Raw genomic sequence first — 60,760 nt, 5'->3', positions numbered from 1 at the left:
GCCAAGGGGCTGAGGGAAGTGAGAATGGGCATGGGACTCCGTTTTGGGGGGTTATGGAGATGCTGTGGGATTAGAGACTGGTGCAATATATTGCACAACCTTGTAATATATTTTTAAAAACCCACCGAATCGTACACTTTAGAAACAGATTGTGGGGCACCTGGCTGGCTCAGTCAGTGGAACATGCAGCTCTTGATCCCAGGGTTGTAAGTTTGAGCCCCACATTGGGTGTAGAGATTACTTAAACATCTTAAAAAAAAAAAAAGCAGCATAGATTTTATGGTATGTGAATTATACTTCAGTAAAACCAATTTTTGAAAAGAACTTGGTTATATTGCACAAATCATGGTTTCTCTTTATTCTTTCCTTGGCTGCTAGATGTTTGAGTTGTTTTTAGGGCTCTGCTGTTAGAAAAATCCTGCAAATGACATCTTTGTACCCGCCCTCTTTTTTAAAAAATATAATTAATTGTCAAATTGGCTTCCATACAATACCCAGTGCTCATCCCAACAGGTGCCCTCCTCCATGCCCATCCCCCATTTCCCCCTCTCTCCCACCCCCATCAGCCCTCAGTTTGTTCTCTGTACTTTGCCTCCCTCCTTCTCTGATTGTAACTATTTTCCCCCTTCCCCTCCCCCATGGTCTTCTGTTAAGTTTCTCAAGATCCACACAGGAGTGAAAACATAGGATACCTGTCTTTCTCTGACTGACTTATTCACTCAGCATAATACCTTCCAGTTCAATCCACCAACCTGCCCTCTTGCTCACAAATGTGATCTCTTAATGGCATACATTTAGAAGTAAAATCTGTCTTGTGTGATGTGCACACCTTTAATCCCACCGGGAGAGGCAAACTGAAAAAAACTAAGGTAGTTTTCCCTATTTATACTTCCACCAGGGATGTATAAGTTCCCAATTCCCCATGTTCTTGCCACTTCAGAAATATGTTAAACTTGATATTTTTTGCTGATTAAAATAGATGAACTCATAACCCAATTTAAGCCTACTATATAAAGATATCTCATTGTTGTTTTAATTTGCATTTTCCTGATTATGAGTGAGGCTTATTGACCATTTGGGGTTTCTTTTCTGTAAATTGATGGTTTCTATCCATTGTTCATGTTTCTGCTGAACTATAAGTCTTTTCCTTGCTGATTCTAATAAAATTTTTAAATGTTTATTTATTTTTGGGAGAGAGAAAGACACAGAGTACAAGCAGAGGAGGGTCATTGAGAGGGAGACACAGAATCTGAGGCAGGCTCCAGGCTCTGTCCCCACATGGGGCTCAAACTCATGAACTGTGAGATCATGACTTGAGCTGAAGTCAGACGTTTAACAAACAGAGCCACCCAGGTGTCTCTCTTTCTGATTTTTATATAGCAGGCACACCTTTCCTTTGTAAGCTGTCTCCTGGAAGTCTGTGACATATTTTCATTCCTTTAGTATCTTTTAATGTTAGTAGAATCAAAGTAATTCATCTTTTCACTTACATGTTGAGAGACTTCTCTGTGTCCTGACTAGCTTTACATGACAAATATACTCTTTCATATGTCCTAAATTTAAAATGTTTTCAATTTGGGGGCACCTGGGCTGCTCAGTCAGTTAAGCATCCGACGCTTGATGTCAGCCCAGGTCATGATCTCATGGTTTGTGGGTTTGAGTCCTATGTCTGGCTCTGTGCTGACAGTGCAGAGTCTGCTTGAGATTCTCTCTCTCTCTCCCTCTCTCTCTGCCTCTCCCCTGCTCTCCCTCTCTCTCTTTCAAAATAAATGAATAAACTTAAAAAATTGTGTCTTCAATCTGATGAAATATGCCCACTTCTTTTTTATTATTGATTTATTTGAGAGAGAGATAAAGAGGAAGCAGGGGAGAGGGGCAAAGGGGGAAAGAGAGAGAGAGAGACAGAGAGAATCCTAAGTAGGCTCCACGCTCAGTGCAGAGCCCCACATAGGGCTCAAACCATGACCCTGGTATCATGACCTGAGCTGAAATCAAGAGTTAGGTGCATGACCGACTGAGCCACCCAGGGCCCCAAAATTCACTCCCTTCTATTCCATCATGCTGCCTTCCATTGTTAGCATAGTCCAAATTCTTGATAGGAAATGACAAAAGAGGAAACCTAATTTGGAAAGACTTGAAAACGATCAGGAAAAATGGGGGTGGGGGGAAGGGTGCCAGGTTTGCCTCAGTTTGTAGAGGCAAACATGTGACTCCTGATCTTGGGGTCTTGAGTTGAAGCCCCATGTTGTGTGTAGAGCTTACATAAGCAGAGAGAGAAGGAAAGAAGGAGGGAAAGAAGGAAGATATTGAGTCATGTAACCTAACTAAGCAAAAGGCAGAACTACAGATATCTTCTGACAATTGCATCCACAGGCTCAAATATCATTTAAAAGACTTCTCTTCTCTGTATCTCTCATCCCTATTTCTATTTCTGGGTTATCATTATTATTCAGACCAGCTGTCCCGTGGAGTCTGGGACTGACAGTGACAATTCTAGGCTTAGAGCCTTGCAGACTTTTAGCCAAAGAGGTAAGGGGGGCTTTCACTTACTGGATCAATTTAGAAAAGATATTATTGGCTACCTTTGGAACATGCTAGAAACCCAACTCATAAAAGTATTAAACACAGAGGAAGGAAATCAAGCATTTATCTTGCCTTTCACTTATAACCTGTACCTCAGGACAACCACATAGTTTAGGAGGCCAAACGTCTGCTCATACATTAGTACAACTAATCCACGAAGAAGAAAACCTCCAACCCTTATCTTTGGCTGACACATGCCCACCTTATCAGGAGTAATAACAGGGTCTATGGCTTAGGATAGGTCATCCATGTATCTACATGGCGGTTAGAAAAATCAAGCCTGCTAACGCCTAGACCAGAGGTTGGCAAACTTTCTCTGAAAAGGACCAGAGGGTAGTATTTTCAGCCTTTGGGGACCATAGGATCTCTTATGATGACTCACCTCTGCTCTTGAAGCATGAAGGCAGCCATATCTGTTATGCAAACAAATATGTGGGGCTCTGTTCTAATAAAACTTTATTTACAAACATAAGTGATGGCCTATTGCCAACACCCATCCTAGACCAACATTTTTTGAAATCCAAATGCATCACCGGAATAAGAATTGAATTAAGCTAGGAGATATGTGTTCTGGTGCAATGGGGACCTTTTTGCCCCTTCCTTAGTTCTCAGATCTGCCAAAGTGAGAAACAAGCAGGATAGAATGGTTTCTGGGGTCCTCTCTGTCTTGACATGCTAAGCCCCAGGGGCCACTCCCCCCCCCTTTCCCTACCACAGAGATTTTGCCTCCAGGAGGGGCTCACAAGGTCCTAAGAGTGGGGCATCTGATAGGATTAGTGTCCTTATGAGACGAGCCACCAGAGAGTTCGTCCTCTCTCTCTGTCTCCCTCTGTCTCAGTGTCTCTCTCTGTGTCTCTCTCCACCCACTGCATGAGCACAGAGGAAAGGTTATGTGAAGACACAGCGAGAAGGTGGTCATGTGCAAGCCAGAAAGACAGCTCTGGGCAGAAAGTTCACTGGCCAGCATCCCATCCTGGACTTCCTGTCTCCAGAATTAGGGAGATGAATGCCTTTTGTTTAGATCACCCAATCTACAGCATGTTATTTTGGCCAGAGGGAGTCTAATATGGTGTGTGTGTGCGTATGTGTGTGTGTGAGAGAGAGAGAGACTTTGTAGAGCAGAGGCCCCCCTAGGTTCGCAGTCCAGAGTGTATCTTCTGCTTCCTTTCCTCCAAGCTTGCTGACCCCTCTCTCTCCTCTGCTTCCTGTCCTCACCCCCAGAGTGCCCCTCCCCCAACACACACAGTGAGAGCAGAGAGACCCGCACAGCCAAGGAAGGTGGGAGAACCTGGGACAGGCCAGGGCTCCAAGATTCAGGAGGCCTCTCCGCTCGTGGGCTCGTTCACCCCCTCCCCAAGCCAGTTGGGGTAGTCGACAGCGACAGAGATGTGACCCAGGCTGTAAAGCTGAAGCCACAGCCAGGAGCTGCGGGAAACAGGCCCCGGTCCAAGTGGCAGAACCAGCTGGCTGTCTTCACGAAGAGTTGGAATTTGTTAACAAAAGACAGATCTGAGGATAAATGACTAAGAAGCTCCAGGTGGCAGAACTGAGCAGGAAGTCCCAAGCCCAGCGCCCTTCTGGACGTGAACTCCCACGACCCGCTCTGAGCCCTGGAGGGGGTACCCCAGCTTCAGCCAGAAACCCCGGGATCTGAAGGGGCTTCCCCTTTGCTCCCCTCTGCTCCCTGCACAGGCTGCCCAGGTGCCCGAGCGCCCTCACCAGGGGGAGGGGGTCAGTGCCTCTGTTCCTCTGGTCCCGGAAGTCATTCTCTTCAAACTTGGGAGCTCTGAGCGGCCATCTGTCTCAGCATGTGGAGGAAGCCACTCGAGAAACGCAAGGATGACTCAGAGCCTCTGCGGAGGAGATGGGGTGCCTGTCCCTTTTGTTTTCTTTCTCTGACTGCTTCCCGAACTCAGCACCGCCCCCCATCCTTGCAGCTTTCTTGTTCAATCATTCCTGGAACCCTCTGAGCCAAAAATAAACAAATTAATTAATTAAATGGCACCCAGAAAAGGTTTCTGAGTCGGAGAGAGTCTGAGGAGGGATTTTGTTTTGAACACAGTCTTGACAAATATCGTTAAAACCAATGACCCCGACAGCGATCATTTGTGGGCATCTCCTCTGGTACGCATCCTAAATCACTAGCGTACACCTTGAATTTTATTTATTTTTTAATTTTTAAGTGGTTGTTTGTTTTTGAGAGAGACAGAGAGAGAGCATGAGTGGGGGAGAAGGCAGGAAGAGAGGGAGACACAGAATCGGAAGCAGCCCCAGGCTCTGAGCTGCCAGCACAGAGCCCGACGTGGGGCTCGAACCCACAAACTGTGAGATCATGACCTGAGCCGGAGTCGGACGCCTGACTAACTGACCACCCATGTGCCCGGTACAGCTTCAACTTTAATGAGGTGACTCCTGACTGCTTATTTCCTAACACTCCAAACACAGCAGCAAGCCCACCTCCACTGCTCTCCGGCCGGTCTGGTGGGGTGGGACGCGCTGGGAAGAGGCCAGGACACCGGGAAGGGAAGGTCCTTTGTTTTCAGATGGTGCTGGGTATACGTTCGGGTTACGTGAACTTGAGGACGATTTCTTAAAATCTCTAGGAATCCACGTCCTCACCCTAGAGGTTCCTGTAAGTGCAAAGACTCACTGTCCCAGTTTTCCCAGGCCTGGGGGCAAGGTGGGGGTGCTGGAGGATCCCAGGCCTGGGGGCGAGGTGGGGGTGCTGGGGGGTCCCAGGCCTGGGGGCGAGGTGGGGTTGCTGGAGGATCCCAGGCCTGGGGGCAAGGTGGGGGTGCTGGGGGCGGGGGTCCCAGGCCTGGGGGCGAGGTGGGGGTGCTGGGGACGTGTCCCAGGATGTGGGAAAGAGGAGTTTCACAGGACACAGACGTGTCAGTTCTTGGGGGCCAACACTGAGACCGCCGCGGGCAAGTAGAAGAGCGTGTGGCCCTCAGTGTAAGCACACAAGCTGTAAACACGCCCACCTCACAGGTCTCATTCTCTCCCTGTGCTCCTGGGGGGGCATCTAAGGCAAATCTCATGACCTGCACAGTCATCTTAGGAGGCAATAAAGGCGTCCAATTAGTCACATGCGAGGGGAAGAAGAGTGTCAGTTCAGTAATTGAAATGCTTTTGGCAGGTTGCCGGCAGCTGCAGCGAGCACGGTCAGCTTTCTCTGTCTCCCCAGCTGGCGCGCCTGCCCCCTCCCCACTCTGCAGCCCCCGTTCTTACCTGCAGTCTCCCTGAGGCCGCGTTCACGGAAGGCCCCCGGGTCCAGCCGTAGTGCCGGCCTCTCTGCAGGGCGCACCTTCTCCCTCCAGGTGGCGCTGGTGGAAAGGACATGAGACACCTGATTCATTCATTCTGCCCAAGAGTCTTCAGAGCCAGTCTTGAGCCCTTCGATGTCTCAAATGAGCGGGATCCCACTCTTCTCTGAGCCTGCCCTCACCCCAGACGAAGTGCTCTGAGGGGTCCAGTGGAAGCCTCCCCCCTTGAGGCTTGGAGTGAGAGCCCGGCATCGTTGCTGCACTCCCAGGTTGGGACTCACAGCACCCCAAGAGCTCTCAGAAACAAAACAAATCAGCTGCTTAGTTCCCAACACCCTTTTTTCATACCTTCAGGTGGATGTATGCCTGCCCCTGGTACATGACCATCACTCTTCAAAACCATCAAGGTCACTGAAAGCAAGGGAAGTCTGGAAACTCTTGCCGGTAAGAGGAGGCACCATGTATCAATGTCATGGATCCTGGAAAAAGAACAAAGGACATTATGTAAAAACTAAGCACATCTGAATAAAGCATGGACTTTAGTTAACAGTGATGTATTGGTGTTGGTTCATCAATTGTGACAAACGTACCATACTAATGGAGGGCCTAGAGGAAACTGATAAAGGTCATAGAGCAAAGGGGCATCTGTGTACTCTCTTTGCAATGTTTCTGTAAATCTAAAGCTATTTTTGGGGTGCCTTGGTGGCTCAGTCAGCTAAGCATCTGAATTCAGCTCAGGTCATGATCTCACAGTTTGTGGGTTCAAGCCCCACGTCAGGCTCTGTGCTGACAGCTCAGAGCCTGGAGCTGCTTCAGATTCTGTCTCCTTCTCTCTCTGTCCCTCCTCCACTCATACTCTGTCCCTCTCTGTCTCAGAAATGAATGGTTTTTTTTAAATTTTAAATTATTTTTTCAGTTTATTTCTTTTGAGAGAGAGAGAGGGAGAGAGCATGCACACACACACGAGTGGGGTAAGGGCAGAGAGAGAGAGAGAGAGAGAGAGAGAGAGAGAATTCCAAGCAGGCTCCATGCTGTCAGTGCAAAGCCCTGGGGCTCCATCCCACAAACTGTGAGATTATGACCTGAACCAAAATCAAGACTCTGATGCTCAACTGACTGAACCACCCAGATGCCCTGACCTAGAACTATTGTAATTAAATGTTTAGTTATTAGGGGCACCCGGGTGGCTCAGTCGGTTAAGTTTCCTACATCAGCTCAGGGCATGATCTTGTGATCCGTGAGTTCGAGCCCCGTGTCGGGCTCTGTGCTGACAGCTCAGAGCCTGGAACCTGTTTCTGATTCTGTCTCCCTCTCTCTCTGCTCCTCCCCCAGTCATGCTCTGTCTCTCTCAAAAAATAAACAAACACTAAAACATTAAGAAAAAAGTTTAGTTGTTAAAGGTTGAGAGAAAGCACAGAAGCTCAGGGTGCTGGGAACAGCATGGTGGGAACAGCATGGGTGCAGGGTCCTGGGGCCTCATTCCCAGCCATTCAGGTCTTCCTGGCTGAGGCTGGGGTGCTGTGAGCCAGATACCACCCCCACTGTGCTCTGTCTGGATTCCCAGCCTTTGGATCCACGGGCATAACGAGGTGACAGTTGTTTCAGGTCACTAAGTCTGGGGTGGTTTGACATAAAGGGGCAGATGACCAGAACAGGGAAGCAGCAGCTCTGGGGGCTGCAATTCGAAGGGTCGAGGTCCTGAAAGTCTGTTCCCAAGGCCCCTGCTCCGCGTCCAGGTCGCTGCTGCCATTCTTTGCCACTAGGTGGCGGCTAATGATTGTCTCCTGCAGAAAGGAAGATGGGGAAGAAGGAAGCTCCCCCATGGCCGAGTCTAGTGTTCAACAGACGTCACTCATAACTGTCACGGTGATTTCCTAACAGAAACCCAATCCCACCTGCGCGTCTCACACCGAAACCTTCGTTTCCAGCCTCAAGCCGATCGCAGCATCCCAGGAGCCCAGGGTCCTGTTCCCTGTCCCAAAGACCCCCTCTCAGTTCTGCAGCCAGAGTTCTGCAAAGCTGCTGAGGTCACACTCCCTCCCTTCTCTGTCTGCCCCACGATTGGTCTTTGTTGACCCTCCAGGAAATGAGATCTAGTTTGTTGAGACATCACGCTCCTAAGAGCTGTCCCCCACTGAGCTTCGGTCTCTCGCTATGAGTCCTCACTGACACAACAAAAATCCAGACCGTTAGGTTCCAACTCAGAAAGTAAGACTCCAGCCGTTCCGCGTTTGGGCAAACACCCGAAAGTATCAAAAGCCAGGACTCGAATGTGCAGATTCGTGTCAGATGTGTGCACACCCGTGTTCACAGCAGCATTATCCACAATAACAGAAAGGTAGAAGCAATCCATCAGCAGACGAATGCACAAGCAAACTGTGGTGTGTGCATACGTATTAGTCAGCTCAGGCTGCAGCCCCCGAATATCATAGCTGGGCAGATTAAGCAACAGAAGTGCATCTCCTCAGGGGCGCTGGGTGGCTCAGCGATGTCAGCACAAAGCCAGTCATGGCGCTCAATCCCAGGAACTGAACCACGAGATCATGACCTAAGCCAAAATCAAGAGTCATGCTTAATCAACTGAGCCACCCAGGTGCCCAGGGCTGTTACTATTTTTTTTTTTAATTTTTAAAATCTTTATTTATTTTTGAGAAAGAGAGAGACAGAGTGCAAGCAGGGGAGGGGCAGAGAGAGAGGGAGACCAGAATCCGAAGCAGCTCCAGGCTCTGAGCTGTCAGCACAGAGCCCGATGTGGGGCTTGAACTCAGGAACTGCAAGATCATGACCGGAGCTGATGCCGGATGCTTAACCGACTGAGCCACCTAGGTGTCCCTGGCTGTTACTATTTTTAAAAACTGGTAAAAAATATAAATAGATAGATAGATAAATGGGCAAGGGACTCCTGGATGACTCAATCAGTTAAGTGTCTGACTTCAGCTCAGGTCATGATCTCATTTGTGATCTATGAGCTTGAGCCCCACATAGAGCTCTGTACTGACAGTTAGGAGCCCGGAGTCTGCTTCGGATTCTTTTCTCCTCTGTCTGTCCCTCCTCTACTCACACTCCGTCTCTGTCTCTCTTAAGTATAAATAAACATTTAAAAAATGTTTTTAAAGTAGTCAAGATCCCCACCTTCATGGAGCTTATAGTCTGCTTGGAAAGATGGACAGAACCAAGTAATTAAATATTTATAGATTATGCTAGATATAAACAGCGTGTTATGATATAGCCTAAAAGATGTGTGGAGGGTAGGTCTTACCTTTAGGAAGGGAGTTAGGGAAGGCTTGGAAGGAAAATTAAAGACTGTGAAGAAAAAACAAACAAAAAAATTAATAAATTAAAAAAAAAAAAAAAAGCTTGTGAAGTATCCAGCCAGGAGAAATGGAAAGGGAGTTGCCATTCAGGAGCCATTCAGCCAGTGCAAAGGCCCTGAGGCAGGGGAGACTTGGCATATTCTAGTTAAAACTGATACGAGGCCAGTGCAGCTGGAAGCACAGGAAGAAAGGTGTGCAGCCAGATCATGTGGAGCCAGGAGAAGAAATCTGAATTTTCATCTAAGTGGAAAGTGCCTTCATAACACTGATAAGGGAGACACGAAAATTCCTAAGCCCTCCTTATCTTGTCTTGTGGCTTTTCACATCTCACACTTGAGGGCTCTTTGTTTTTCCTTGAGTAGAAGGTGAATGTTTAGAGCTGATACCGTCAGATTCTGTGCTGTGCCCTCCTCTGAGTCCACGTAGACTTCTCTGGGCTCCGGTGAACAGTGATGCCCGGAACGTTCACAGACAGGCCTTTGTTACAACACCTGTTGCCGGTTACACAAAACATCCAGAATTGGTCAATCCACAAAGACAGACAGATGAGGGGCCATCAAGGGGAATTTAGTACATTGGGAATGTACTAAATTTTCACTTAAAAGTGGTTAATGGTTGCGGCTCTGGCTGGCTCAGTCAGTGGAAGCGTGTGACTCTTCATCTGGGGGCTGTGACGTTGGGGGCAGACTTTACTTAAAAATAAAATCTTTTTAAAAATCTTTTAATTAATTTATTTGGAGAAAGACAGAGAGCAAGCAGGGGAGGGGCAGAGAGAGAGAATCCCAAGCAGGCTCCACAGTGTCAGTGTAGAGCCTGACACAGGGCTCGAACTCACGAACCACAAGATCATGACCTGAGCCGAAGCCAAGACTCGGATGCTTAACTGACTGAGCCACCCAAGGGCCTCAAAAATAAAATCTTAAAGAAAAAAAGTGGTTAATGTTTAATTTTACATTGTGTGAATTTTACCTTGATTAAATAAGTAAATAACTTGGTAAATATCGTGAAGTCTAAACAAATAGGTCTGTGGGTCTTATCTGTCCCTCTGGCCATAAGTTTGAATCTTCTTCAGGCTTTAAAAAAAAAAAAAATAGACAAGTATTACACAGAAAAATTTACATGCTTAGACTGAATTTACATAAAATTTACATGAAGTTCAAACAAAAGCAAAATGAAACAACTTTCTTTAAAGAATAGAATTATAGTTTGCAAAACTATAATGAAAAGGGAAGGATTCGGGGCACCTGGGTGGCTCAGCTGGTTAAGTGCTGACTTCGACTCAGGTCATGATCTTGATGTTCTGGAGTTCGAGCCCCGCATCGCTCTGTGCTGACAGCTCGGAGCCCGGAGCCTGCTTCGGATTCTGTGCCTCCCTCTCTCTCTGCCCCTCCTCCACTCACACTCTATCTCTCTCCAAGTAATAAATAAACATTAAAACATTTTTAAAAACTAAAAATAAACGTTTGCTGAATTTCAAAAAGACACCTTCGGATCTAGGGTAAAATGTGAGCAACCGATAAGCTTGGGTGAGGGGCATGTGGGTCTTCTGTGCAGTATTTTGATTCTTGCAACTTCTCTGTAAACTTGAAATTATATTTTAAAAGCCTTAAAATGTATTCGTATAGACCAGGCTTGCAGATTTCACAAAGCTTCTGTTTTTCCTCTACTGCAAAAACTAGAAAGTGAAGAAATGCAAGTCCCAGACCATGATGTGGGTCCAGTTACTGGTCTTTGCTGGGTCTCCGTTCCCTTCCCCCACCTCTGAGGAGTCCACACAGACTGCAGGCGGGGAAAGAAGGTGCAGAGTGAAGGCCGGCCACACAAGGAGCCAATCCCGAGACCAGAGGGCTCTGGCCCGAGGCGGACAACTCCCAGGCCATCCCTGAGCCGGCTGGGCACATAGTCAAGCAGGAAAAAACAAATGTGTTGCTGATCCCTTTCCCTGGCTCTTATCTGAGTTTATAATTACACGTTCATTAGTGTGATTATGTGATTAATATCTGTTTCCATCACCAGGCTGTCAGCTCCCTGGGGGTCCCTATTTTGCTCTCTACTGTATGCCGGGCCCAAAGTGCCACTCGATAAATAATAACAGCAGGGCTGATCTAGTCATGACCCCGTGCCAGGCTGTCTTCCAGGGCTCTGCAGGGATTACGACGGCATTTCTCCTGGCACTGGCTGTAGGAGGTAGCGTGCGAGCAGCTCCCGTAAGGGAGGAAGAAGCGGAGACAATTGCTCGGGCTGGGCAAGGTGGAGCAAGCATTTCCCCACCAGCCCCTGGCCCACGCTTCCACCACCTGTCCAAGGCCGTGAGCCCACCTCCCCAGCAAGGGGGCTGCTGGGAACCCTGGGGCAATTTGTAATTATTTAACATGTCATGTTATATAAATATTATGTTACAGGTCTTATTATAAATATTGTATTTATACATTACATTACATTGTATATTATGTTTCATATATGTAACATTATGAATGCTATATTCATATAACATGATTTACTGTGGACCTGGGTGGCTCAGTTGGTTAAGTGTCTGACTCTTGGTTAAGTGTTTGGCTCAGGATTTTGGCTCATGATCTCACAGTTCGTGAGTTCAAGCCCCACATTGGGTCTGCTCTGACAGCATGGAACCTGCTTAGAATTATCTCCCTCCTTTCTTTCTGCCCCTCCCCTGCTCTCTTTCTCTGTCTCTCAACATAAGTAAACTTAAAAGACAAAAACAAAGGGGCTCCTGGGTGGCTCAATAGGTTGACAATCCGACGTCAGCCCAGGTCATGATCTCGTGGTTCACGAGTTTGAGCCCCACACCCGGCTCTGTGCTGACAGCTCAGAGCCTGGAGCCTGCTTCGGATTCTGTGTTTCTCTCTCTCTGCCCCCCCCCACTTGCTCTCTGTCTCTCAAAATAAAATAGAGACATAAAAAAAATTGCATTTAAAAAATTATGATAGGCTATTTATGTAAATATTTATGTAATGATTACTATAATATATAATGATCCTATATTACTATATATTACATAATTGTATTTATTTTAAAAAATTTTAATGTCTATTTTTTTTTAATTTTTTAATGTTTTATTTATTTCTAGGAGAGAGAGAGACAGCATGAGCAGGGGAGGGTCAGAGAGAGAGGGAGTCACAGACTCTGAAACAGGCTCCAGGTTCTGAGCTGGCAGCCAGCACAGAGCCCGACGCAGGGCTCGAACCCACGAACCGCGAGATCATGACCTAAGCGAAAGTCGGACACTTAACCGACTAAGGCACCCAGGCGCCCCAATGTCTATTTATTTTTGAGAGACAGAGACAGAATGCAAGCAGGGGAGAGGCAGAAAGAGAGTGAGGCACAGAACACAAAACAGGCTCCGGCCTCTGAGCTGTCAGCACAGAGCCCCACACAGGGCTCGAACTCATGAACAGCAAGATCACGACCTGAGCCGAAGTTGGAGGCTTTACCGACTGAGCCACCCAGGTGCCCCTGTAATTGTATTTATAATACATAGCTAAACATAGAAAATGTTAAGATAATATATTAACATTTAAATATAATATCCATATTATTAATATAGTAACCAATTAACTCTAATCATATTGTATATAATTGTATTATGGATTAGGGATATGTAATTATATTATATCCATGATTATATGGATATCATATATACCATATGATATATATAATTGGTATATTATATATATGTAATTATATTTATGTTATAAATATAGCATTTAAGAAATCACACTTAGAATATTAACACATTTGTATTCATAAACCAGCACATATTCCCTATTGTAATTTTTTTAACATTTATTCATTTTTTGAGAGACAGAGAGAGGACAGGGCAACTGGGGGAAGGACAGAAAGAGAGGGAGACACAGGCTCCAGACTCTGAACCGTCAGCACAGAGTCCAGCACAGAGCCCGACATAGGGCTCGAACCCACAAACAGCGAGATCATGACCTGAGCCGAAGATGGAGGCTCAACCAACTGAGCCACGCAGGTGCCCTTTTTATTTTAAGGATTTCATTTGCTAAGTAATCTCTACACCCAACGTGGGGCTCAAACTCAAGACCCCGAGATCAAGAGTTGTATGCTCTACTGACCAAGCCAGCCAGGGACTCCTGTTTTAAATACTTTTAGGTTTAAGAGACTTTGGCCTTTGAGAGGTAACAGAGCAGCTTTAGCTATTCCTGTGTAACCAAAGAATGCACTCAAGCCATGATTTTTTTTAATGCTTATTTATTTTTGAGAGATGAGGAGGGGCGGAGAGGTGGGGGACAGAGGATCCCAAGAAGGCTCTGTACTGACAGCAGAGAGCTCCAGGCGGGGCTCGAACTCTTGAACCGTGAGATCCTGGCCTGAGCCGAAGCTGGACGCCCCCTCCAGCTGTGACTTCGCGAGCTGAAACACACGTGGTCTTCCCAAGGTGCGAGGCCGGCCCTGGGCCCGAGCGCTGCAGCCCTGGACGCGGGTCTTCGCTGCAGCATCAGCTGGCGCTGTTCCAGCTACTACCAGCTTCCTGTGCACAGCGATGCCGGGCCCCCTGAGAACGCAGCCACGGTGCCACAGCCCTCCCGCCCCCTCTGCGACCGTCTCCTGGAGGCCGGGGCGGCTCTTTCATTGGGCCTCAGAGCCCCCTGCCTGGCCCTGACCCCTGTCCCAGCGCCGTTTCCAGGCCCTGGAATCCGTCCAGCCCGCACCACAGGCCAGACCGGCAGCCTGTATGACCGTCTGTATGACCAGAGGCGGGGAGGCCGGGGGGCCGGGATCAGCAGGTCTTGGTCTCTGGGTGTCTCCTTCTGAGGACCGTGCGGGAGAAGCTGTTGCCAGCTCTGTCCCCGGCTGGTAACCGGCTGCCCGCCTGTCTGCGTTCTCCCCTCCCCTCCAGTCACAGCGGAGCAGGGTCCACACTGCTGCCCTCGCTCTCACCTGGACACCTCCGTAGACCCTGCGGTCCTGGGGCGGGGGTGGGGGTCAGGATCCCAGCACAAGGAGCTGGGAGGGCTGCAGTTCAACCCACGATGCCCGTGCTCTAAGTGGCTGAGTTTTCCGGTCCCTCTGTGGGTTTGTTGACAAATGACTTCGGGGCCGCTAAGTAGCCGGTTTCTGGAGAGCACGAGGGGTCAGTTTTCTCCACCCCGGAACGCACGGCCACATCCAGACAGACTCCAAATCAAAGCTCTTAAATTTCCAAGCCTTTAATCCTGAACCAGACCACAGCGAGGCCCGACCCAGAGACCCCCCTCCGCCTGCCCCATTTCCCCAAGGTCAGATTAGTTGGAAGAAGTCTCTTCCACAAGTGAGTCCATCCAGCTCTGGGAAATGAATCAGTCCAACTCCGTCCCCAAACCCCCTGACCTCATCCCCCCCCCACTCCCTGGTTACCCCATCAGGTCCCCCTGCAAGCCTTCCCTTGGGGACCCTCGTTTGCAAAAAGCCTCTCCCCCATCGCACCCCCAAGCATCCTGATTCAGCCACCGAGAAGAACATATTCACAGAGGGAAAGGAGGAGGGAAAGAACATATTCACAGAAGAGGGATGTTTGTGCAAACCACGTGTGCCCCGCAGCAGGGAGAACACGGTTTCTCCAGGACAAAGGGAAAGGATTTTGCGGGATAAAAAGAAGAAAAGGAAGGAGCTTCGAGAAGGCACCCTGGTGGGTCTAGGGGGCCCTGTGCCCCAGCTTGGGGCAGATGGAGCCCCAGGGCCAGGGAGGCAGCGTGAGCAGGAGGAAGCAGCCGCCGGCCAGCAGGAGGGCCAGGCCGGCGCCCACGCCACAGCCCAGGGACCAGGAGTATTCGTAGGTCAGGGCTGGGGCTGGGGGAGGCCCGGGGCTGACTCGCTGGAGCAGGGCTTGAACGGAATGCCGGAACACCTCCAGGCTGACCAGGAGCAGCAGACCTGTGGGGGGAGAGGACACGCATGGCACTGAGGCGCCCGGGGCCCGGCCCGCCTGGGCGCCTCCCAGCACACCCCATCTCATGCTCAGGACCCCGGGACCCTCAGCACCGCCCGCCTCGTTCCTTCAACAGCTGCTCAGTCAACACCCACCCTGTGGCGGGTGTTTGGAAGCTGGAGGTGAAGAAGGAACACAACACGAATGGACAGACACAGAAGGGAGCGTGGTGGTCTCCAGGAGCAGAGGAGCGGCGGGGTGGGGGGGTGGCGGGCAGGGGCTGCGGCTTAGTGGGGACAGAGCTGTAGCTGGGGAAACGTACATGAAAACATTCTGCAGCTGGATGGTGAATGTGCATAAATGCCACACAACGGAGCACAAAACAGGAGAAATGGTAAACTTTATGTTATGTGTATTTTATCAGTTTAAAAAGAAAACGAAAGGGCGCCTGGGTGGCTCAGTCGGTTAAGCATCCAGCTTCCGTTCAGGTCATGATCTCGCTTCGTGGTTTCAAGCCCTGCGTCGGGCTCTGTGCTGACAGCTCAGCTGTCAGATTCCGGGTCTCCCTCTCTCTCTCTGCCCCTCCCCTGCTCGCGCTCTCTCTCTCAAAAATAAGTTAACATTAAAAATTTTTTTAAGGAAAAAAGCAAAAGCACCCGGGTGGCTTAATTGAGTGTCCAACTCTTGATTTCGGCTCAGGTCATGATTCCAGGGTTGTGGGATCGAACCCTGTGTTGGGCTCCAAGCTGAGTGTGGAGCCTGCTTAAGATTCTCTCTCCCTCTGCCCCTCACCCGCACTCACACTCTCACTCTCAAAAAAAAAAAAAAAATCAAACTCCAAAATCAAAAATAGCAAAAATCAATTAAAGACTACATTAAAAAATTATTTGAAAAAATAAAAGGGGTGCCTGGCTGGCTCAGCGGGTAGAGAATGCAACTCATGGTATCTGGGTCATGAGTTCAAGCTTCACGTTGGGCATAGAGTTTACTTAAAAAAAAAAAAAAAGACTCCATCAGGCTTTTGGAAAAATCAATGGTAGAATCTGGAATAGCTGAACTCCTTATGGAAGCACAGAGCAGAAGTGGTTTCCGAGAGCTGGGGAAAGGGAAATGGGAAGATGTAGGGCAAAGGGAACAGAACTCAATTACGCAAGACAAACGAGTTGTGGGGATCTGATGTACAGCATGGTGACTGTAGTTAGCAATACCGTATCGCATCTGTTACAAGAATAGGTCCTCAATGTTCTCACCACACACACCAAGGTAGCCACGTGAGGTGACGCATGTTGTTAACTGGTCTAACTGCGGTCACTTCATAACGTGCATGTAGGTCAGAACCTCAAGTTGTACACCTTAAAGAGCTACAACTTCTACTCATCAACCATACCCCAGTAAAGATGGTGGATCACAAAACAAGAGGAAAGGCAGTCAAGTCAAGTTGCAATAAGATTTGATTAAAAAAAAACAAAAAAACAGCAAGAAAAGAAGAACAAAACAGAGACCCTGATCTCACAGAGCTTATATTCTAGGGGGAGGAGACAGGTGGTAAACAAATAAACCAAGGCTTGCAAAGCTCAGATGCCTGCAGGAGGCGACGAGACAGCATAAGTCAATGAAGCAGGTGAGTGTGGTGGCTAGGGGCGGGGTGGGGGGGGGGCGTGTAGGGGGGAATGACAAAGATCCCCAAACTCAGCTTCAGCCAACTGCAATCCTTCAGAAATGGGGACCCAAATTGCCAGATCTTCTAAGTTTTTAAGATTCGCTGGAATTTTTCAAAGGATTCCTATGTTTTATGGGAATTTGCCCAACCTTGAAATACTGGTTCAGAGAAAGCATTGTGCCCTGGCCGCCAAAGTCCATTTATGGGTCCTCGCTGGCCATGGGAAACACATGAGAAGTAAACACATGAGAAGACGAGATAATTTCAGAGAGTGATGTGTGCCGGGAAAGATAAAACAGGGTGATGGGAAGGGAAGTGACATCCAGGGGCGGAGCAGAGACTTTGAGATGATGTCATCAGTAAACCCCATTTCAGCTAAGACTTGGAGGAAGAACAGAGGCCAGGTTCTGGAGGAAGCACAAAACTAAGCGATGACCCTTGCAAGAGGAAGGAATGGCTGGTGCAAAGGGCCTGTGGTGGAATGATAGTGTGTCTGGGGGAGGGAAAGAAGGGCAGTGTGGCTGGAGCAAAGATGGTGGGGGGTGGGGAATGGACATGCAGAGCTCAGCTCTTGTACAACCAGCTGATGGCCCTGAGTCATGGGTTCTAGGTGCCTCCTGTCTTGGACCCCAGACTCTCTTCCCTCCCCAGTCCCAGGTACTTTATTTCCCCTGTGGTTTTTAATTGGAGGCCTGGAGAATGCAGCCGGGAGTCTGTGATCTGTGGGTCAGTGGCTCCCCTTTGGCCTCACGCAGCTCAGCTTAGGGCACTGGAGGTAGAGTAACAGGACACCCTCCAGCCCCTTTATTCTTCCATGAATTCATGCATCTTTGATTCATTCAACCATCTTAATAGAGCACCCAGCATAAAATATATAAACAAGATTCACAGGGGCGCCTGGGTGGCTCAGCGGGTTAAGCGTCCGACTTCGGCTCAGGTCATGCTCTCGCAGCTCCTGGGTTCGAGCCTCACGTCGGGCTCTATGCTGACAGCTCAGAGCCTGGAACTGCTTGGGATTCTGTGTCTCCCTCTCTCTCTGCCCCTCCCCCACTCCTGCTCTGTCTCTCAAAAATAAACAAATGTTAAAAAAAGGAAAAAAAAACTAAGAAAGCCTAGTCCTCCTGCAGTTCCATGCCAGAAGGAGAACCGACCGCGAATCGGGGAACTGCAGTGCCGTGGGCTGGATCGTGCCCCCGGGAGCTCAGGTGCCGGAGGCCTGACCCCCCAGTTTCTTGGAATGTGACTATATTTGAAGATAGAGGTGTTGTTGTTTTTTTTAAGTTGTTTTTTTGTTTGAGAGAGAATGTGATGGGGGAGGGGCAGAGAGAGAGAGAGAGAGAGAGAGAGAGAATCCCAAACAGGTTCCACACTCAGATGCAGGGGCTTTAAGTCAGGAACCATGAGATCACACAACCTGAGCCAAAACCAAGAGTTGGACACTTAACCAACTGCCACCCAGGCGCCCCAAAGATAGAGGCTTTAAGGCAATAATAGACATGAGGCCATTCGGGCCCTAATCCAGTATGGAGGGCAATATGGCTGGTGTCCTCACAAGAAAGGAAAGGGGAACACAGACACACAGACACACAGACTGAGGACATGGGGAGAAGACAGCTGTCTACAAGCCAAGGAGAGGCCTTGGGGGAGACCGACCCTGCCCACGCCTGCGTCTCAGACCTCCAGCCTCCACATCATGAGACGGTGAGTTTCTGTTCTTTAACCCCCTGGCTGTGGCACTTTGTTATGGTGGCCCGAGCAAAGGAAGAATCCACAAGTACATAATTTCAGGGAGTGATCGATTCTATGGGGGAAAAGGGGGCAAGGTAGGAACACAGCAGGTAATGGGCCTCCTCTGGACAAGGCAGCCAACAGCAGTCTGTCTGAGCAGGTGTGATTTGATCAGAGACTTAAATGATAGGAAGAGATGAGACAAGGGAAGATCTAGTGGAAGAACATTCCAGGCTAAGTAGAGAGCCCTGCAAAATGTTCTGAGGAGGAGAGATTAGAGGAATAGCAAAGAAGCCAATGAAACCAGAACACAGGGAGCAGGTGGTAAGAGGCTCCTACCCCCAGGAGCCAGGCCACATAAGACCTTGGAACCACGTTATTCTAGCGGGACTAATTTATTGTTCATCTATTGGCTTTTGAACCAGGTAGGAAACACAGTATGATTTATGGTTTAAAAATACAACTAACCCTAAAGCAAAGGGCGGGCAGGACTTGTCCATGGGCTGTAGTCGGCGGACCTTTGGCCTTGACCGTTGGCCTTGTGCCAAGATTCTAACAAACGTTCTCACATCTCATCTCTTCCCACTAGACCTTATGAGGAATGTATTATTTCCCCCACTTCACAGAGAGGAAAATTAAAGCCTGGAGAAGCGGAGCTCGGGTTTGAGCAAAGCCAGTTCTACTCGATGGATTCTTCTCTTCGGCACGTCTCTGTACACCCTCCCTGATCAAGCCTGACACCCTTGCCCACGTGATCTGGCCCCTGCCTCCTTGTTTGTAGTCCCCTCCACTGCTCTTCCCATCCTAACATAGTGGGGAGTACAACTTCTTTCAGTCTGTAGGTAATTCTTTAGAGACAGAGAGCAGGGGAGGGGCTGCGAGAGAAGAGAGAAAATCCTAAGCAGGCTCCGTGCTCAGCACAGAGCCAGATGCGGGGCTTGATCCTACGACCCTGGGATCATGACCTCAGCTGAAACCAAGAGTCAGTCACTCAAGCGGCTGAGCTACCCAGGCACTCCTCTTTCAGTCTTTAAATGCACCAAATTCTTTAAGGCCAGGAGACCTTTATGCTGCTTGGAATAATTTTCGGCTTAACCTTCCCCGAGTACTGCCTCACACATCCCTACTATTATTACTATTACTATTATTATTGTTACTATCCCTACTATGGCACTTCTGAGAAGCCTTTTTATTTTTTTATTTTTTAATGTTTTATTTATTTCTGAGAGAGAGAGAGAGACAGCGTGAACAGGGGAGGGTCAGAGAGAGAGGGAGACACAGAATCCGAAACAGGCTCCAGGCTCTGGGCTAGCTGTCAGCACAGAGCCCGACGCGGGGCTCGAACCCACGAACCGTGAGATCATGACCTGATCCGAAGCCGGATGCTTAACCGACTGAGCCACCCAGGCGCCCCCTGAGAAGCCTTTCTTAAGCACTGCCACTCAAGTCTATATCAGATCTCCCTGTTACACATTTTCCTCATACTCTTTCATTTTCATTTATAGCACTTATCACAGCTGGTAATTATTAGCATATATTAATTTATATTAGTATTGTCTATTTGTCCCATTGCTATCTCCCTCGCTACCATAAATCCACAAGAGCAGGAAACTTCTCTGTCTTGTATCTCTAAAACACAAACAACACCTGACGTATATACTTCACAGAGAGAAACAATATAACCCGAACATGTCCCTTTATTGAAGGAGACCTTAAAAATGCAATCTGCCCAGTCCCTGATACTGAATATAACCGAAGTACTTACAGCATCAAATCCACCCCCTCGCTTTCATTTGCTTGTAAAATCTGCAGAAAAATTTCATGCCTGAGACTTCCATAAAACACTTTTATATCCTCACTTTCATGATACCCCTGGAATAACATGAGCATGATTTCGATAACCAAATTCCTCCCACACTATCAATTCCACAAAAACAGGGATCATCTTAAACTTATCCATCATTCTATCCCCAGTGGTATAAAGCACAGCATCGAGCACTTATTGGATATAAAAAAATACTTTTTGAATGACTGGATGGATGAATAGAGGGAAAATAGATAAAAGGAGAATGGAAAAGGAAGAAGACAGTGGGAGGAAATTAATGAATCAATGGATGGATAGATGGATGGATGGATGGATGGATGGATGGATGGGTGATGGATGGATGGATGAGTGGATGGATGGATGGATGGATGGATGGATAGTTGACAAATGGATACTTCATTGACTGACTTCATGGATATACAGAGACTTGAATTCAGAGATAAAAAAAAAAATTGCCCAAGATTACACAACTTGTCAGGGTCTTTTACACCAGTGTCCCCTTCATTCTCCATGTTCCAGCCACACTGGTGTTCTTTCAAGACCTTAAATTCACCAAACTCTGTCTAGCTTGGTTACTCAGGGAGGCCTTTGCTAACTCTCTGCTTTAAACCAAGTGCTCTCGTTATGCACTCTCATAGAAATCTACCTTTCCTTTTCCTTTATAGCACCTAGAAGTTTGTAATTGTGGGATGATTTGTGTTATTTCAGTGTCATTAACCAGATGATAATCTCCATAAGGGAAGTCACCTTCTGTCTTGTACATTCTGATAACATTACATATACAAAAACGTACAAATGTGTGTAATGTGTCTGTGTGTGTATCTATGAATAAAATGAACGATGAAAGAATGGAAAGGAAATGACTGAATATTTCCCCTTATTTAGGAAGATCTCTAAGGCAACAAAATAATAAAAATTGCTAATTAGTATTTTCCATTCATCTGTTCATGTTCTTGAAGACTCATCGTGTCTCCCTTATCTAGTACTATGTACATCTGTGAAAAATCTCACCTGCTTTATGCTCTGACCTTCATTCTGTTCCTTGAACTTGTCAAATTGCTATTCCATCACCACCACCACCGTTAGTACACCATCATCCCTACATTACCACCATTTTTACTACCATCATCATCATCACCATCAGCACTACCACCACAAACATCACCAATATAGCCACCACCACTGTCACCACCACACTTTGGATAATTCCTATTTACCTTTCAATTACCAGCTTAAAAATCCCTTTCTCTGAGATTCTCTGATACACCCTCACTGCAGTGTCTACCTCTAATTTGCTTTATCATAATTCTCATCACAATTACGGTTGAATTATTATATGTGTAATTACTGGCTACTGTCTATCTCTGCCAGAATCTAGGCTCTGTGAGGGCAGACTGTATCTATCTTGTTAGTCATATATATCTCCAGCCCTTAGCACAGTGCAGGGAACATAGTAGGTGCTCAGTAAATACACAGAGGATAAATAAATGAAGCTTATATAATTAACGACCTTTCCATTAACCTTAGCAAACATTTGATCCAATGAGGACTACATGAACAAGATGTAGAATTTCTTTTGACCATCAGCTCCAAGAATGCAACAGTCACTGAAGACCCCAGTTCTAACGCTAAAAGAGTGTTTGAAGACTTTTCAATTCCCAGCCAATAACAGTGCTTAGAACTCTCACATTGAGCCTACTACAGTCCTTGTGCTTCCCAGCATGCAGCAGTGCTTAGAGATGTCCTGTAACTCCCCAGCATGCAACAGTGCTTGGAGATGTCCTGTAACCTCCCAGCATGCAACAGTACTTGGAGATGGCCTCCAACTTCCCAGCCTGCAACAGTGCTTGGAGATGGCCTCCAACTTCCCAGCATGCAACAGTACTTGAAGACCTCTGGGGGTTTAAATTGGAGACCCCCCCTGGAGACAGCAGGGCTTAGAATTCTCCCATTGTTGAGACCTCTATGGTCCTTGAGCTTCCTTCAATCCCCTTGGTACAACTGTGTTTGTGGACTCTACCTCCAAGCCGGCAACAATTCTTGGAAACCCTTGGTCCAAATTTAAAATAGTGTTTGGAGACCCTTTAATCTCCAGGCAGCCATAAAGCTTGGAATTCTCCCATTTTTAAGGCTACTATAGCCCATGGGTTTCCCTCACCTCTCAGCATGCAACAGTGCTTGGACACCCTACCTCCCTGCATGCAACAGTGTCTGGAGATTCAAACTCCCAGCATGCAACAGTGCTTGGACACTCTACCTTCCTGCATGCAAACATTACCTAGAGTTCCAAACTCCCAGCATGCAACAGTGCTTGGAGATCCAACCTCCCAGCATGCAGTTCCCGCGGTTTTCAGGCTCCCAGCCCTCACCTGAGAGGCCAAAGCAGATGGCTCCAACTCGGAGCAGGAACTCTGCACCTTTGCTGAGCACCATGATGATACAGAGGCACCCCAGGGCCATGACTGCCAAGCCTAGCACTGCTATCACGGCAGCTGCCAGGTTCACCTCTGCAAGGAGAGGAAAGAGAAGAAGCAGAGAACATGGGAGGTAGGAAGTGGGAAGGACTCCCCTATAGGGACCCAGAACCAGGAAGATGGAAGATTCAGAGCTAGAGAAGAATTTTCAAGATCATGCAGTCCAGTATAATAGTTTACTTACGCTGTTGAAGGAACTAAGACTCAGAGAGGCTCAGTGATTTGCCTGAGGCCACAGAGCAAAGAGGAGACATCGTCAGGATTAGAAGGAAATGGGAACTACCAATTATTCCTTATGATCTGGTTACTATTTGTTTACAGGTGAGGAAACTGAGGCAGTGAGCATGTGGGTGACAACGGAGAAGGTAGCTTGTTCCAGTGGAATGATCCAAGTCTGAATTCTCCACAGCCACATCCTTACTGGAAGATTGTGGTAAAGTCACCAAACTTCTCTGAGCCTCAGTTTCATCCTCTAGAAAATCAGGATCAAAATGCCTATTTGACTGGGCTGTTGTGTGGATCAGGATTTGCTTATGTAAAGTGCCCAGTGCAGTGCTTGGCACACAGCAGTTGTGGTATCCACATGCACTGTGATTATTCACTATCCCAGAGAAGCACGGTGGCTTGTCCAAGCTCACTTAGCACAAAGACAAGACAGAAAGGAGCAGGGAGGGTGGGAACCACTGTTGACTGAGGGCCTACTATGTGCCCAGCATCAAGCTGTATATTTCAGCTGCATCATCTCATTAAACCCTTACAGAGGCTGGATAGGAGTCATGACATGACCATAATCCCTTTACTGGTGTGGATGGACCACTGAGGTACTGGGGTGATGGAGAGGCTGTGGTTATAGTAGAAAGGGTAGAGTCTGTGCTAACAGCAGAGAATCCAGGGCTCAAACTCATGAACTGTGAGATCATGACCTGAGCCAAAACCAAGACTCAGACGCTTAACTGACCAAGCCATTCAGGCTCCCAAGAAAGAGTAAAGTCTTAAGAGTTGCATTGTCCAGTATGGTTGCCACTAGCCATGTGTGGTCTTTCCATTTTAAATGGATTTAAATTAAAACAAAAAAAAGTTTATTCATTTTTTTTTAGGGGGAGAGAGAGTGAGACAGCGAGAGAGTGAGAGAGCACAAGCGAGGGAGAGGCAGAGAAAGAGAATCCCAAACAGGCTCCACACTGTCAGTGCAGAGCCCAATGCAGGGCTCGAACCCATGAGATTGTGACCTGAGTTGAAATGAAGAGTCGGACACTCAACCAACCAAGTCACCCAGATGCCCCTCCCCCAATTTTTTTTATTTTGAGAGAGGGAGAGTGCAAGTAGGGAGAGGGACAGAGAGAGGGATGGAGGGAGAGAGATAGGGAAGAAGGGGGAGGGAGGGGGAGGGAGGGAGAGGGAGAGGGAGAGGGAGAGAGAGAGAGAATCTCAAGCAGGCTTCACACTTAGCACAGAGCCTAATGTGGGGCCCAATCCTACAGCCCTGGGATCATGACCTGAGCCAAAATCAAGAGTTGGAGGCTCAACCAACTAAGCCACCCAGGTGCCCCAAATTAAAACAAAATTTGAAAAACTTATTTTCTTCATCACACTAGCCACATGGGCTCAGCAGTCACATGGGGCCAGCGGCTACCAATTGGTCAGCTCAGGTATAGAGTATTTCCACCTCACAGAAGATTCTATAGTAGAGCATTGCTTCGGAGTCAGGATTATTTGGGACTGATTCTGCCTCTGCCACTTCTGGAAAAAGTAAATGCAACCATTTCTGGACTTCCATTTTTTTTCATCTGGAAGATGAAATACAGCCGTCGCCCTGCAGGGTCATGGCAAGGATGGGAGTTCTTATCAGTAAGACACTCAGCCCTGTGCTTGGCATGTGGCACATAGACATCTTTAAGAAAGTCCCAGAAAGGGGCTGTGACTTTCCCAAGGTCACACAGCACATGTCAAAGGTGGAGCTGGGGTAGAAGCATCAAGCACAGGGCTCTGGAGAACCACTTGCCCCCAAAGATGGGACCTCCCCCAACCCCAGGGCAAAGCAGAGAGGAAGACGATGCTATCAGGAACTCCTCTGACATGGTCAGCATATCCCTTCCACCACCCCACCACCCCGCCCCGCTGCAGGGTGGTTCTCACCTTTCTTTGTAGTTCTCTGGAAGATGTGTGCATTTTCCCCAGTGGTAAAGAATTTAAAATAGGTGCAGTTTGCTTCTGTGGGAGCAGGAGAGAAAAAGAGCGGTGACGATATGGACATTGCTAGCGTAAGCTCAGGGCTGGGCATTTAACATAGCTCACGGCAGCCTAAAAATAGGACATCAACATCCCTGATATACACAAGAGAAAATGATGTTCAGAGAAACAAAAACCACCTGGCGTCATCCAGCTATACAGGAGCTGAGAATCCCGTCTGGAGCTTAGAGGTCCAGATCTGTGGCCTTGTGAAGGCTATTGACCTCTCTGCAGCTTCTGAATCTTTCTGTATAAAATGAGATAACAGTCTCTTTCCTGGCTCCATCATATGGGTTTGTTGAGTGGTCAAGTGGGATTGGAAATGGATGATCACTTCATTCAACAAAGGACAGGAAGGCTAACAGACTCAGGGGAGATTTTCATCTCAGAGAGGATTCCTAACTAGAACACACAAAGAACACCTGCAGACCAGCAAGAGAGGAAACCCGATTGAAAAATGGGCAAAGGATAGGAATAGTCAATTCACAGAAGAAGTCTGAATGACTCACAAGTATATTAAGAGACGCTCCACCTCACCAGGGATCACAGAAATGCAACTTAAATCAGCAGGGAGACAGCACTTTAGATCAATTAGATTGGAAAATATTAAAAGGATGATATCAAGCACTGGAAGAGTAAGAGGAAACAGCTGGGGACCAGAAACTGGCACTAGTGTCTTTCTGGAAAGCACTCTGACATCCTTTGTACATTTGTATCCTATAACCGAACAATTTCATTTCTGGGTCTTATATCCAGAGAAACACTATAGGCAGGGACATATGTGTGGCTGCTCACGGCAGTACTGTTGGTAAGAGCAGAGAGTCAGAATCAACCTAAGCATCCATCTCAGGGGGATCAGGTAAATGGGACAGATGCCTTCTATGCAAATCTCTGCAGCCCATGATAGCCATGAACTAGAAGACCAGAAAGCAATACGGGGAAATCTGAGAAACAGTGTTGAGCAAATAGATAGATAAATCACAAGCAGGAGGAAAAAATCCACAGCATGATATCATTACATAAATTAAAACACACAGAGATATAAAATAACACTATGTAGTTTCCAAGTTAAAATATATACTCAAGGATACATATCCAACACATTAAAGAGATAGAAGGGAATTGGAGAAAATAATGATGTACAATAAAGCCAGAGAAGGCTCTTGGAAATGCTGGTGATGACTCTGTGATGTAAAGGAAAGAAGAGGAAAGATCGACTTCTTTGTGTACTTGAAGTCCCAGGTAAACCTAAACTTGAAAGGCTGGAGCGCTCTCCAAACTGCATCTGAAAGCCAGGACTTCCCACAAAATTCCCCTAGCCTCATGTTCCCATGCTACAGATGGGGAAACTGAGGCACGGGAAGGGGGAAAGACAGGTAGACATCAAGAGGGGTACAAGAAGAGCCAGGTGGGCTGGAGAGGCAGAAAGGAACCTTCCAGATTGGAGGAAGATGTAGAGGGACAAGAAATAAACTCCTGAGTCAGGTGAGGTGGTGGGACACCCCACCTGTCCCCCGAGGGAAGGAGAGGGCAGGAGCAGGGGAGCGGGAGTCCTTACCCCACAGCATCAGCCATCCTGCGGCAGCAAGGAGTAAAGGATGCCTCATGCAGCAGAGCAAAGGGTGAGGATGCTATAGGTAGCAGTCAGTGGGGGACACAGGGTCTTCATCCATGAGGGAAGTGTGAAGTCCCATCTAGAGAGTAAGAAGGTGTGGTACATCTTTCTGAGAGAGCATGGAGTGTCTGGCCTCCCACTATGGCTACCAGTGATTTAGGGGATCTTGCCTCCAGACTCCAGATGGCGTATCCCATTTGGAAAAGAGTAGGGTGGGTCACACACACCTCCCCCTGCCTTGTAGCCAAGGGAATTAAGGGTGTCCTTTGATGGACAGGGCAATGTGTGTGGGATATTTCTGAGATAACAGAACTTGTGAGCTTTTGGACGGTCCTCTCTGGAGGGTCCGGACTGTGGGCTGATGGAGATGGTCCCGTGAGGAAGCTGAAATCCCTTCTGACCAATAGGGAGACATCAAGGGATATGAGGAATCCTGTCTTATGCGGTGAGGTTGGGGAGGGCATCCGCTATGGAGCAGCAAGGGCCTCTGGGACATCATTATGGACTCGTGAGATGCAATATAGTGTAGTTGTTAAGAACAGAGACAGCCAGGGTTCAAATCCCATATGACTAGCCTGGTACATAGACTGAAGCACTTACACTCCTTACTCCTCATGTTTGGTTTCTCTAAAATGAGAAGGATAATAATTATTCACAAGGTTGCTAGGAGGATATGAGGATTAATGAGTTAATGCACATGACGTACTTTAAACAGAGCTACGTAAACATCTAAGCATATTACATAAGCAGATTATTACCAGGGCACCCCGTTTGGGCAAAGTCTGGGAACTTCCTGCTTGAGGCTCTGAGGGGCAAAAAAAATTAGCCCATCTGCAGAAGTGAAGTGTTTAAACTGGACGCTGAGTGGGTGCTTGGTATCCGACTCTACTATCAAGGATTTGGGACGTCCTATTTGGGACCCTATGGGTGGAAGATAGCATATGTGGATAAGTGAGGGGGGAAAGCCCATCTGGAGCCCAGAGGGATAGAAGATCTTCTCTGAGGGGCACTGAGGTTATACGACATTGTTTGGAACGTAGAGTGCCGGAGATCTCATATGGGTGATCAAGCCTATGACATCTTACATGGACCATGAGGGGTGTCAGATAGTTCCCTCAGGTCAGTAGATGTGGTGCAAGAGCCCATCCCTGTTCCCAGGGGGTATAGGATGTCCCACTGGTGGACGTAAAAGGCATGGCATGTCCTGTCAGGGAGAGTGAGGGGTATGGGATAGCTCTCTGGCGTTGCCACGGATGAAAGGCCATTCTGAGGGACAGTGAGGGGTGTGGGGTGTCTGCAAGAGAAAATAAGGAGGGCTGGAGAGCAGGTCTGGGCATTCAGAGGTGAGAGGGACAGGAAATGGAAAAGCACATTCTCCAGAAGCATGAGGTTCACCCGGCGGGTGTTGGGGGGTGTCTGTTGAGAGCTGTTTGGCAGTATCAGCAGTGGGGACCCAGCATAGATTCCACTTGGGGGTTGGCATTACAGTGGTCAGTCACCCCAGGGCCCAGGGGATAGAAGCGCGCCTGGCTCCAATGCGGGAAAAGCAAGCTGAGCCCACGAACCCAAACTCTCCCTCTAGGGGCACAGGCTGTCTCAGAAAGTGTGGGTGCTTCTGGGGGACTTGGGCTGCTGGAGGGCACCAGCTGTGTGTGGAGTCAGCGCCGAGGCAGGGGTGCGAGGCTTCCCTAGGGAACACGGGCTCTCTCTGGGGTACATGCTGGTCTGGAGACACAGAAAGGTCAGGATCACGTGCTGTGCTGGACGTACAGGGGCTTTGGAGGTCAGAGCTGGTCTGGAGCACTGGCTAGCCTGGGGTCAGAGGCTAGTCTGGGGGCACAGCTGATGTGGGGGTGCAGGCTGGTCTGGGGGCGCAGCTGATGTGGGGGTGCAGGTTGGTCTGGGGGCACAGCTGATGTGGGGGTGCAGGCTGGTCTGGGGGCACAGCTGATATGGGGGTGCAGGCTGGTCTAAGGGACAGGCGAGTTTGAGAGTACAGACTAGTCTGGGGGTCCAGGCAGGCTGAAGCGCAGGGTGTCGCTTGGGACAGGCTGCTGGGGAGGGGGTGTGCAGGACGGCCGGCACGCGGCCTAGAGTCTGGCGGTACAGACTTTCTCTCCCCCCCCCGTCCCCCCCCCCCCCACGGTTTGTGCCTGGAGCCAAGGTCGTTCCGGGGAGCACAGGGGGAGGCTGTGCTCCGACTCCGCCCCCCTCGCGGCGCGTGGGCCCCGGCCCCCGCCTGGGCGGGGCCTCTCACCTCCGGGCAGCTGCTCGGGGCCGCAGGTGTCTCTGCCCGCGGGCACGGCGGCCTGCCACAGCCGCCTGGTGCACATCTTCCACAGCCCCAGGTGGGCGGCGTCGCACACCACGCTGCCGTTGGCCTTGTAGGTGTTGAGCTCCACCCAGAACTCGGTGCCCACGGCCAGCACCGACAGCGCGGCGCCCACCGCGCTCAGCAGGAGCCCCAGCTTGACCTTGGCCTCGCGCTCGGGCGTCGGCCGCGCCTGCTGCTGCCCGCGGGCCCGCCGCCGGCCCGCCGCCTCCCGCCGCCGCCGGTCTTCCTCTTGCAGGAAAAAGTTGGACCACATCATCCTGGGGCGCAGCCGATGGGGCTCGGACAGGGGCGGAGGCGGCAGAGCTGAGGAGGGTCCTGCGGGCTGCGCCGCTGGGGGCGCGCAGGTGGGGGGCTGCCTTCCCACTGGATGCTGAGAAAGGAAGGTCTGAACCTCCCCCTGCAGCCGCCAGTGGGGGCGTGGAGGTCGCCCCTGGGGCTCCGACCAGAACAAAATGGGTCGTGCGGCCCAGGAACCCTCTGCGTTCGGAGGGGGCCCCGGGGAGAAACCCAGGAAGGAGGGTGGGACCCAGAAGAGAAGCAAGGCGCCGCCCAGGCCCAGAGCCAGGAGCGGGGGTCCAGGAAGGCCCGGGACGAAGGAGAACTGAGTACTGAGAGGCTGCTCTGGGTGCCCACTGAGAGGAACCCAGGAAACCGGGTGTCCTGGGGGACGGGCTCTGAGCACCCCACTAAGGCTCAGAGCTTGGGGCACCCAGGGGGGTTGCCGGGGTCCCTTTGTGTATCGGAGAGGAGTTTCCCGGGTCCCCACTGGGGTTCAGGGCAGGAGGTCAGAACTCCTCCTGGGTCTCAGACAGGCAGCAGGAGGCCCCTCCTCCACGTTCACACAGGGGGGCTGTGGGGTCCCGGCTGGGCCTCGGAGAAGGGGGGGGACACCTCCCAGAACTCAGGAGAAAGCAGTGGGCGTCTCCGCGGCCATTCGGAGAAGGTCGGTCCGACAAAGTCTGTCTGGGTCCGAACGGAGGCTCCTGGCTCAGAGACACAGTGGGGTCTGGGAAGGGGGCCCGGGGGGCGCCCCCGGGGCTCAGGAGGGGGACCTGGGGTCCCAATCCGGGTCAGAGGGAGGGACTGTGGTCCCCCACCCCCCAGCGGCTCAAGAAACAGGGACGAAATCCCCCCGGGGTGCAAAGGACCACGGGGACCAGGAAGGGACCCTGCGTCCCTCCGGGGTCACTCGGCTCCCCCTCCCCCCGGCTCCCAGGGCCGGCAGGGCCGGGACCGCTCCAGGCTCAGCTCCAGGCCCGCCGCCCCCCGCAGGCCTCCCGCCCCGGGCTCCCGGGCAGGGCCCCCTCTCGCCCTCCTGCCTCGGCGCCGCGCCGGCCCCAGCTCCGCGCCGCCTCGCAGCCGCCGGTCCCGCAGGCCGCGCCGCCCGCTCCGGCCTCGGCCCCAGCCGCCCACCCCCTCGCCCTCCCGGGCTATTTCAGGCTCGACCCGTAAATAACACCCGCACCTGTCGCCCAGCGCCTGTTGCCATAGGGACCCCGGGTATTTTAAGGGGACGCGGGGGGAGGCGGGAGGCCGTCCCGGGAGGAGGGCCTGGGGGCGGGGTCCTGACCCGCTGGAGCCTGAGCGGGACTTTTACTCCCTTAAGGGGCGAGCGTCTGAGCCGCGGATCTCATCTCCATGGTGGCGGGAGAGGGAGCGGGCCTGGCTGGGAATCTTAATTGCTGGGTCCGAGGGAGGAGGGGCTGGGGGTCAGGACTCCTGGGTCTGAGGGAGGAGGGGCTGCGGTCCCGGACCCCTGGGTCCGAGGGAGGAGGGGCTGGGGGCCCGGACTCCTGGGTCTGAGGGAGGAGGGGCTGGGGGCCCGGACTCCTGGTTCTGAGGGAGGAGGGGCTGCGGTCCCGGACCCCTGGGTCTGAGGGAGGAGGGGCTGGGGTCCCGGACCCCTGGGTCTGAGGGAGGAGGGGCTGCGGTCCCGGACCCCTGGGTCTGAGGGAGGAGGGCTGGGGTCCCGGACCCCTGGTTCTGAGGGAGGAGGGCTGGGGTCCCGGACCCCTGGGTCTGAGGGAGGAGGGGCTGGGGTCCCGGACCCCTGGGTCTGAGGGAGGAGGGCCCGGGGGCCAGGACTCCTGGGTCCGAGGGAGGAGGGGGTGGGGGCCTGGACTCCTGGGTCTGAGGGAGGAGCAGAAGGCTGGGATCCAGCTTCCAGGATCCTGACAGATAGAAGAGCTGATTCTGGTACTGTTTGTCTTCAACTCCCCAGAGGTGAAAAGGGCCAGGTCAGGGGCACTGGAGCCAAAGCCACAGTCCTCGTCATTGAGTTTATTAGACAGGGCACCCCCGGGGGGACCTTCCATGCAGTTTCAGCTCCCCCAGGGGCAGGGACGGGGACAGCCATGTGGAATGGCAGCAGGGCCTGATCTTCACCCCTACGCCCCCTCCCTCAGCCCTTCTGCACACAGGCCAGGTGGGAACCACCTTTCACCAACTCCTTTGTCCGTGGTTGGCTGCTCTGGCGCACGCTGGCCCTATCTGTTCACCCTGCTTTGGACGCAGCACAACGCCCTGTGCCACTTGCATTGGAGCATGAGTCGCTTTGGAATGTGATTGTGTGTGTCTGTGTCTGGCTCTCCCACCAGCCTGGGGCAGGGCTGGGCTACAGGAGGAACTCAGCTCAGTGTCCTCAACACTGCACAGCCTGGGGCTGGGTGCACGGAGGCCTCAGAGGTGCATTAGGTGACTGAATGGATGGATGGACGCAGGGATGGATGGATGGATGGATGCAGGGATGGAGGGAAGGATGGATGGATGGATGGATGGATGGATGGATGCAGGGATGGATGGATGGATGCAGGGATGGAGGGAGGGATGGATGGATGCAGGGATGGAGGGAAGGATGGATGGATGGATGGATGCAGGGATGGAGGGAGGGATGGATGGATGGATGGATGCAGGGAAGGAAGGAAGGATGGATGGATGGATGGAGTGAGATGGTGACACACATGTACGTCCTCCCAAACTAGTGAAGGTGCTCCCCATCAGGGCACACCTCCCTCTGCCTTCTCATTGACCCAGCCACCTGTCTCCTGGCCGGCAGCTCTGAGACTGCACTGCCCGGCACCTGGAAGCCCTGAAACTCCTTAACTGAGTGCCACCTGCTCTTTCCTTCTCCTCACTGGGTCTTCCTGGGCCTTGACAGGGCCCAGAGGGGAACCAGAGCACTGTGAGCAGACCCAGCCCCACGAGGGATGCGTGCCTGTCCTGCCTGAACCCATCTTCCCTTCCTGACCCGTCTCCCACCGTCCTGCATCTTGCCTGCTCTGACAGTTCTTATTTCAGAGTGTATTTTTTTTTGTCTTCCATCCGCTTGCTCTCTTTTCCCAGGAAGGGTGTGGACTTTCTTTGGTATGAAAGCTCTTATCATTTTCATGCCAGGAAGATGGGCTGCTCCCCAACCCCCACCCCACACACACACACACTGGCACCAAGCAGCTCCGGTCCCTACCACTGCACTGAGATGACCTCTTACCAGGTCAGACCTAGCGGTCCCCTTCTTGGCTCCGTTCTCAGCACTGCTGGCCACTTCCTCCTGGCTTCCACCTACCGCGTAGTCGCTCCTTGTGGCTCCCTTTGCTACACCCTCTTCTCCCCTGATGCAGATGTCCCTGAGGCCCTAGCCAGGGTCACCTCATCCAGCCCCGTGGCTTTCAATGTCTCCTATATGCTGACGTTTCCAAAACTTGTATTTCCAGCCATGGCCTCTCCCCCAAGCTTGCATATCAAACTGGTTACCGGATACCCAGACTTGGGTTTCTGGCAGGGATCTCCAACTCGACAGGTCCAAAGAAGGACACTTGGTCCCTCCCACCCAAATTCTGATTCCTTGCCTCGGGGTGGGGGGGTGGGGGACAGGGGGCCCTTCCAGGCAACACACCACAGCACCATGTAAGCTGTGCAAGCTCTATTAAGAGTTCCTCTTTCTGGGACGCCTGGGTGTCCACTCTTGGTTTCAGCTCAGGTCATGATCTCACGGTTTGTGAGTTCAAGGCCCTCACTGAGCTCCGTGCTGACACTGCAGAGCCTGCTTGGGATTTTCTCTCTCTCTCTCTGCCCCTCCCCTGCTCGTTCGCGCTCTCTCAAAATGAATAAACTTAAAAAAAAAAAAAGAGTTCCTCTGTCACTGCAGCTTCTTGTTCCTTCCCGGTCCTGCTGCCTATGCTTCGCTTCCCACTGCTGTGGGCTCTGCCTCCAAAATCCGGGTCCCGTTCCTCCATTTCTCTCCATCCTCAGTGACGCCACTTTGGTCCAGGCCACCGCCAGCCTCAACCGCACAGGGACAACAGTACCAGCTCCTTGTTTCCACTTTTCATTCCTAAATCTATTCTCAGCACGACCATGCAGTTCTGTTCTGTTGTTGTTGTTGTTGTTAAAAATAAAAGTATGATGTCATGCGTGTGCTCAAAACCCTCCGAAGGCCTCCCGTGAGATGCAGAATAAATGCAAATTCCTCCGCAGGACTACAAGACCCTACATGATGGGTGTCCAGCCTGCACTCTGACCTCACCCCGATTTTCTCACCCCTGTTAATCTGCTTGGGGGGGGAGCTCCTCGCAAACCTGCACCCCTATCCCCCACCCCCAGCTTCTGTGCTGCCTTCGGTGGCCCAAATGCTTGTCCCATCCCGTATCTGTTCGAACACTGTCCTCCTGCTTAGTGTTAGAGCACTTCTTGGTAACTGGAATGTTTATCATCCGTCTCTCCGGGACTCCCAGGACAGCAGAACCTTGACTGCCCACATTCCTTAGGCCTAGCCTGGGTCTAGAACAGGTTGGTGTTCAATAAGTACTTCTTGAATCCTGAAAACAAACCAAAGACATGGGTCATTCCCATGCTATCCGCTCTGCAAGCTTCCAAGTCTCCACGCCTCCTTCTGGACATACCTCTGGATCTTTCTGTCGAACCACCTCTCCATCTCCGTGTGGTTTTGTATGTCTGAGACATTTCTCCTCTCCTGATCACCCTCAGAGTCTTCAACGTTCCCTCCCCGTTCCTTCCTCCCCTCTTCTCATTTCCCCCTCCCCCCACTTCTGCCCATCCTCCACCTCTCTCTCGCTCTTTGTTTGGCCTTTGGACCTAGAATCCACTGTCCCTTAGCCAGTTCTACCCCCTCCCAGCAAACTTGTCTCTTTTGACTCCACTTCTCTCTGCCCTTCTCTCCGTGTATCTTCCCTACACTCACTTCTCTGACTCTTGCTAACTTGTATTCCTTTCCCCCGAATTTTCTATCTTCTCTCCCTGAAACTGCCCCCCAGGCAGTTCCTCCCCGGTTTTCTGCTCTCCAGGCTCTCTCTCTTTCTAGTCTGCCTACAAGGCCCCTGAGGAAATTCCCAACACCCAGGCTGATTCCATTCCTCCTTTGCTCTGCCCGTTTTTGCTGCCTCATGTCCTCAGGACAGAGGCTGTCCTGAGAAGCACCAATTACCACCTCCTCCCCGTTTGTGTCTGTGTCTGTCTTCCACCAGACTGGGGGGGGGGGGGGGCTTAGAGGGCAGGGCAAGGTCTAAAGCATCTCCAACCCCCAGCACTGCCCCACACAGCGCCTGGCACACAGGAGACCGTGGGAGATAATCAGCGAGCAAAGGAAGGGACATCCACTAAGGGCCGTGTGCCTTCGGCATCGTCCATGGCCTTCAAATCCATCCCCCGGCACCCCCATAGCCTTGCTCAGCTCACCGGCCACATTCCACAGCATCAGCCTCCTGTCCACCCCTTTCCCAAGTGGCTCCTTCTAACACCCACATCTGGTCCTGCACTTCTGCTGCTCAAAACAGTCCCATGCCTCCCTACTACCCTCAGAATAAGCCCAAACCCCTCAGCCTGGAACTCCAGCACTTCTGGCTCTGGCTTCTCTCTGTTTCTGTGACCTAACCTTCCCACACACACCCCTTCCCCCATCCTCCAGCATCCCAGAACTTTGAGCCCTGTCCCTAATACAGCATGCTATGTCACACACACACCCCTGGCCTTTGCATGAGTAACCCCCTTCATCCCTTGGCAGATTCCTACTCATCCTTTTTAAACCTAGGCTGGACGTTATGTTCTCCAGGAAGTCTCCCCGAGTACAGCCCACTCCTGGGACTTGGTCACTGTGTTCTCCGTTCAAGGTGCCCATCATGGTCCCTGTCACAGCACCAATCACCCTGCCTGGATTGCAGTCTTTGACGACTCCTTGAGAGCAAGGAGAGGGTCTGTTTCATCTTGGGCGATCCTGATTCCAACATACTGCCTGGTATGTTCGCAGAAGCAGACAAATGTCAAGGAGTGAATGCCTGAATTAATGAATGAATGAAACACAAACGTCTAAATTGCACCAAACGCAATGCCTGTGCTTCAGTATTTTGTGATTATCTGCTTCCTCCCAGGAGTGTGAGTTTGAAGGGCCAGTGCCTGTGTTTGATGCTGAATTCCAGCCAGTCTCTGCCTCTCACTCTCTTCTTTGAGTTCCTGCCTCCCTTTTGTACTCCATTCACAGTATGCTCTGCTCTGCTCCCCTTTAAAGCCATTCCAGGGCTCCCTGCAGCCTTCATTATTTGAATAATAAAATCCAAACTCCTGACCTAACCTCCAAGGCCCTGGGCAGGCTGGCTCTGTCGACATCTCCAGCTTCATTTTGTCCCATCTGCATCCAGCTCACTACACCTTAGCCCTCCCTGGAAGCTCTTCCTGCCCCAGGGCCTTGGCATATGCTGTTCTCTGGCTGGGACACTTCCAGCTTCACCTGGCTGCCTTCCCATCATGCTTTCAATGTCAGCTAAAATATTCCTTCCTTTTAAACTGGGTTACCCATCCCTAACAGAACATTTTGTAGCATTTCAGATTTCTCCTGTGTCCTAACTGTACCTTGCTGTTTGTACATACAGTTCTTTGATTAATGTCTATCTCCTGCACAAGATGTAAACTCGGTGAGGACGCTGGGGAGACCCTGTCTGTCTTCCTCCTTTCTGTAGGTTCAGCATCTGGCACAACGCCTAGTGCGTAGGTGCACAAATAAATTTCGGATAATGAATGAACCAGTCACTCTGTTCGCCTGTTTATATTCCCTCTCCAGCGCCTTCCTGGTACACAACAGGCACTTAATAAAGCCTTGTGGAATAATGAATGAAAAAGTGAATGAATGCCCACATCCACTCCTTGTTACTTGGCCTTTCTGCGCGTCTTCTCTTTACCTTTCTGTCTCTTTACAAAGGGCATATATATAGTTTGTAGGTATAACTATATATTCGTGTTACAGGCCCCTCTCCAGGAGTTGGGCCGGGCTGGGCTGGGAGTCCCTCCCTCCCCCACCGCCCCGCCCCCACATGCACACAGCAAAACATTAAAAAGAAAACATCTCAAAACTGCAAAAAAACTCCACAGCCCTCCCCCCGCCCGCCCCCAACCCGCAAAAAATAAATAAATAAATAAATAAAACACGACGCCCCCTCCCAACGGCCCCCTCCCTCGGGGTCCCCGATCGGAGGGCGGGGCGCGGGGGAGGGCCACGCAGTTCTCCAGCGCGCTCGCGGGGAGGGAGGGGGCGCCCCCGTCCCACCCCGGCAGCCTCGTAGCACGCGCGCCCGCGCACGCGCCCCGGACACGCCCCCTCGGCGCCCCCCGGCGCGCCCCTACACCGGCGTGGTTTTCCTGTTGAGCGTGTTGGTGTTGGAGGCTGCGGCCTCCTTGGCCAGGGTCCCGGGGGCCGGCGCGGTGGGCGCGGGCGGGGCGGGCGCGGGCGCGGCGGGCGGCCCGGTAACCGTGACCGTGACGCCGCCGCCCGCCTCCTTGGGGAAGGCGTTGTGCAGCGTGAGGAAGCCGGGCGCCCCCCCGCGGTCCCGCTCTGCGCCCGCCCCGCCGCCGCCCGCGCCCGCGCCCGCCGCCGCGCCGCCGTAAGCCCCGCCGCCGCCGCCGCCGGCCCCCGCCAGCCCCGCGGCCACGCTGCCCTTGGACGGGTCGCGGCTGAGCGTGTACATGGAGATGTCCGTGGACGCGAAGCCCGGGCCCCCGGCGCCGCCGGGAGACGCGTCCCGCGACGGCGACGGCTCGCTGGAGCGGGAGCTAGAGCGGGAGCGGCGGCGGTAGCGGAAGCGGTAACTGGGCAGACGGAGGATGGCCGAGGGGCCGCTCCCGCCACTGCCGCCCGCGCCCCCGCCGGCCTTGAGCAGGTCCGAGCGAGACTGGCAGTGCGCCTCGCGGCTGCGCTCGATGTAGATGTTGACGGCCAGCACGCCGATCACCTCGGCCAGGATGAACGACAGCCCGCCGAAGTAGAAGGACCAGCCGTACGAGTAGTGGTTCTTCTTCTCCTCGTCGCGCTTCGGGCCCGGCTCGCCCGCGTTGGCCGAGATGTACACGATCACGCCGATGATGTTGCTCAGGCCTGGGTGGGGAGGGTCAGACGGGAGCCTGGAGGCCACACCCGGCCCCGCCCCCGCCCCGCCCCGCCGGCCCCAGCCCGGCCCCAGGTGCCCTGACCTGCTCCCCAGCTGGCCCAGGCCCCACCCCTGCAGGCCTAAGACCCACCCGCTGGTGGTGTAGACCCCATCCCAAGTGCTCCCTTTCCGGCCCCGGACAGTCCATGCCCTCCCCAGCTAGCCCGGGTTCCGCCCCGTGCTAGCCTAAGACCCACCCTCGGGCGGGGTAGGCCCCGCCCCAAGTACTTCCTATCGAGACCCTCCAGTCCCAGTCCCGTCCCAGGCGCCCTAAACTCCTCCCAGCTGCCCCAGGCCCCGGGCGCCCTGGCTGGTCTACCCACCCGGGAACCGTGTAGGCTCCTCCCAACTGCTCCCCGTCCTGCCCCTGACGGTCCCCGTCCCGTCCCAGGCGCCCTAAACTCCTCCCAGCTGGACCAGGCCCCGCCCCACTCTGGCATAAGCCCCACCCCTGGCGGCGTAGGCCCCGCCCCGGACAGGTCTCGTCCTCTCCCAGGGGCCCTAAATTCCTCCCAAGCTGGCCCAGGCCCCGCCCCCAGAGTCCTAAGCCCCACCCCCTGGCAGTGTAGGCCCCGCCCCGGCTAATCCCTACCCTACTTGTCCTAAACTCCTCCCGAGCTGGCCTAAGTCCCACCCCGAGGGCGTAGGCCCCGCCCCAGGCGGCCTAAGCTCCACCCCCTGCGGTGCAGGCTCCTCCCCGGATAGTCCCTGCCCGGTCCCAGATGCTCTAAACTCGTCCCCAGCTAATCCGGGCCCTGCCCCAAGGCAGCCCAGTCCGGCCCAAGTCCAGACATTCACAGATGGTGTAAACTCCTCCCGAGTTAATCTAGGGCCCATTCCTAGATGGCCGAACTCTCAGTTAGCCCAGGCCCCGCCTCCACTGGTCTGGTCTAAACCCTGCCCGTGATGAGGCGATCCCGGCCTGTGATCCCAGGCCCTATCCTGGCTGGCCTAACACTGCTCTTAACGTTATAAACCTGGGTTTTCTCTTGGGCCCTATGCTCGTTTAAACTGTTAATGAGGCAGTTCCGCCCTGATTCTCTAGGCCTGGTATCTTGCTGATGTAAACTCTTCAATATATCAACCCAGACTGGTTATCTCATCTAGGCCCTCCCCTGATGGTCTAAAATTCGTCCTTACTAGAGCAGGTTCACACCTCCCACCACCCGGCTACCCTAAACCCGCCTCCAACTTGTCAAACCCCGCCCCCTGCGGGTCCAGACTCGCCTCTTAGGCCTGGTCCCCCGCCTTTCCAGTCCTCTGGCTCAAAAGCAGATCTTGACCCACCCCCAAAGCACACCCTGCTCTTTATGCTAAGTCCTCCCGCTTCTCCGGATTCTACTCCCTGGGACTTCCGAGCACTACTCATTTCAGTAGAAAAGCGGGGGAGGGAGGAGGGAGAGGAGCGTGGAGGAGCCTCACTCCAAGTTGGTCTGGAGGGTTTTCCAGCACCACAGCCTCTTCCTGTATCCAACGAGGTCCGCGAGGCCCCGCCCCCTAAAGCAGGGTCCTCCCCCTCCATCTTCAGCCAATCACTTTCTCCCGGTCCCGCCCAATCCTCGGATGCCAGCCCCGCCCATCATCTCCAAGACCCCACCCCCTGACCAAGCCCCACCCCTTCCGTTTCCATAACCGCGCGGGTTTTGGAACCGAAATTCCCGCCAACCGGATTACGCGCTGGACACCTGTCAGTGCTGGGTTGGTCCCCTCCCCGCCCCCGACCCGAAGACGGCGCTAAGGCGGCACCTACCTTGCCCAGCGGGTGACGATGGAGCTCGGGAAGAGCCTAAGAAGGCTCTAGGCACCCGCAAGCGCCTGGGGCAGGGTGGCTTTGCAAACGCGCAAGCATACGTAATACACACACACACACACACACTCACGCACGCACGCACGCACGCACACACGTGCGCGCGCGCAGGTGGGCCGCCCCAGCCGGCCGCCCCCTCCCTCTGCCTCTCACCTGCTGCCACGAACAGGATCCCTGCGCCCAGAATGATGTTCCTCTTGGATTTGTAGACCCGGGAGGCCGCCACGCACACGCCCCCGAGCAGCAGCAGGATGGCGCTGAGGATGGGGAAGATGCTGGAGGCCCGGACGACTCCTGCGAGGGAGAGGAGAGGAGGGAAGAGGGAGAGAGGGTGGGGAGCCAGGGCGTCAGATGCGGCCCTTTGCGCCCCTCGCCAGCTTTCGACTCCGCTCCTCTCGCTGGACTCTTCTATTCTCCCTCTCTGCCTGTGTTCTGGTTATTTCGTTTTTTGTTTCATTCTCTCTCGCCTTTAAAATTTCTCTATTTCTCGGTCTCATCTCCTCTCCCGCCTTTTTCTTTCTCCTTTTCTTTCTCCCTCGGGCTATTTTTCTCTCTCCTGGCATATTATTTCTTCCTTTTTATTTCTCAAAATCACTCTCCCTCTCTCTTCTTCTCTGAACTTCTCTGTGACCCCTCTCTCTTTGTCCTCCTCTCTGCGTATTTCTTTCCTTTCTCCATCTATCAGGTCTCTTAACATCTTACCCACCACCCCTTTCTGCCTGGCTTCATCTATCTCTTTGTGATCCCCTCCTTCCCTGCCCCTCTGTGCCACCCCCATCCTTCTGCTTGGCTCCGTCTGTTGCTCTGCGCTTCGCTTGTGTGTGTCTGTCTGTCTTGTCTGTCTTTCTCTCTGCAGTCTTTTCCACCCACCCTCCAAACCCCAGCAAAAGGATTTTGCGATGTCTGAGCCGGCTGAGGCCGCAGCCAATCGCAATTCAGGATTTGCCGCGTTCTTGGCGTAGCTACCAATCGCATCACCGGCTTCCCCAGCCAGCTCGACAGAGTGGCCAGTCGGCGCCGCAGATTGCCTCACAGCCCAGAGCGCAGCGGCCAATCCCAGCCCAGAAACCGGCAGCCAGTCACAGAGCAGCGTTGCCAAGAGCGCCGGGCAGCAAGGCAGCCAATCTCCTCCCGGGATCCCCCCTCAGCCCGCCCCAAGGTGAGAGGAGGGGGCGGGAGAGGGATCACTCAGCCAATGAGGAGCCAGAGGATCTCAGCATCTGGATTTGGATTGGCTGGCAAGTTCATCTCCGAGTGTCGATCTAAGTGCCTCTCCCCAGCCCCCTCTCCGCTCTCTAGGCCCCCCTCCCAGGCCCAGCAACCCTCTCCCCCGCTCTGACCCAGACCCCCACGTACGGAGCAGATACTCCGCGCTGTCATGGTCGTAGTCTGTGTCCTCCGGGAAATGGTTGATCTTCACGCAGACACCTCTTTTCAACCCTGGAGGGGGATGGGGGTGATGGTGGGGGGTACTTAAGAGTTGGGGGACCCCCCCGTGAGAGACGACCTCCCCTTCCCCAAACCTTCTCCTTCTTCTGGGCCTATTGGGAGATAGGAGATCCTGGCTCCTGAGCCTGTCAGCATCTGGGACAAACTTTCAACTTCTCTGGCCTCGAAAAAAAGAAAAAGGAAAAAGAAAGAGAAAAGCCCACGCAATGCTCACTAAAAGGCCACAGTACCTTTGCCCTGTAACCTGGGCTAGGACACTCCACCTCCCTGGGCTTCTGCCTCCCCCTCTATAAGAAAGAAGGCGCTGGTTTCAGCAATGTCAACGTGCTCTGCAACTCTGAACTTGACGGTCTAAAAATGTGTGGGCAAACCAAGGCGGGCACAGAAGGCGAGGACTACATTTCCCATGAGGCCCTATGAAGTCTTAAGGCCAGTTGTGAGAGCGCAGCCCCAGTGGGCCATGGGAGTTGTAGTCTCTTCAGTTCTGCCTCTAGAGAGAGGGATTCCGAGTCTCTTACCTGGAATCCTCTGGAAGAAGATGGAGTGGCTGGAGCAAGTAGAGGCATGTGAGGAGGTATGCCTCTAGGGGTCATGCAGTCTCACCCCCTTCTTCCATCCCAGAATCCTTATCCTCACACCCTTTGGGGACCCAACTTCCCACCTTTGGGGATGGTTCCTATTCTACTACCTCTAGCACACAGCTGGAGATTGATATGTAAGTTAAAGTATAAATACATTTAGTTTTCTCGATTCTCCAGGCTCCTTCCAACCTCCAGGCCTTTGCCCATGCTGTGGATTCTGTTCACATTCTTCACTGATGAAAAACTTACCCTGCAAGTGGGCAGCTCACAGGGTACCTGCTTGAGGAAGCTTTCCCTGTGAGCACGCACAGGCATGCACACGCCTCCCATCAAAGTTGGGTCAGTTTCCCCCTCCAGGTTGGAACAGCGCCCTAGGCACCCCCTTTTTTTTTTGGCATGCATAGGGTTCATTTATGTGTTTCTTCTTCCTCGGCAAGCTGGGGACTCCTGCAGGGGGAAGGCATGGGGTCTGATTCCTCGTGTGTCCCTAGCATTGCCTGGCACAAAGGAGGCCTCAAGAAATGAGTGTTGAATGAATGAATGAAATTATGAATGAATATAGGGATAGTAGAAGGGGAGACTGGCGGCAGAAGGTGACTGGGAAAGGCATGGAGATAAAGGAAAGGATTGGGAAGAAGGAATATAAGGCAGTGAGTAATTCCACTAACTGCTCACATTTGCTAAGTGCTTCCTAGGTGGATTAACTCATCCGGAGCTCCCTAGAGTCCTATGAAACAGATAATGTGATTGGTGCTGGGCAGTGGCCAAACGTTGGGAATTGGAGTCACACTGAGTGATAATGAAACCCAACTCCATCCTGTCCTTATTCTGTGACCTTGTTGGTGTTATTTAGGCCAGTTGGCTTCAATCCTTTCACCTATAAAGAGGGGATAATAGGACCTACTTCATGGGGTTGTTGTAAGGATTGAATCCAGGTAAAGAGATTTAGCACTTTGCATAGAACATAATTAAGTGCTCAGTTGATACCGGTCAATATACCCATTGTCCAGATGAGGAAGCAGAGACACAGAAAGGATTTATCAACTCACAGCTGATGGGGGTGGGAGGGTGGGAGGGTGCAAGCAGAATTAAAACACACAGCAGTTTGCCCTACTGGAATATAAGGCTATGGGCTGTTCAGCACTGTATCTCCAGCATCTAGAACAATACCTAGCACTTAGTAGGTGCTTAATAAATATTTTTATGAAAGAATGATTGAATGGGCCAAGCACACGAAAAGCTGCTCCACATCACTAATCATTAGGGGAATGCAAATCAAACCACAATGAGATACTATATCATACCCCTTAGGATGGCTACTATTAAAAAAAAAAAAAAGCAAAACAAAATAACAAGCACTGGTGAGGATGTTGAGAAATTGGAATCCTTGTGCACTCTTGGTGAGGATGTAAAATGTTGCAGTTGGTACAGAAAATAGTATGGAGATTCCTCACAAAATTAAAAATGATGTTACCATATGACCCAGCAATTTCACGTCTGGATGTAGACTCAAGAGAATTACAAAGCAGGGTCTCTAAGAAATGTGTTCACACCCATATTCACAACAGCCAAAAACAACCGAAGTGTCCACTGATGAATGAATGGATAAACAGAATGTGATCTATACGTACAACGGAATATGATGCAGCCTTAAAAAGTCAGGGAATTCCAACACGTGTTGCAACATGGATGGATCTTGAGGACATTATGGTGAGAAAAGCCAGTCACAAAAACACAAATATTTGTATGATTCCACTTATATGAGATCCCTAGAGGAGTCAGGTTCATAGAGACAGAAGGTAGGATGGTGGGTGCCAGGGGCTAAGGGAGGGGGAGATGGGAAGGTCTTTAATGGGAAGGGTTTCATTTTGCAGGATGGAAAGAGTTCTGGAGAATGGGTGAACAGCCATGTGAGAGTACTTAACACTACTGTACTGTACACCTAAAAACAGTTATGATGAGACATTTAATGTTATGTTTTGTTATGTTGTATTTTACCACAATTGTTTTAAAAAGGAATGAAGGATTGATTGATTCTATACCTCTCAAGTGCAAACTCTTATCCATCAGCACATCCATTATGGTGTGGTAGGTAAGACTGTGGGTTCAAGTTCTCTCCTTTTCTTGAATGGGATCACATCACTTCTCTCAAAACATGAATCATAATTAATTAATTAATCATAGACCTTCTCCACAGATTAGTGACGACAGCAGTAATGATAACTAGTAGTTACTGAGGGCTAACCACACACCAGGCACCTGTCCAAGCATCTGACAGGTACTGACGTACTTGATAGTTATGACTAACCCTAGGGATAATGGGCAATAATGATATCCTCGCTTTACAGATGAGGAAACTGAGGCATAAAGCAGAAGAAGTTGCTCAGTCCCATTTAGAGAGTAAGTCATGGGGAGGAGATTAAGTGCAGCTGAACTTCAGGGGCAAGCCTATTTAAGGCAGTAAAACACTGTAGCTGTGGTGGCCAGGAGCATGGGCTCTGGACTCACATTCCCCAGGGCTGCCACTTCCCAGATGTGTGGCTTTTGGGGACTTGAATGCCCCTGAGTCTTAGCTTCCTCATTTGGAAAATGAGGACAGTGATATGACCTCATAGGGTCTGAAAAGAATTCAATGAAGTATAGAGTCAAGTGCAGAATACAGGAGGCTATGCAGCATGGGTCTTATCTGACGCAGGTCAGCATGTGTATTATCTGACCTGATGGGGCTGAGCCAGGAGGTTTCATGGGCACAGACGACAGTGATAAGGTCGTGCCTCAGTCCCCCAGAGCCTACCTAGCACAGACCTGGGTAGTGGAGGGTGTGAAAGGGCAGGGTGTTGCAGTGAGGGCACGTGGGGATGTGGGCTCCAGACCGCCCTGACTCTCACATGTAGGGTGGCCATGTGGCTGACTCACTTCCCTTTCTGGTCATCAGGTTCCTCCCCTGACAAACCTGAGTGGTAATAATTCCTTCCCCCCCTCTCCTTGGCACAATTAGGAAGATTCAGTGAGATAAGGTGTGCGAAGTCCTGAGCACAGGAACTTCAGATAACCTGCTCAAATTAACTTGGCTGTGGGTCCATTGAGTCCTGACAGGTGGCCCTTGGGCACTGGAAACGTGGCAGTTGAGATGAGGTGTGAGCATAAAATACGCACCAAATTTCAGACTTGGTATGAAAAAACCCATAATATTCCATCAATAAGGTTTCATGTTGCTTACATATTAAAATGATAATATTTTGGCTATGCTTGCTTAAATAAACGATATATTAATCTTTATATTGATTTATTATATTTTATAAATTCTATTTATTAAATTATATTCAGTGAACGTTCCCCCCTTTCCTCGTTTGAATGTAGCTCGTAGAAAAATTTAAATCATATATGCATTTCTGTTGGGCAGTGCCGGGTCAGAGGCTGGGGTTTCTGGCTTATCAAGGAGGCAGGGAAAGGGGGGGGCACTCAGGGCAGTCGCCTGAATTCTGAATAATAATAATAATTAGAAGAATAACAACAAAATGAAATGACATAATCTAGCCCTTACTCTGTGCCTCCTGGCCTTTTAAATGCTTTATAACGGTAGCTCACCGAATCCCTCTGAAATCCCTGTGGGTTGGGGGAGGGGGGCTATTCCAATCCCCATTTTACAGATGATGGAAAGGAGGAACAGAGAGGTTAAATATGTGGCCCCAGGTCACTCTGCTGTGCACGGCAGAGGGGAGGCAAACCCAATCAGCCGTGTCTTAAAGTTTGCTTCTCGGTCACTCCATCTATTGCATCTGTCAGGGAGACTCATGGGGACATGGGGATGAGACCCCAAAATCCCCGGGGAAGACAGTGCCTTCAGGAGGGTTTGGTTTCTACATGCCTGGGCCCCTGATGGGTTGGAGGCTGGTAGATGCATTGCTCTGTTCTCCTAGGAAATAAACCAGACCTGGGTTCAAATCCAGACTCTAGTATATATTGGTTGTGTGACCTTGGGAAAGTCACTTCTCTTTCGCTGAGCCTTAGCTGCCATTTCTAGAAGGTGGAGAGAATAGGAGTCCATATGATACAGGGTTATTGTGGGGTTTCAGTGACCAATAAATAACAATTACAGTAATAATAAAGCCAGCCTTCATTTACACCCTCCTGAAGATACTCCCTTTGGTTTCCCGGATGCCCACTTACCTCATCTTTCCCAAACTTCCGTGGTCACTGCTTTCTAACCGCCTTCTCCTGGCTGCTCTCATCTCTTTGAATAGTGGACTAGCTCAGGCTGCAGTGCTTTGGTTAACTGTTTGGTTTGTTTCTTTCCTCATTCTCTACGTGACCTCATCCATCCATATGCAATGACCCCCTGATTTATATCTCCAGCCCAGACTGTCCCGTGAACTCTGGCCTCGTCTGTCACGCTGCTAAGAGCCCAGACCTGGGGTCAGCAAAGTACAACCTATGGGCCAAACCCAGCCTGCCAAATCCAGTGAAAGAATGGGTTTTACGCTTTCTAAGTGATTGAGAAAAAATATATATCAAAGGAGGATATTTTGTGGCACGCGAGAAAGATATGAAATTCAGACGCCGGTGTCCATGCACGAGTTTAACGGGAACACAGCCTCTCTCGTTCACTCACGATGGTTGTGACAGGGACAGGAGGGTCCACAGAGCCTAAAGTACTGACTGATGGCACTTTCCTATGCTCACCCCTGTCCCAGGTGATATCTCTAGCAGGCATCCTAAATTTAGCATGGCCAAAACTGAGCTCACCATGTCACTCCTCGCAATAAATTAGATCAGAGAGAATAAAATAAACAACACAAAGCCCCCGCTGTTACGGCCCCTGGACGCCCACCCCAGCCCCCACCCCCGCCCGATCCTCAGTCTCCCACAGCCTTGGGAGCAGTGACTCTCAACTAGGGGTGAATTTATTCCTAGCCCAGAGGCAGCTGACAATTTGGGTTGTCACGACTTGGGGACTGCTCCCGGCACAGAGAAGGTGGAGGCCAGGATGCTGCGAGGCAGGACAGCCTCCACAGCATGGAACCGTCGACGCCAAAGTGTCACCAGCAGTAAGGTTGGGAGATGCTGTTTTAGGGACATCCCCAGCTCGCTCTCTCTCACATCCCACAGCCTCCCTGTCACCGCTGTAGTTCTGGGACATGCTCTGAATTCAAATCACTTCTCCAACTCCACAGCTCCCCCTCCAGACAAAGCTACCTCCTATTCCCCCCTTGCCTGTCTGCCCCCCTTTGGTCTCTCAGTGTAAGTCAGCTCTTGTTACTCTGCTCAGGAGTCCACGTCCCAAGACCTAGAATGCAAGAGACCAGGGACTGGTGTGTTTGACTGCCCCATCATGTCCCCTCACCCTGCCGGCGGCCACACACACAGGCTCCCACCTCAGGGCCTTGGCACTGGCTGTATCCTTCCTCCAGAAAGCCACGCAGCTCCATCTCTCACTTCCTTTAGACCTCCACTCCGAGGTCACTGCTTGGCGAAGCCCACCCTAGTCTCCTCACCTGCAACTTCACATACGTGTCCTGACACGTTCCATCCCCTCCCCTGTCCCCCTTAGCCCTCGGTGCCTTCTAACACCCTAAAAGTTTTACTTACTTGCTTTTTACTTACTTATCTTTCTGATTGCCTGTCCCTCTGGAATATAACACATACAAAACCAGGGATCTTTTGTTTTCCGCTGCTGTAGCCCCAGAATCAAGAACAGTGCCTGGCACGTAGTATAAACTCAATAAATACCGGTCATTAGATGGATGAATGAATGAATGAATGAATGGTATTCTTACTATATGCCATACACTGTCCTGCGAGTTTCAAGATGCCAACCTCCACAGGTGGCTGGCGCCTGGTGCTTGGTGAGACCAGTGAGTGGACCCGGACTCGAACGCCCACAAGAGGAGGGCAGTACCATAGTGAGAGAACGGACGGACGTGAGGCGGCTGGGAGCAGAGGCGGCTGCGGGGACACGGGGACTGCACACCTGATCTGGAGGAGCAGACGCTGCCGTGGCCACTGCGGAGTGAGGCCCTGCGCTGTCAGAACTTCTACTAGTTCAAAGAAACCGGAAGTCAGATTCCCAGTGTGAAGTCTCCCTATCTTTGAATGTTGGCAACTGATTCCGATCTGGGTTTCAGTTTTAAATGCGTGGCTCACCAGACACAGCACATCTGCACAGCTCATCCTGTAGCCCTCAGCTCTCTCCGCTCGGCCCCCAGTCACAGCTGGGCAACCTCGGGAAGTGGCTTAACCTCTCTGAGCCTCGGTCTCCTCCTTCCCTGACAGGAAGGCACACCTGCCTGGCAGAATCCAACCACAGACAATTGCAGGGCCCTCCTCACTCGCGCAGAGTGCTCGCTCGCTCGCTCGCTCGCTCGACAGAAGAGAGGAGAAAAGATGGGAAGAGAGAGGGATGAAGAAGTGGAGGGATCTCCTCTTTGGAGCTGGAGGAGGGGGCTGGGATTGGTTAGTGGCGCAGGACTGTGAGCCTCGGGGAGGTGAACAGACAGCGCCACGCGGGGACAGCCCATGGAGGGGCGTGGGGGCCGCGCCCCCGGTCTCCGCCTCCAGCCCAGCACCCCTGTGCTCTGCAAAGCTGAGTGGGAGGGAGAGGGCAGCGGAGGGCAGGCGAGGGGACGCAGAGGGGGGGCCGGGGAGAAGAGCCCAGAGGCAGAGCGGAGATGGGGTTGGAGGAGCAGGGCCCAGGAGTGAGGCATGGGGGGGGGGGGGGAGAAGAAGCGCAGGGCTGTGTAGAGAACCGCGGAGGCCGAGGGCCAGGCGGGGGCGGGGGCGTGACTGGGGTCTGCAGGGGGAAGGGAGCGCAGGGTCAGGAGCTCTGGCCCGGCGGGGCCGCCGCCCGCCGTGACCTCCGGGGGACAGCGGAGGAAGCAGGGGCTGCGGGGTAGGGGCGTGGGGAGGGGAAGGGTGAGAGGGGACTCGGAGGAGGTGAGACTGCCCAGGAGAGGGAGGGAGGCTCCTCACAGCGGGTGGGAGGCAAGTGAGAAGGCTTGCCGAGGGCGCAGCGGAGGAAGGAGGCCGAGGGAGGGATGGGGAGGGAGGGTCAGAGGGGCGCGGGAGGGGGGATGCAGACCCGCACCCCAGGAGGGTGGGCGGGGCCCCCGCGCAGGGGGAGGCGCGCGGAGTCCGGAGGAGGGGAGGAGGGGCGCGAGGCAGGGGCCCCCCGCACCCTACCTTCCAGGCAGCAGATCCGCCAGAGCCCCGAGTGGGTGAGGCCGCCGGGGTCCTTCTTCTCCGCGGAGCCGCCGCCCCCGCGGTGCGCGGGCGCGTCGTCGCCGGCCGTGAGGTTGGTGGTGTTGCAGATGAAGGCGCGCGTGTACAGCCAGTAGTCGGTGCTGATGGCGATGGTCATGAGGCCGAAGGCCGCGAAGGCGCCCACCGTGGTCAGCAGCACCTGCACCCCCTTCTCGCACCAAAGGCCCCTCTCCTCGTTCCAGCGCTTCAGCGACTCCAGTTTGACCACGGGCAGCCGGGGGGCCGGGGGCCACCACCGGGGCAGCGGGGGCGGGGCCGTGCCGGCGGCTGGGGGGGGGCGCAGCGCAGGCAGAAGCGGGGGCCCGGAGCCGGCCGGGCTGGGCGGGGGGCGGCGAGGAGGAGGAGGCGCGCGCCGGGGAGGGGGTCAGAGGGCGGCCATGGTCGCGGGCTGGTGGGGGGGGGGGCGGGGAGCAGACACAGGGTTAGTGGCGAGGCAGGGGACCTCCCCCACCGCCGCCCCCACCCTGCAAAGAACCGCCACTATTTCCTGGGCCGGAGAAACTCCTTCCCCCGTGGTTCCCCCTGCCTCCTTGTTCTCTGGAAAAGTCTCCCTCCTCCGGGCAGTCTTCCCACTAACCCCACCGGGAGAAGTCCCCCAGGCCCCCACCGAGCCTGCCCCTGTAGATGCTTAGTGCCCATCGGCTCCTCCCCCGTTCTCACCTTCCCGGAGCGGGGGGTGGGGGGGGGTGCACCCCTTACTCTAGCCCCTGGACTTCCCCCCCACAGAGGAGCCCCGGTCCCCTGAAAGTTTCACCTGCGCACCTACTGCGTCCTCGACTCAAGAAAAATAAACCTCTCCATCTCTCAGCTTAAAACAAAACAAACCAAAACTCTTCCCAACTAATCCTCACTGTTTGCACAACTACGAACCACAGGATGACCACCGTTATCACCCGCCCCCAGGTCTCTCCTGGATGGGAATCCCCTTCCCCACTCAGACCCCTGCCTCTCTGGCCCAAGGTTCTCAGCCTCAATCGCACCTTGAAATCACCGGAAGGACCTTAGAGATCAGGATCCCGGTGCCCCACCTGAGCCCCAACTCCGATTTCTTTGGTCTGGGGGATGGCCCTGAGCACCTAGGTTTTTAAAAGTTCCCCTAGGGGATTCTCTTGGGCACTCAGCACCTCGGCCTGGTTGAGAAGAATGCCCCCAGCCCCATCCCATCCACTCCACAGCCCCCACTGTCTCCCCTGGACCACCTCCCATCCCTACAGCCACTTGGACTCCAGGAAAGTACCCCCCACCCCCCGCGCTTTTGCTTAAAGAAGTCTTCCGAGTCTGGCCCCCACTGTCTCTACAACTTAGGCAAACCTATCGCAGCCATCACTTTCTCCTCCTCCATTAAGAAAAATCTCCTCCATGAGCTCCACCGAGGAGTACTCACAGGAATCCCGCACCCCCCAGACCCCCAGTCCCTCTCCATTCAGAAATGTCTCAGTGTTTGGCCTGAACTCCCACTGCCGTCCAGGGGACCCCCCAGCTCTGCCCAGCATGTTCCCCACCCCACTCCTCTGCCCTTCCACCATCTCCCAGCGCCCCAAATCCCCTGCCTATAGCCATCGCTCCCTGTTATCTTCATCACACCAATGAGCCCCCCAACTCTGCATCTCCCCAGCTCACTTGGACGCCCTCCTCTCTCCAACTCACAGGAACCTCCCTCCTTCCCCCTTCCATGACCTCCCTCGCATCATCAAGAATCCCCTTCCTCCACGACTCTACTCAGGAAAATTTCCTGGATGAGTCCTTACCAACTTCCCTTCCTGGGAACCCCCCCACTCCCTTACTCTTTCAGCTGTTCAGGAACAATGTCTCTAGCGCTACTTTCTTCCAAATTTACATGGACACCCCCCACCCCCGCTGCATAGTCAGTGCCCCTGAGAAAAATTTCATCCACGAGGCTACAACTCTCTTTTAGTCACAGATAACTGTCCACTCTGCACCCCCATGTCTGTCCATTCCCCTCTTGCACAGCACCCCCACCACCACACCCCCTGCCGTGCCCTTTCCACCCCAACCCTCCCTTCCAGGCACACAACCCTAACCCGCTTACACCACTCACTGTTTCCTAGACTTCTTCCCCAACCCCCCAGTTACAGTTAAGAGCCTGGAAGCCAACAGGAGAAAGAAAAAAAAAAACAACCCTGGGTCCTAGCATCAGGGTGACCTTGGCCTTTTCCACCCCCATCAGCTGGCCCTGCCTGGGTACGCTCTTAGGAGGGGCTGCTGAAAAAGGTTGTCTATGGGGGGTGTCTCCATGGCAACTGGGCCTAGTGCCCCACACGAGTGTTCCCTCCCCCACCTCCACTCGCCTGCCCACACGCAGCCCCTACAGTCCCCATTCATCAGCCCGCTGGACACCGATCTCCCCCAGCCCGTCTGAGTCCTGGCCCCTTCCTCCTTCCTCTCCCGACTGATGCCAAGTTTCCTCCCATCTTAGCTCCTGGCTTCCTCTCCCCAGTAGGTGCCCCTCACCACCAGCACCACCAGCTCAACTGTCCTGGCAAATCTCTGCTTCCACCCGGGGTGAGCCCATGACCCCGAGGTGTACCCTTCTGCCTGCTGAGCCCCCCACGACCCAGGATAAGCAGAGGATGGAAGTGGGGTAAGTGAGGGAAATTCTCCGGTCAAAAAAGATTTGAAGACCTTTTCATTTTGTCGATTTGAGGGGCAATCTGTTTGGTTTTAGGGACTCTTCCTTTAGTCCGTCTGTCAGCGGCAGTCAAGGAGGAGGGAGCAGGGGACCCCCAATTCTAAAGCTTCCGGATATGAGAGGGGTCACCAGCCCTTCTCCCTCTGAAGGGGCTGGCTCCTTCCTCCAGAATGAGGGGGGTCACAGAACCTTCCTTCTACATCCACCCACCTCCGATTAATAAAAAGATCTGTCTCACCTCTGTTAACGATAGGTCAACTCTCCGATGCACTGGGGAGGGGGACGATGAGCCCCCCTGCCTGCACCCCCCCCAGAAAAACCCTGGTGGCTGCCAGTTCTCACTGCTCCCCCTCCCCCAGCAGCGAGGGACCCAGGCGTCCGACCTGGTGGGGGTGGAGATGGGTGCTGAGGTGGGAGGGGAGGATGAGGGGCCGCTCTGAGCTCGGGCCCCAAGGGAGTGGGGGTCGGGATGGAAAAAAAAAAAAAGGTGAGGAGACAATTTGGTTCCCGTGTCGCTGGGTAAAGTGCGGAGCTGGAGGACGAGAGGGAGGGAGGAGGGAGGGAGGGGGAGGGGAGCCGCTGAGGATGGGGGGCCACGGAGAGGAGGTGGGGGGAGGGGAGCGGCTGGGGGGCAGGGTCTGGGTGGCAGAAGGAAGCTGAGGAAAAAGAGAGAGACCCAGAGAGGGAGGGAGAGAGACCGAGAGGAACCAGAAGAAGCGGAAAGAGAGAAACCCAGAGACTGTGAAACAGAAATGGGGGAGGGAGGAATTTGGGGGAGGCAGCGGCTGGTAGCAGAAGGAAGTTGAGAGAGAGACACACAGAGAGAAATATCCAGAGAGAGAAGGGGACAGAGACACAAAGAGAGAAACCAAGAGACTGGGGGACAGATGGGGGATGGGGTAAGGGGGAGGGGGGGGGGGGTCAGGACGGGATAACAGAAGGAAAGAAGAGACAGGGACAGAGTCATCCAGAGAGGGGGAGGAGAGACAGATGGGGAGAGACAGACAGAGACTGAGGATGGGAAAGAGAATGAAATCGAGAAAGGGAGAGAGAAATTGGGGGTGGGGGCAAGGTCTTAATAGAGAGAAGGATGATTTAGAGAGAGAAAAAGATGGAGAGAGAGCGAGAGAGCGGACAAGAGAGTAAATAATAAAAAGAAATTTAGGGGAGAAGGTCCTGAGTGGCAGAAGATGCCTGGACACAGAAAAGCTGGTGCAGAAGGAAAGAGAGAGAGACCCAAAGAGAGAGCCTGACTGGGAGAGACCCCGGGAACGAGAGACAGAGAGACTGAGGAAGCATCAGAAGGAAGCTGGAGGAAAACAGGAGAGGGGCCAGGCTCCGATGGATGAAGGAGGTCAGAAATCCAGGATACCCGCGCCCCCTCCCCCACCACATCCCCGGCCCCTGATCCCTGCCCCCATCCCCATTCCAAAGCCACCACCCCACCCCCACTAGCCTCCATCTCTCCACAGCATCGCTTGCTGCCGCCACCGCCTCTTCCTGTCGTCATAGCAACAGGATCCAGGCGCCCAGCCAAGGCTGGCAGCGACGCCGGAAATGAGGGGAGGGCCTTTCCAAAAGGACCCCAGGAGCTGTCCCCTTTCCCCAAATCCAAGGAAAAGCTCAACTTCCCCGGGCCTCCCCACCCCCCCAACACACAACTGCCAAGGGCAAAGAGCCCCTGAAAACAAAATTCCATTCAATTCAATTTACCAGGATAGCAAGCCCTTTGAGTTTCACCAATATATTTTTTCGTAATTTTCATCTCACCCCCCCCCCACCTGACCCTAGCTCACAGAGTTAGAGTTCCCCCCAAGACAGGGACTGGGGTGAGGTAGAAACAGGGTGTGAGAAGCTAGGGTGGAAATAAGTCTCAAAGAAATCTGTCTGGGATTGGGTGGGACAGATGTGCAAGTTTTAAGAATACTGATTGTTGAAGCTGCAGAACTGACCAGTAGCCAGGGGGTGGGAAAATCTGAGATGAGAGTCAGAAAGTTTGGTCTTGGACTCAAATCTCAGAGATGCCCGTAGCCACCGTGTGACCTTGGGCCAAACATTTCCTCCTTTCTAGACTCGGTTATTATGGGAACAAAAAACCCTTTCAATTAACTGAGAACATCAGTGGAGAAAAGGTCTTTGCACACTGCTCTAGGCAAGCAGCTCTTTCAGGGCTGTGTTCTCAGGCAAATGCTATCCTAAACTAAAAGCTAGCCATGACCATAGACTTCGGCCAGGTAGTTTGCATGCTTCATTGTCTACTGGAATTCTTACAGAATCCTTGCAATGTGGGCGCTGACATTCCCATATTACAGATGAGCAAACTGAGGCTCGGAGATGTATCATGATCTGCCCAAGTCACTCAGGGAATAAAAGGCAGAGCTGGAGATGAAGCAGTTTCTTTGTGGGGGGTTGACAGGGGTGGTCAGCAATAGGTGAACTTCAGAGCCACTTTACACGCCATTTTCGGGGGGACAGCTCCTCCCTTTTGGGGACTGGTGGAGGTAGAGAAAACCTGTGTTCCCCACTCCTCCAATCTGCTTCCCCTAGAGGAGCCATAGCCTTCTGTACACAGCATCTCACGTTTCCAATGGAGTTTCCAGAGGTCAGATTACTTAATTCTCACCATGGCCCCTGGGGAAAGGAGTTTAAAGAGGCGTTCTGACACCCCTGGTTTAGAAGCAAAGAAGCACCAGCCTCAAGGGAAGGGACCTGGAATTCATTCATTCGAGGACTATTTATTCCGCCTCTGCTCTTTTGCCAGGGAGAGACACGCAGCTGCACACAATAACGGTAACCGACATAAACTGAGCGCTAAATATTAGCGACTCAAAGTCATTTGCAGGCATTGACTTGGGCCTCCAGCTTTTGCAGTTAGCCCCCATTTTCAAGATGTGTAAACTGAGACAGAGAGGTAAGCACACCGGGAAGGTAGAAAGTACGGTAGCAATGAGAGCCAGGGCTTCAGATCCCAGAGCCTGCGCTGTTTTCTCTGCTAAAAATAAACAACATAAACAGAAGCTTTCAAAGGGTGAAAACAATGATGAGGGTAATAAAACAAGCCAGGGTTTCTAAACCTCAGAACTAGGGGTGCTAGCTGGGTATTTCTCTTTGGGGGGGGCCCATCCCAGGCCACTGCAGGATGTTTACTAGTATCCATCCACGGACTCTACCCACCAGATGCCAGGAGCAAAGGAGATAATAAAAATAATTCAGGGTCGCCCAGGTGGGTCAGTCAGTTAAGCCTCTGACTCTTAATTTTGGCTCAGGTCGTGATCTCAGGGTTCCTGAGCTCAAGCCCCGCGTGGGCTCTGCGCTGACAGTAAGGAGCCTGCTTGGGATTTCTCTTTCTCTCCCTCTCCCTCTGCGCCTCCCCAGCTTGTGCTCTCTCTCTCTCTCTCTTTCTCTCAAAATAAATAAACTAAAAAAAAAAAAAAAGAATTTAGTCTATCCCACCTCAGATCTTGTTCCTTATTGGAAATGCTTTTTAATGTTTTTAGCTGTTTCTTCTCTTACTTCCTAAATAAGGAAGTAAATAATAATTATCTTCTGAATGTGTCAGCATTATACATTCTAGATTCCTTTTCTCTGATAGATAAGGATTTAACTCATGTAGACCTCGCTTTTCCCTCCCTCCCCATATAAATATTTTTAGTTCTGCTACTGGTTAATCTTGCGGCAGTAAGTGATAGACTTTATTTACATCATGATTTCTTGCTTCAGAGACTATATATCTGATTTCTTTTCAGCAGCTTTATTGAGATAGAATTCGCATACCATACAATTCACCCATGAAAAAGCCACTTGATAGCTTTTTGGGTAATCATAGAATTGGGCAGCCATCAAGTTTAGATCCACTTTGGAGCATCCTCCTTAGCCCAAGGAGTAACCTTGACTGGTCATAATCCCCCAACCCTAGCCTAGCCCAGGCAATCACTAATCTACTTTCTGTCTGTATAGGTTTGCCTAGTCTGGACATTCCATATCAATGGAATCATACAATATTTATTTGTGTCTGACTTTTTACTTAGCATATATTTTCAAGTTTCACCCATATTGTAACAGATATCAGTACTTCATTTCCTTTTCTTCATGAATACTATTCCATTATGTGGATATGTTACACGTTACCTATCCATTGGGTATTTGGGCTGTTTCCCCATTTGGGCTGCTGTGCACAGCGCTGCCGTGAATATTTGTGCACGAGTTTTTGGGTAGACATATGTTTTCACATCTCTTGGGCATGTACCGAGGGGTGGAATTGCTGGATCCTATGTTTATTTATCCTTTGGAGAAGTGAGACAGCACCTCCAGACTCTGTGTTGTAAGATAGAAATGTTAGACCAACTGATCAGCCCTTTCATTTATGGAAATAAGGACCCCCTCAGAAGGGGTGTCACAGAATGTGCAGGGGTTGTTTTATCTTTTAATTTCTTTTTATTTTCTTTTTTATTTTTATTTTCTTCTTTCTTTCTTTCTTTCTTTCTTTTCTTTCTTTCTTCCTTCCTTCCTTCCTTCCTTCCTTCCTTCCTTCCTTCCTTCCTTCCTTCCTTTCTTTCTTTCTTTCTTTCTTTCTTTCTTTCTTTCTTTCTTTCTTTCTTTCTTTCGATAGACCCAGCAACCAACCCTTCAGCTCATGGAAGGACCCCTCTGAAACAGTTTCACAGAAAGTTCAGGGTTTTTTTTTTTTTTTTGTATTTTTCTTTTTTAATTTCTCTTATTTTTTATTTTAATGTTTATTTATTTTTAAGAGGGGGGAGGGAAGGCTGAGAGAGAGGGAGACACAAAATCCGAAGCAGGCTGCAGGCTCTGAGCTGTCAGCACAGAGCTCAACGTGGGGCTTGAACTCACAGAATGTGAGATCACGACCCAAGCTGAAGTCCAACGCTTAACTGACTGAGTCACCCAGGCGCTCCTCTTTTGATTTTCTATTAATTAATTAGTTAATTTTGAGAGAGAGAGAGAGAGAGAGAAACCCAAGCAGGCTCTGCATTGTCAGCCCAGAGCCCAGTGCAGGGCTCAAACTCACCAACTGTGAGATCACGACCTGAGCTGAAATTAAGAGTCAGCTGTTAATCTGACTGAGCCACCTGGGCGCCCCTGGAAGGTGCAGGTTTTAGCCCCTTTCAGATCTCATTCCTAAATTTGCTCATAAAGTTATGTCACATTATCCAAGCTTTCCATGGTTTTCATCTAAAGACCTGTAGGCTGTTGACTCAGAGGTAAGTCTGCTAAGCCCCTAGCCTTGAGAAGGTCCTCCACCCTTACTTCCCCTGATCCCGTGTGGTTGGCAGAACTCCAAAATGACCCCCAAGATTCCTGCCCCTCCTGGGGTATACACCCTGTAGGACCCCCCCTTGAGTATGGGCAAGACTTGTGAATAGGGTGGGGTGTCATTCCCATGACTAGGTAACATTATATGGCAAGGTGAAGGGATTTTGCGCATGTAGCTAAGGTCCCCAAATCAACTGACTTATAGTTAATCAAAAGGGGGTTTATCCTGGGTGGGCCTAACCTAATCAGACCATCTCTTTGCAAAGGGTCAAGAAGTCAGAGAGATTCAGAGCAAGCCATTGTCCTGCTGTTCTGCAGGAGCAAACCGCCCTGCTCCAGAGACGGCCGTGTGGTGAAGACCTGAGCATGGCGTCTGCCGGCAAGAGCGCAGAAACGTTAGTCCTATGACCACAAGGAAACGATTTCTACCTCTGGAGGGGGCGTGGGAGTGGATCTCTCCCTAACTGAACTCCCAGGTGAGGACGCGGCCAGCAGGCATCCCGACTCCAGCCTTGGAGACCCTGAGCAGAGGACCCCCGTGCACTGTGCTGGGTTCCTGAGCCATGGGAAGTGTGAGATAAATAAGAAATAGATGCTGCTTTCAGCCACGTGTTTGTTTCAGCACGATATTTGTTACGCGGCAGTGGGTAACTAAAAGACTGTAAATCCCACTGCACAGTGAAGGTCAGCCAATGCTATGTTAATGCCCCCTCTCCATAACTCCCTCTCTGTCCCTCCCAACAAGCAGCCAGTCCCCATGTGCAGGGCCCTCTCCTTCCCAGATCCCTTTCATACCCACCCCCTTCTCTCTGTCCTATACTTGTTTAGGCTGCTACTAGCTGATGCCACTGGTCTCTCTCCAGCCCAGCTTTCACTGGGGCCCCTAAAGCCTCCCTAACATTCAGAGCAGACCCTTTCCCTCCTCTGCTAAAGCTCTCCTAGGGCTCCCTATGGCCCTCAGGGAAAAATATAAGCTCCTCACCTATGTCCTCTGCCAAGAGCACCAGCCCTGTCCTATGCCATCTCCTCAGCTGCCTCCTGCAAAGTGTTCCTCCCTACTCTGCCCCTCTTCTTTCGAGGTTCTTGAGTGTGTCTCCCTGGCCTGGAATCCCCTTCCACCTCTTCCGTCTACTGGAATCTTCTTCCATCTCCCACATGAAGATTCAACTGAAATGTTTCTTCCTCCAGGAAGCCTTCCCTGACCTCCCAAGGCTGCATCAGAGAAGACAGCTATACCTCACCCTGTAGTGCGCCCCCCCCCCCATTAAAGCACAGTCACTCTGCATTGTGATTGGCTTGTCGGCCTGTCCCCCACCCTCCAGCAGAGCAGGGGACTGTTCAGGACAGGCACGGGGCTGGTTCACTTCCATATCCCCCAGCGCCCGGTTTTGGTAGACAGGAAGTCTCAGTCTGCAGGTGCTGAGTGGATGGACAGACAGATGGATGGAGGAAGGAGCGAAAGACTAAGGGAATAAGTGGCTACATTTTCTAGAGTCCTCCAGCAGCCAATTACAAACTCCCATCCCTGTCCGACCCCTCTCCCCGCCTCATATCCTGAGTGTGCGTTCTCCCAGGTGCTTGAGCCTATCTCGTCAACAACAGCTGGGGCCTTTGTGTTTTCTCAAGAGGAACAGAGTGGGGTGGCGTGTTTTCCTGCTGTACCAGGAAGAGAAGATCAGCGTTTCTAAAACGTCCTCATTCAGGGTGAAGTGGAAATATTCCAGTGCTGAGGAATCAGGTGGCCTGAGTTCCAGTCCTTGCTTTTCCTTGCCTCCCCAAGGGACCCAGAACCAAACCCTGCGCTCTGGCTCTGGGCCCTTTGTCCCTTTGTGGGTAAAGGGGGTGGGGAGGGGATGAGGGAAGTGATCTCGCTGCAGATGGGAAGTCCTGGGCCATCCTGGGAATTCTGGGGTGTCTGTGAAGCTCTAAAAGTCACCCATGAAATTTTGTGAACGTGAGTGCTCTTTTCTGGGGGTCCGTTGCTTTTCTCCAGTTCTCAAAGGGACTTCGAATCCCCTATAAGTTAAGAGCCACTAAAGCTGGTTCCCTCAGCCTGGGCACTAGTCCCATCTTGGACCAGATCATTCTTTGTGCCGAGCACCGTCCTGTGAATGAGAAGGTATTCAGCAGCATCCCTGGCCTCCACCCGCCCCCCGGAGGCCAACAGCACCCCCTCCGAAGGGTGACATCCAAAAATGCCCACAGGCATTGTCCGATGTCCCCCCCCCCCCCCCCCCCCCCCCCGGGGACGGAGAAACTGATAGCAATCTTTCCTCTGGGAAATGAAACCGGGGTTGAGATCAGTGAAAAGATATGATACTTTTTCTTTCAATCCTTCTCTGCTGCTTAAATTTCAAATTCATGACTAGGTACTCCATTTACAATAAAAATGAGTTTATTGCTAGAATAAGTTATCTCCATTCAAGGGACACACACAGACACTGGAAAAAATGAGGTGAATCTCTGCATCTGACAGGCTGCTTGCTGCCATGACATACAGCCGCAATGCCTAACATGTTTGGTCTCAGGCCCCCTCTTTATGCTTAAAAATTGCAGGGGTGCGGGGTGTGGTACACCTGGGTGGCTCTGTCAGTTAAGCGTCTGACTCTGGATTTCAACTCAGGTCATGATCTCAGGACTTATAAGTTCCTTCGAGCCCAGCATCGGGCTCCGTGCTGACAGCTCAAAGCCTGGAGATTCTGTTTCTCCCTCTCTGTCTGCCCCTCCCTGTTCACACTCTGTCTCTGTCTCTCTCTCTCTCTCTCAAAAATAAATTAAAAAATATTTTAAACTTTTTTTTTTTAATTGCAGGGGACCTGGGGTGCCTGGGTGGCTGTCAGTTAAGTGTCTGACTCTGGACTTTGACTCAGGGCATGATCTCATGGTTCGTGAGTTTGACAGCTCAGAGCCTGCTTATGATTCTTTCTTTCCTTCTCTTTCTCTCAAAATAAATAAATATGCTTTTGTTTATGTGTGTTATATCTATTGATACATAGCATATTCAAAATTCAAACAGAGGAGATTTAAAAATCTGTATTGATTTCAGCAAAATAATAATAAACTCATTGCATGCTTACATAGACAACTTATTTTAGTGAAAAATAACTGTATTTTCCCAAATATAGTGGTGTTGGCTTACATAAATATATATGTATAAATGTACCTAAATGTTACTATTCATTTTTGAGAAAGTGAAAGACTGGGGGAGGGGCAGAGAGAGAAGGGGACAGAGGATCTGAAGCAGGCTCTGTGCCGACAGCAAAGAGCCTGACGTGGGGCTCGAACACACAAACCGTGAGGTCACGACCTAAGCCAAAGTTGGAGGCTTAACTGACTGAGCCACCGGGCACCTGGCTTATAATTTTTTAAAATTTGGGGCGCCTGGATGGCTCAGTTGGTTAAGTGCCTGACTTCAGCTCAGGTCATGATCTCATGATTTGTGAGTTTGAGCCCTATGTCAAGCTCTGCACTAAAGCATGGAGCCTGCTTGGGATTCTCTCTCCCTCTCTCTGTCTCTCAAAAGTAAATTTAAAAAAATGAAAAACAAACAAGCAGATAAGTAAATAGATGGAATTATGTGGCTTCAGCACACTCAGAGTTATACAGCTTAGTGCTTAAGCTAAGAGACTCCCAGGATTCAAATCTTAGCTTGACCACTTACTAGCTGTGTGACCAGGAGAAGGTTGATTTACCTCTTAGGTCAATTTGCCTCCAGGATCTCATTTATAAAATGGGGATGAAAATAAAAGCACCAACACCCTTGGGTTATTGAATGCAAAGTGGCTGGCATGTAGGAAACACTCAATAAATTATGCAATTAATTTATGCAAACTATAGTTATTAAACATCCTTGAAAAACAATAAGGTAGAGTTATATAACTGACACTAAATATCCTCCATAATACTTTGCCATGTGTAATCAGAAGGTGCAGAACTATGTGTATAAAATGATAAACTCTGCGTAAAATAAATATATGGGCTCCATACCTGTGTGGATTGAAGTACGCGTTTAAATACCTCAATATGAATATAGTATTGTTGGAATTATATATGGTAAAATGATAATTCAGAGCGAGGGGGACTTCTGGACGTCAAGAAGTCAGAAGTAGGACTGACTTTTCACAGCATTTATTTATTTGTTTGTTTTTAGTGTTTATTTATCTTTGAGAGAGAGACAGAGTGCGAGTGGGGGAGGAGCAGAGAGAGGGACACAGAATCTGAACCAGGGTACAGGCTCCAGGCTCTGAGCTGTCAGCACAGAGCCCGACACAGGACTCTAACTCACAAACCAAGAGATCATGACCTGAGCCAAAGTTGGGCGTTTAACTAACGGAGCCACCCAGGCGCCCCTCACAGCATTTTTTTTAAAGGTAAGCAAATCTTTAAGATCCCAT

At 51.6% G+C, this 60,760-nt stretch overlaps 2 protein-coding genes across 4 annotated transcripts; both read right to left on the bottom strand.

Annotated features, from left to right (window-relative positions):
• Positions 1–14,563: 14,563 nt before the first annotated feature.
• On the bottom strand, positions 14,564–29,178 carry CACNG6 (calcium voltage-gated channel auxiliary subunit gamma 6). Of its 3 annotated transcripts, XM_039244035.1 has the most exons (4): positions 28,845–29,178; positions 24,880–24,954; positions 22,639–22,776; positions 14,564–15,061 (listed from the first exon to the last, which is right to left on the bottom strand). In XM_039244035.1, exons 1-4 carry the CDS (start codon positions 29,176–29,178, stop codon positions 14,823–14,825), a joined length of 786 nt encoding a protein of 261 aa, XP_039099966.1. In that variant the 3' UTR covers positions 14,564–14,822. The 3 variants fall into 3 exon arrangements, with proteins under 3 accessions (XP_039099966.1, XP_039099967.1, XP_039099968.1); XM_039244036.1 differs by lacking the exon at positions 22,639–22,776; XM_039244037.1 differs by lacking the exons at positions 22,639–22,776; positions 24,880–24,954.
• A 7,166-nt stretch (positions 29,179–36,344) lies between these two features.
• On the bottom strand, positions 36,345–48,697 carry CACNG8 (calcium voltage-gated channel auxiliary subunit gamma 8). The gene is made up of 4 exons (XM_039244222.1): positions 48,365–48,697; positions 40,512–40,595; positions 39,309–39,449; positions 36,345–37,296 (listed from the first exon to the last, which is right to left on the bottom strand). Exons 1-4 carry the CDS (start codon positions 48,540–48,542, stop codon positions 36,545–36,547), a joined length of 1,155 nt encoding a protein of 384 aa, XP_039100153.1. The 5' UTR covers positions 48,543–48,697; the 3' UTR covers positions 36,345–36,544.
• Between the last annotated feature and the right edge of the window lie 12,063 nt (positions 48,698–60,760).

Source organism: Hyaena hyaena, unplaced genomic scaffold (genome assembly GCF_003009895.1).
Source record: "Hyaena hyaena isolate Hyena2069 unplaced genomic scaffold, ASM300989v1 scaffold_235, whole genome shotgun sequence".
NCBI classification, from domain to species: domain Eukaryota; kingdom Metazoa; phylum Chordata; class Mammalia; order Carnivora; family Hyaenidae; genus Hyaena; species Hyaena hyaena.
The sequence above is the reverse complement of the archived record's forward strand: the minus strand, read 5'-3'. Positions and strand labels throughout refer to the sequence as shown.

Bases quoted from the DNA above. Each gene is read 5' to 3' on its own strand.
- CACNG6 (XM_039244035.1), bottom strand. From the start codon at position 29,178: ATGATGTGGTCCAACTTTTTCCTGCAAGAGGAAGACCGGCGGCGGCGG. The intron at 24,955-28,844 runs GTGAGAGGCCCC...CTGCTCCCACAG, and splicing joins CCCCGAGCAGCTGCCCGGAG to AAGCAAACTGCACCTATTTT. The intron at 22,777-24,879 runs GTGAGAACCACC...CTCTCCTTGCAG, and splicing joins CCAGAGAACTACAAAGAAAG to AGGTGAACCTGGCAGCTGCC.
- CACNG8 (XM_039244222.1), bottom strand. From the start codon at position 48,542: ATGACCATCGCCATCAGCACCGACTACTGGCTGTACACGCGCGCCTTC. The intron at 40,596-48,364 runs GTAGGGTGCGGG...ATCCCCCTCCAG, and splicing joins GCGGATCTGCTGCCTGGAAG to GGTTGAAAAGAGGTGTCTGC. The intron at 39,450-40,511 runs GTACGTGGGGGT...TCTCCCTCGCAG, and splicing joins CAGCGCGGAGTATCTGCTCC to GAGTCGTCCGGGCCTCCAGC.